General features: G+C 37.5%; 5 protein-coding genes and 1 pseudogene across 10 annotated transcripts; 1 reads left to right on the plus strand and 5 right to left on the minus strand.

Moving 5' to 3' along the window:
• Window positions 1-1,731: 1,731 nt before the first annotated feature.
• LOC125186920 (enhancer of mRNA-decapping protein 4-like) lies at window positions 1,732-11,556 on the minus strand. The gene is made up of 12 exons (XM_048083408.1): window positions 10,433-11,556; window positions 9,786-9,835; window positions 9,553-9,709; window positions 9,249-9,467; window positions 6,810-6,938; window positions 5,098-6,687; window positions 4,080-4,439; window positions 3,885-4,004; window positions 3,305-3,475; window positions 3,053-3,214; window positions 2,817-2,942; window positions 1,732-2,232 (listed from the first exon to the last, which is right to left on the minus strand). The coding sequence occupies exons 1-12, from the start codon at window positions 11,216-11,218 to the stop codon at window positions 1,924-1,926; spliced, it is 4,179 nt and encodes a 1,392-aa protein (XP_047939365.1). The 5' UTR covers window positions 11,219-11,556; the 3' UTR covers window positions 1,732-1,923.
• A 6,990-nt stretch (window positions 11,557-18,546) lies between these two features.
• Window positions 18,547-22,062, minus strand: LOC125189567. The gene is made up of 4 exons (XM_048086832.1): window positions 21,884-22,062; window positions 20,066-20,453; window positions 18,877-19,953; window positions 18,547-18,804 (listed from the first exon to the last, which is right to left on the minus strand). Exons 1-4 carry the CDS (start codon window positions 22,060-22,062, stop codon window positions 18,547-18,549), a joined length of 1,902 nt encoding a protein of 633 aa, XP_047942789.1.
• Window positions 22,063-24,712: 2,650 nt separating this feature from the next.
• On the minus strand, window positions 24,713-26,130 carry LOC125187727 (uncharacterized protein At4g26485-like). The gene is made up of 3 exons (XM_048084353.1): window positions 25,416-26,130; window positions 25,145-25,349; window positions 24,713-25,067 (listed from the first exon to the last, which is right to left on the minus strand). Exons 1-3 carry the CDS (start codon window positions 26,128-26,130, stop codon window positions 24,803-24,805), a joined length of 1,185 nt encoding a protein of 394 aa, XP_047940310.1. The 3' UTR covers window positions 24,713-24,802.
• A 2,571-nt stretch (window positions 26,131-28,701) lies between these two features.
• On the minus strand, window positions 28,702-30,298 carry LOC125191094 (uncharacterized protein At4g26485-like). 3 transcript variants are annotated; one of them, XM_048088554.1, is made up of 4 exons: window positions 30,107-30,298; window positions 29,693-29,909; window positions 29,175-29,373; window positions 28,702-29,017 (listed from the first exon to the last, which is right to left on the minus strand). In XM_048088554.1, the coding sequence occupies exons 2-4, from the start codon at window positions 29,877-29,879 to the stop codon at window positions 28,753-28,755; spliced, it is 651 nt and encodes a 216-aa protein (XP_047944511.1). In that variant the 5' UTR covers window positions 29,880-29,909; window positions 30,107-30,298; the 3' UTR covers window positions 28,702-28,752. The 3 variants fall into 3 exon arrangements, with proteins under 3 accessions (XP_047944511.1, XP_047944510.1, XP_047944512.1); XM_048088553.1 differs by having other exon boundaries at window positions 29,693-29,981; XM_048088555.1 differs by having other exon boundaries at window positions 29,132-29,373; window positions 29,693-29,981.
• Window positions 30,299-41,546: 11,248 nt separating this feature from the next.
• On the minus strand, window positions 41,547-43,927 carry LOC125189568 (annotated as a pseudogene).
• A 1,990-nt stretch (window positions 43,928-45,917) lies between these two features.
• LOC125186410 (regulatory protein RecX) lies at window positions 45,918-49,745 on the plus strand. Of its 4 annotated transcripts, XR_007170435.1 has the most exons (8): window positions 45,923-46,303; window positions 46,392-46,600; window positions 46,686-46,818; window positions 47,535-47,627; window positions 47,849-47,936; window positions 48,532-49,015; window positions 49,108-49,169; window positions 49,499-49,745. XR_007170435.1 is itself a non-coding variant. In XM_048082770.1 (6 exons), the coding sequence occupies exons 1-6, from the start codon at window positions 46,230-46,232 to the stop codon at window positions 48,811-48,813; spliced, it is 867 nt and encodes a 288-aa protein (XP_047938727.1). In that variant the 5' UTR covers window positions 45,918-46,229; the 3' UTR covers window positions 48,814-49,464. The 4 variants fall into 4 exon arrangements, 2 of the variants coding, with proteins under 2 accessions (XP_047938727.1, XP_047938726.1); XR_007170434.1 differs by having other exon boundaries at window positions 48,532-49,169; window positions 49,499-49,726; XM_048082770.1 differs by lacking the exon at window positions 49,499-49,745 and having other exon boundaries at window positions 45,918-46,303; window positions 46,698-46,818; window positions 48,532-49,464.
• The last annotated feature ends 7,197 nt before the right edge of the window (window positions 49,746-56,942 follow it).

The raw sequence follows: 56,942 nt of genomic DNA on the forward strand, positions 1-56,942 counted from the left end.
TTAAAAAAAGTGGACCTCATATTCGCTAACTTTTCCAACCTACTATTCTTTTTAAAACTCGTGCTCACACCCAATATGACTCGTATTGTGGGACGGATGAGTATTAATTTGGCGTATACATGTTTTCAATTGATGGCGTATAAATGTTTTCAATCGATGGCGTAGTTGAATTTTTTGCTAGTACGTTGGAAAAAAATGATAAAATGCATAGGCGATCTTTTAAATATCAAATTCACGAGCGTTCTTGTCATTGAATAATTTTCCGGATGTTACAGTAGATACAATTTCACATAAATTAGATCATGTGGAAAATGAGAATAGATAAAAAAAAGTCATTCCCATTGGAATATCTTCTACTTCCATTTTAGCCAAAGGAATGTCATTCCATTCCATTCTCCTTTCTTCTTAGTTTAAATTTTAACATAATTATACAACATATAATATAATATAATATTATATTATATTTTAATTCAATACCATCTTAATTTTATAATAAAACTAAAATTTTGAGAGTTTTAATAATTGCAAAAATCCACACACAACCTTGTTAAATCTATGGTGTACATGTTGGTATAGGCTCTATTGTTCACACACATAATTCCTCTATCCTAATAAATATGAAATATTTGATTTTTGCCATGAGATTTGATACAAAGTTATTTTATGAGTTAATAAAGAAAGAGTAAAATAAGACAGAGGAAAAAATAGAGATAATATTATTTTTATTTTAGGATATACTTAATTTTTAATGGAATGATAAAAAAAAATATTTTATTTTTAATGGAACAAAAGGAAGTACAATTTTTCTAATGAAATAGACGCTAACCGCAACCTTGCTTTCTAAAGCAAAGGCGTATTGACGTGTTGGGGTAGGCTACCCACACTATTTCAAGCATAGAATTGTAATTGTCACAATATCTTTTGTTTCAATTCAAGAAAGATGAAAACAATGGATATGTGTGTAGTGTGAGAATAAGTATATGTTGTTACTGTCTATTTTGCATATGTGTGTAGTGTGAGAATAAGTATATGTTGTTACTGTCTATTTTGCATATGTGTTTAGTATGGTGGTATTTGATTTCCAAGATAAAATAATACCAAGATACAATCTAGGATTGAGTCGTGAGATTGTTTTAGTCATAGGGGTTAGCTATGACTAATTAATCCATGATTATCTATCTAGTATTGAGTTGTGGGGTTGAATCTCATGAACCAAACACACTACAAATTTAATCGCGGATACAATTTTGCAAACCTAACACCCCATGTGTACACTATTCCACTCCATTCTATATTATTTGTATTTGCCAAACATAAAAATGAAATCAATCGAAGAATAACAAATTTATTATATATTTCTTGCACTTACCAAACACAATAATGAAAATAATGAAATGAAATTATCATTCCATTGTATCAAGCATTAACTTAGTCCTTTTTGAACAAAACATAGTGACCAAATTTTGAGCTAATAATGGAATTGTCGTGTTTAGAGAGTTTCTGAAAGTGGAATTTCAAATATTTAAATGATAACGATGCTTCTAAGAAACGAAGCAGCTAGTGAGATGGAAGAAGGCGATGTATGGAAGACCAAAAAGTTAAATGCGCATTCCCACTCCCCATTGTTCAAACCTGTTCAACTTTTCACTGTATATTCTAACTCCAATCACTAGATTTGCATGTGAAAAATAAGAATAAATTAGTACTAATAAAGTAGGGCGACCAACCCACTTACTCCAACCCTTCATTGCATATATAACAAACAAATGAAAGATGACAGTGTACACATTACAAAATTGCATATGGAAAAACTCATTAAAACCTGCATACTTAAAATTCACACAAACTGCTTGCTGCTATATATGTTCCTTCCTACCATTCTGTGAAAAAGGCAAAAGATTTAGGCACTTAAACCCACATCATTCATTTGGAGCTCATGAGCATGGAATTAATGACATGCATGATCAAGCGAATATTGGCAAGTTCAGTACCACCCATCGCTGGAAGGTTGCGCTGATGATTCAAGATCTGATACACCTGCTCAAAGATTGGGCGTACGTGCACTGCAATCATCGGGTCAGTTGGATTTATTGCAGTCATAACCTCCCTCATCCATGTTAACTTCCGTGGTGTATCTTTGCTGATATCACAAGCCAATTGCTGTAGAAGGGAGAGAAGTACACCTTGGCTCAAAGGAAGAGGATTCACCGACAAAATTCCGGGTAAGTCAACCTGCCCCAAACCAGAAAAATACATTAGACTACAACAGTATTTCCATTAAAAACTCTCTGCAGTTTAATGCAGATAAATACTAGAATATAGGGCAGGCTCAAGCTAAGTTTAGCAAGTTTCAATTAGAGATCTGAAAAGAGTATAGTGAGTGTGGAATCATATTAGACCTACACAACAATTTTCATTAGATCCCCTATTTTATCAAAGTCAAATAGCACTAGTTCAGCACAAAAATGTTTTTGCTAGTAATCCAATTTCACACAAACTTCTCATATATCCAAACTGCAAATTATTTATAGTTTTCTATCTAAGTTATCTTTTTCTCAAATGAAAAAATATACTCAGTCTTCCCCAGTTTCAATTCTCAAGTGAAACCTTCAATCAGGAGACACGAAGTGAGTCCTAGGTCCATATCACATTTCATCTCGAGTTTGACCAAGTCCTTAAACCCTCCTAGCTATAATCTTTATTGGTAAATCTAGCAATTAGCTTCACCATGCTTCAACCATGGGTCAAAGCTACCAAACTAAACCTGAACAATTCAGAATATGAAGGCATATTACTAACATCGGCACAAACAGTACCTGAGAACACAACCATGATACGGTATTAACATCACTCATCTGTAGGGCAGCAGTGAAAGCTTCCTCATACTTGCGCTCAGCCATCAGTCTAGATAGCTCTTTGGTTGGGTCAGGAGGAACCTCAAGCTAAAACAGAAAAACCTTTTATCAGATCAGATAGCTTAAGAACAGAAAAGAATGTATGCTTTACAGATTACAGACTGCAGAGCCAAGAAAGAAAGATAAAAACAGCAAACCTTCTCATGGAGCGAACCCAAAGGACCATTACTTAGTTGGCTTAACAGATTTGGAGCTTTAGAATTGGCTCCAGATACAGCAATAGCTAACAATTTTCTTTGGCCATCAAGCAACTCGTTGCTCAAAGTTTGAGTCATTGATGATGCTGAATTTATAGCATCCTGAACAGTAAGATATAATTACTGTCTGGTGGATATGAAGTACAGAGGGGATATTGAAACATCAGAATTACACAGCGTTAACTTTAGTACCCTTAGTGCAAGGGCTAACGGAGAATGTGACGCCTCAAATTGTTGTTGAGCCACTGACGTATGTTCAACCATTCCTTTTTGAAATGCTGTATCAACCTGCTCAAACATGGTCCTACATGACATCTCAAATGCAGGGATTACAGAAACTTCCAGGCTTGATTTCAGGGTGTCCTGCATTACAAAGTGAGACTGGGTCATAAAAATGAATTGACACAGCAAGTAAGAAACTACAGAAGGAATATAAGACTTCCCCCAAAGAAATTAATATACAAAAGAGTAGTGAAAGTCCTGAAGCTGTGACGCAGTACAGGAATTCTACTGGGAAAAAATGATTTTTCCCACTAATTGAAAATCCAGTATTTCCCACTCTAACTACAACCCTCAATTGAAAGTAAAACAAAGAGGGAGTACAATATGCAATTGAGTGTGACTATGCATGAACCACAACTTTGATCCATTCACTTAGATTCTCCTAACAATTACCAGAACCGACTTTGTTGTTGCTAACTTCATAATCACCAAAAGAAATAAAGCATGCAACCATCAGAAGTAGAAAGTCAATTTCATTGTTTTTCAATACCTGAAGAGCTTGCTTGCCAGAAGTTTGAAACTGAACTTGGATTTGCCTAGCAACTACAGTTTCAAGTTTCGAGCTGATTGATTTCTCCAACAAATTTACAGCTTTATCACCAACTCCTTTCTGATCACAAAAATTATGTGAGTTCCAATTGGTTGAAGTTGAACAAAAGAGAAACAAACAAACTGAGATCTTAACCTGGAAGCTCTCTGTAATAGAAGTGGAAATTATTTTCTCAATGGCCGGAGTAATGGTCCGTGCCACAGATTGCCCAACTGTGGTCAGTTCTCTCTTGACAGTTTTCTCCACAATAGCGGGTAAGTCTTTGTTTAAGCAATTGCTGATTGTATTCGTTAGCTGTTGCATACGCTCCTTTGCTGCTCTTTCCTGTTTTGCATTTTCTTCTTGAAGACGAGCCCACAAAGCATCAGAATTGGCTTTGACAGCTTTCTCCATGCTCCTTCCCAAGGCTGCCTCAAGTCTTTTTCCCTCCTTGGTAACTGGAACAGCAACCATCATTGCCATTTGCTTGTGCATTTCATTTTGCATGCTTACAATCTGCATGAAAAGGAAATGAAGAAATGGCAATAGGTCAATGCATCAAGACACAGTTAATCCACATACAATGAAAGTACTTGAATGTCAAACATATAAGACAGTAGATTAACCAAATCAAAGCATTGAAAAATTATCAAAAAAACATAGATCAACATATATGTCGAGCATTAGCTCCAAATCATATGTTCCCATAATCAGGTATCCAACTTGACAATATGGACATTATGTTTTCCGTGAAGGTACTCAAGTTGGAAAGTAAAAGTGATCAATTGCAGAAATGATGAGAAATAATTTCAGTTTGCCTTGGGAAAGCCAAACCTTATGCAAACATTTTATCGCAATACAGGATTAATGCTTAATTCAAATGATTAGCTAATCGTAAATTACTTAATTTCAGTTAGTGACAAGGTGACAACAACAAGAGTCATCCCAGTGATCCCACAACTTGGAAATACAAGTCATCATGAGTGAGGAATTCTCAAAATCCCTGCAACTGACTAGTATAAAACTTATAATTTATATGGACAAAGTACTCACAAAAGGAAAAAGAACTGCAGACATTACAAATTATAAAAAGGACTACCACAATCACAGTGGTACTAAAATATAATTATAGCAAGATATGTCATAAGTACTGAAAAAAGGATAGAAAAATCACCTGATTCAGCATCTCTTGCATTGGAAGCATTTGTGAAACTCCAGTTTCCTGCTGAGGAGTACTAGAGCTAACACCTGGTTCAACAGGATAATCAGTTGAACTGGACTCGCTAGGTGATTGTGAAGATTGGCCTGATCCTTGCACATTCTTTCCCTTCTGCTTCTTCCCTTTCGTAGTTGGTGCAGTTGGTTGAGCTGGCAGAGGAGTTGAAGAATCGTCATCCCTTTGAATCACATCCTTTACAGAGTCATGACCTTCTTCTTCAACTATGGTAGAGGATCGGGTATCTGCTTCTGTTCCAGCTGTCCCACTAACCTGCCTAGCTTCCTCCACAGCGTAAATTTCAGGCGATAGGGCACGGCATTCCCGAGCCATCCCCATTCCAAGATCAGAAGCTTGAGAGCAAAAGATTTTATCCCTATTCTCTGGCACAAAAGCCTCAAGTTCTTCTCGGGGCCCAATGTCATTACTTGGACTAAAGTTTGTTTCGCCAACAACTTTGACCTCTACCTCAACATTCCTTGTATCGTTGCTAACTACCACGTCTTGAATATTATGGTCGCCCTCACTTTGAGGCTCAATTGTGTGGTTAACATCAGAGGACGAAGTGGCCATCAATATCTCAGCAGGAGTTACCAAATGAGTTGGGTGTTTGAACTTGATTGGATGGTTGGGAGCAGCAGAAATATCATCTTGTGAATCATCACCCAATGAAGTAACAGCAGGCAAGTTTCCATGAACACCATCTATTGGTCTATCCACTGAATACTCAATCACTTTCTGCTCCGAACCTGGCGAACCATGCTCAATGCTGCTTGATCGACTAAAACCAGATAGAGTTCTAGAAACCCTGGGACTCAGAGGGAGTGGAGTTGAAGTGGCAAGAGAAATATCAGTATCATTAGCAGCTCTGGACAAATTAACTTGTTTGGACTCCATACTTGAGGTAGCAAACTCTTGTGTGACTGGTGACTCACCAGAAACAGCACCAACAGCGTACCTAACGGCCGATGCATTATCAAAGCTACTTTCATGCACGCTTGCCTTGGGAGCTGTGCTAGATATAGAAATCTCGGCTGGTTTACTGCCAGAAGGCTCCACACTAGCAATCCCTTCAATGCTTCCAGCATCCCGTGAGACGCTAGTGTCTGTCTTCTCATAGACTACATTCTCTGTAGGGGGTGGCAGACACTGTGACAAGTCCAAAGCATACTGCTGAATAGCCTGTGTCTGAACACAATATACTTGAACAATTTGTTCACCATGAGGTCGTACTTCGCTTGTCCCTGTAAAACTAAGTATTGGCATAGTGACTGTGAATTCTGCTATATAATCAAAACGGCTTGCTGCTGGATTAGGGCCATATTCCATGTGCACAGCATAAATAGCATTTCTCTTGGCATTTGCCAATAAAAGAAGGCCAGCTTGTGACAAGGCTGCTACTTGATTGAAGAAACCTTCTTCTAGTCGACCCTCTGAATTTCTTAATTCCAACGTCTGGGTACAATGCCATGATTCTGCATCACTAGGAAGCAACCACCCTTCTTCACTTGCTGAAACCCAAATCTTCAATTCCCGATTCAGGGGGCCCTGCATGAACACTTTGAAAATTGAGTGCAATGCAAAAATTAAGAACAAAGTCCAAATGAAGATGTGTAAGTATAAAGTAACTAATAAATTCAGAACATGAATTATATCCCAACTGTATGTACCCCAGTTATAAGTATGATATGATCTGGGCGATGAGGAGCAGCCACAAAGGTCACGGAATTGACAGGTTGTCCTTCATGTGGCCTGAGAACTGCAATTGGAGTTGACTTGCGATCCTCCCAAATCTTTATCTGTGGTTACAATCAGAACAGGTATAAGCATGACCAGAACTATCATACTCAGGACAGCTAACTATGCAAGTACCAATTAGTTATCAAGTGATTATTTAAGGGCAAACCCATCATCAGAATAAAAGGAAATTACAGAGAGTTTACATACTTTCTCAACATCATTGCAAACTCCAAGTATATGTGAAAGTTTTTATGCTGTTTGTATTGTACTCCCTCTGTTTCCTAAAAATAGAAATTCTTTCCTTTTTGGTCCGCTACCTAAAAATAGAAACTCCCCACTTTAGGAAATGGACCACACAATCCACTAAAACTAATTCCACTACTTTTTCTCATCATATGTCTTACTTTACCCACTTTTTCTCCTCCTCTCTTACTTTACCAATTTTACATTAAAACCCGTGCTGTTTCCAAAGTTTCTACTTTTAAGAAATGGAGGGAGTAGTATTAAAGAAGATTTTAATGTAAAACTTCTTATGCAATTAGTCATAGAGGTTGCTTAATTGATCACTACGAACTTTCCAAATAAAGCGGATGATGCTCTGGAAATCAATCATGCTTATATTAGGATAATGTATGAGTAAACTATACACAATCGAAGAAGGTTCTTTTTTACTTAAGTTGCAATTAAGTATGCAGATGATATAAGTAAGGCAGTTATTCACAATTCCTTATCTACTACTCTCTCCGTCCCACCTCAAGTAATCAATTTGTTTTCGGCATAGGATTGAAGGAAATGATATTTAATGAGTTAAGTGGGGAGAGAATAAAGTGGGAGAGGGAATAAAGTAGAGAGATAAAGAAGAATAAAGTAGGAGAGAGAATAAAGTAAGAGAAAATAAAGATGTTTTTTGCTAAAATGAGAAATTGATCACTTGTAATGGGATAACACAAAAAGGAAAGTCAATCTCTTGTAGTGGGACAGATGGAGTTGAATATATGCAGGATATAGATATCCAGCTGATTAAGCAACCTACAAGCAGCAGCCAAATACATAAACTTCAAATAAGTTTTGAAATGTTTGTTGAGCATGCATGAGACGACTACAAGAACAGTGATCTGTGGGGCAAGAAATGAGGAGCACTCCCAGTGCAACTTTCCACAATCAGTGATTAACATAATTAGGGGCATGTGCCCTCAAGGCACCAGGTCTCTGCAAATTATGTCATTGTATATTAGGTTTTCTTTCAAAGAATCCCCAAGTTCAAGGTTTATCAGTTACCATTCAACCTTAAATGTTCTTTCATTCTTTGTAGTTCAGAAAAGTGCCTTTGTCACTTCTTCCATTCATGTATTCATTTTCCCTTCTTTCCCCACACTTTCAGCTTCTTATATTTCCCATACTTATAGTTTTCTTGTTTAATGGAATATCTGTCATAGGTGTTACTTTTCACCCATATATTATCTGTTCATGTTATTTCAATTAGTTCATTATAAGAATAGGTAGGGATTATTGCTTTGAAACTTTCAAGCCCATCTTTATTTCTCCAAATTTTCTTCATCTGCATTGTTTTCATTACAAAAATGAACTTGGTACTCTCACATCATTGCTCTTAAGCTAGCAAAGAATAATAATAAGTCATCAACCAAGTATTAATATCCATACTCCACGCATGTGGTACAGATAAATAAGGATCTACTTTTATGATTTTTTATGCAATCCAAAAATTGATTCATCATTGGATCCTCATATACCATCATCTTTAGTTTTTGGAAAGTTATCATTTTTTATGGCATATAGCTTTTTGCATACAAAATTTCGTCCCAGGGTCGACTGCCTATGCTCATTAAATTCAAACGTAATGTTAAATATATAACAATAGTCATTACACACAATCTTCAAGTAACTTCCAATCATGGCCTCTATTTTGCTTTCTTGGAAACATGATCACACTATAAAGAAAATAGAGCATAGATGTAAAAATGAAAAAGAGATGGATCAGATAGTACTAATATATTTGATCCATAGAAGAATATCCACTCTATCCATGTTATAGCATGAAAAGTAATACTCCCTTTGTCCCATAAAAATAGCAAACGGAACAGGTTGAAATGCGCAATGGGTAAAGTAAGAGAAAGAAGAAGAAAATGTAGTGGAAGTAGTGTTAGTGGATAGTGGGGTCAGTTTCCTTATTTCGAATTCTTCTAATTTTCAGTGACGGCCCAAAACGGTAAAACTAGTCTATTTTATGGGACGGAAGGAGTAGTAGCTACTGTAGATTGAGATAGCGTTATTCATATCAATCCAGGCTAGTCCTCAAAGAAGATACTAAATAAAATGCCTTCAGGTAAGAGGAGATTTTAAATACAAACCGTTCCATCCACTGAAGCCGATACCAAGCGAGACGTCATCCACTGGCACATAGACAAGTCAGTTATTTCTCCATCATGGCTGCCAACAAGTTGGACACCATCAATCAACTTTTCAATTGGACATTTAAGGGGTTCCTCTGCTGAATACTTTTCACCTTTTCCCACTTTTGTAGTATCAATCTTCAGAACACGTCTTCCGATTCCCACAACAAGAACTTCCTGAATGGACAAATTTACTTGGTTAACTATTATTGTGACAGCGAGGCATAAAAACACAACTACAAAATGTAAACGGGCATTATACTTGTTTATGACAGTGCCAACAAACTCTAGGATGGAGAGAATCCCCCTCTCCAGTAATCTGTAAGGCAATAACTATCTTTCCAGTAATTTGAGGCTTATCTTCTTCATCTGAGCCTTCTGTTATTTTCCACACATAAACCCGTCCATCCACACTTGCACTGTGTGGGAGCAAATTGGTATGTTCAGGACAAATTTAATGCTACAAACTATAAAAACACATGGCAAATAGTATACCTAGCCAAAAGGTGAACATCCTCTGCGAAAAAAGCCATGTCTGTGACTCTCTGCAAGAAAGTTCAACATTCAAGACATAAATCAAGACAGGTTATGAATGCCATTGGTGAGTCATGCTAAGAAATGAAACATGTCACTTCAAAATTACCACATAAAATTTCAATAGCGTAATTTTACCACAGATCATGCGATTCATGCCATGTGATATCATAAAAACAAATGCAAAAATTCTAGGTAACAAGGCAATGAACATATAGTAACGGCTGCAAGGACCTACTGACTAGCCTTCAGGATAAATAAATAGTCGCTGTCATAACTACCAAATTCCGGCAGTATCACACACATTGGTATCAAGAAAGATTGTACATTTAGTAAAAGTATATTCCCAAAGCAGAAGCCCAACCTTTCAAAAATGTCCCACAAACCTTCTAGATTAGAACTTTCATTACAAAGAGTACTTTTAATTGCATCACACCATTAACCAACCAAAACAAATTTGGAGATGCAAGCTATATAAAACACAATCATAAGTACTTATAAACTAAATTATGTTTGACCAACAGGTTTAGACTAATAATCAGATAAATCAGGTAAGGGAAACAAAAGTAACAATTTTTTACACAATTAAGTGAAAAGAAGGTAGGTACCTGCGCTAGACCCTTAAGCAAGGATCTCAAAGCAGTGTTAATATTGAGCACCCGGATGGCCCCCAACTTCAGACCATAACAGATATAAGTCTTATTAACCGCAATTTGCCTCCCCAAAACAAGCCCAGGATCCGACCCATATTTAGTGATGGGTGTGACCTCAAGCTGAGGCTGCACTTCTCCAGGCAATCTAACATCTACGTCGTAAACCAAATGATTTCCGATCAAATGCCTCCCCTTGGGCAGCTTACTACTCGGCATCCGCGTTACAGGGCCCTGTGGCATCGAAAAATCGGAGGCCGAGGAGGAAGAGGGGTGGATTTGAGCCATTGGCTGCGGAACCTCTAAGGTAGATGGCGGCGCGCTCAGCAACGCCATCAAACGAGCACCTGGATTGCTAGGGTTTTGGGGGTTTTGGAAATTACTATTAGGGGACTGCGGTTGGGGTTGGAGCGGCGGGGTGGGATAAGACATGGACCTCTGAGGGTGCACATTAGCAAAGTCCTGATGTGGAGGGGGGTTGGAGTAGGGGGTGTAGACCGGGTGGTAATGGTACGGAGGCGTCTGGGGGGAATAAGAGTAGGGCCCACTTCCGGCGCCGGTGGGCGGCGGATACGAGGCCGATGGGACCGGGAAAGGGGCGGAGGCCAAATTAGGGTTAGAATTAGTATTGGCAACGTTATTGGGGAAGCTCTGAGGCGGATTAGGGTTGGAATTGGGATGCTGCTGCTGTGGCGGCGGGGTAGAGGGCTTGAACAATTTATGCATATCGATTGGTGAAGCCATCTGTGTTGTATCAATCAATCAATCAATCAACCAACCAGCGCGGGTGTAGTGGTGCAGCTTGAATCTGAGATTTTCCGGTCGATTCAGAGTATCTGTATAGATTTATTGGGAAGTGAATTTAAATAGTGAGAGAGTGGGAGAGATCCGATGAAGAATTGGGAGCAGTGATAGTGAGGTGACGAGAGACTTTTTAGCGACCAAATTAAGAAGAAGAAGAGGAGAAGAAGAAGATGGATACACCTAAATCGTTAAGTGTGATTTGGTCGGAAAAATGAATTCACGGCGTCATCAAGTCCTTTCATTTTCGGGGCATTACAATTTTGGTCCCTTCAGTGATTATACATTTGAATTTAAGACTAGGCTCGAGCAGGGTTTTCATAGTGTAAAGTTGAATGATTTCATGTTTCAATAGTATCTTGATATGGAGTATTTGAGAAGTATTGGGATATAAATGTTGTCTTTATTTGCATTATTCATATGACCTTTTTTTTACCATCAAAAGTTTGCTCATATTGATTGCAACATATAATGATGAACTTTTTTGTTTGTTTCAACATAGTAAAAAAATTATAATCAAAATTTGATGCCTTAATAAAAAATATTGATGTGTATGTTTAAAGTAAACTATGCATGTGGTATAAGTTAAGAAAATCAAATCAAATGGGCAAATCACAATAATCCTAGTCGTAATCAACATAAATTCAAGAAGTTATACTCCCTCTGTCCCGTTAAAAATGAAATGTTTCCCTTTTTAGTTTGTCCTATTAAAAATGAAACATTTCTTAAAATGAAAACATTTCTATCTATATTTTTTCATCTCTTTTACTTTATCCTCTCTTCATTAACTCACAAAACAACACTATATAAAAATTTGGACTGATTTCCAAATGTTGCATATTTAATGGGACGGGGGTGTATTTTTTATGTTGATGATACACAATAGCTAGTCATGGTCCAAGCCACGTAGAAATTCGCAATTAGAGATGCGAATTAGAAATTCGCAATTATGGAACTCTCAAATCCAACTGAATCTTACAAGCTCATCGAAGTTAGAAATAAGGATGCAATTAAATAGTTTTTGTTAATTTAACAATAGAGTGTGTGTTAGTGTGTCAAAGATTTTAAATTCGAATTCGTCGTAGGGTGATCTTTAACATTTCAGTTTGTCTATAATTACGAAAAATGATGTAATTAAATAATGTTGGGGATCATGGGAGAGTGGAGTGGGAAATAGGAGCGTGTTGGCTTTTTCATCACATGTAACCCTCGTTAGATTAATAATATGCTTAGGTGGTGTTCGATTTTCAAGGTAAAATAATACCAAGATACAATTTAGGATTGAATTATGAGATTATTTTAATCATAGGGAATTAGTTATGACTAATTATCTTGTGATTATCCATCTAGGATTAAGTTGTGGGGTTGAATCTCATGAATCAAACACACTACAAATTTAATCCCGAATACAATCTTGCAAACTGAACACTCCATTAATGTTATAGGAGTATATAACTTTTCATATTTCCAATACTGTCTCTTTAAAAAGTATGGAATTGTAGATGAGAGAACATACGGACACGATGCATTTTATAGTTTTGTCTCATTTATTCTCTACCATGTTAGCATGCATAATAGGAATATTGTGTTGCTTGGTTTTCAACTCAACATCAAATTTGTCAATGCCTACGAGTTTGAAGTGTTTCTACACAATATGAAAAAAGTAATTTCATTTCCGCAGATGATACGTTCAATTTGTGAGCACTAGTTGGACCATATTTCATCTTACGGAAAGATTGATATCTCAACTCGACTTGAAAACAGTAGTTTGTTTTCTTAGAGCATCCGTAATGGTTGAGAAATTCGTCTAGATGAGGCCTCTGCATCGTCCTCGTCCGTCTTGGTCCAACAACTGCAGGTCGTCGGACGAGGCGACGGACGAGCGGGTCGGACGAAAGTTCGACTGCAGAAGACACATTGCCTGACTCTCGTCCGGCGCCTCATCCGCCCATTGCAGGCCCACAGATGAGGATGAGCGACATGTTTTTTTCTTTTTTTATGTTTCAATCTGTAAATACACCTCATTTTCACACATCTCTTTTTTCATCTCAAATCTCACTCACTCTTCCAAAATGATTCCCGGTGAGGACGCAAATCGGACTATGGAGAGATAATAATTTACTTTAGCGGACCAGATTCTCGCTGGTATTCGTGCAATGCAAGAGCAGGCCGAAGAGGAGGTCCCAAGGCCTATCCGCCGCTGGACATACGTCCACCGAGAGCATGACGTAGCTCATAAACATCTGTTCGAAGACTACTTCGCCGATGAACCACGGTGGGGACCAACGGTTTTTTTCCCGACGGTTTAGTATCCGGTGAGAACTGTTTCTCCACATTTTTTGCCTGTACTTCCAGCTGCGGTAAGATGAAGCCGGCAGACCCGGGCTATCCTCGCTTACGAAGTGCACGGTTGCGCTTCGTCAATTGGCCTATGGCACCACATCGGGGAATCAACTGGGCAGGAGTTTTTGGTTAAATTTTGTGAGTACGTGGTGGAGGCCTTCGGCACCACATATTTGTGCAAGACGAAGGCCACCGATTGTCGGTTCCTAATGGAAATGCATAAGAGGGTGCACGACTTTCCTGGAATGCTTGAGAGCATAGATTTTATGCATTGGGAGTGAGGTACTACTTAGCCAATGACATATACCCGAAATGACCAGTTTTCCTGAAAAACATCCCATGCCCAACGGATCTGAAGATAGCTTTAATTGCACAGCGGAAAGAGGCTGCACGGAAGGACGTAGAGCTAAAGTAAATCCTTCTTAAGGTAGTTACACCAGAATAGGATTACATTCACTTCTATCCTATACTTCGTCAAGTCCCTATTATGATAAGGAACCATGTATTTTATGATCCATTTTTCAAGGAATTACCCATTTGTGATGCTTGATCTAGATATTTTTGTAAGATTGATTTTCAATTTAACAAGAACAACAAAAGGATAAAAAGAGATCCAACCACAAAAATTGAACCTAAACAAGAATGGATGGTAGATTAGAGATGAGTAGCATGTGTATAATGATGAAATAAAAGAACTACAACCATAGGACCTTGACCAAAATAATAGAAACAACCCTAGGCAACTTTCGATAGCTCTATCACTCCTTGGCTCCACTACTCAATGAATACACCCCATTGATGCATACCTCTACTTGAATCAATCAAAGATGGAAACAAGCAACCTTCAAGGAAGGAATTAGATACAGTCCTCAAAGAGGAAACTGTCTAGGGTAGAAACTTTAATTCAGCAAAATCTAAGGGAAAAGATGACATCAAAAGGTATTTATACTAGGGTCCAATTCCCAATGAAAAGGCCCACAAAATCTTGTCCGCGTCACTCTACCCGGTCGGGTGGAATTAAGGGTGTTAAATCACCCGGTCGGGTGAAACCCTCTGATTCCTTCATGCCTTCGACGGGACACCTGGGCGGGTGGCAGAATGGTTAACCGGTCGGGTGCCAATGCTTGGCCTTGGCTCCTCCAGCAGATCATACCCGGCCGGGTGAGGCAGCGCGCCAGCGCCTCTAGAGCCACCCGGGCGGGTGGCCAAATTGTTACCCGGTCGGCTGGCGACGCTTGGCCTTGGCGACTCCAGTGGATGGCACCCGGCCGGGTGAAGCAGTGTCGCAAAATCTACCCGGCCGGGTGGAAGCTCCCAGCCTTCAAATCTCAGCACGAGTCTTGTCGTGTGCTCCTCGGTCTTCGTAGACTCCTCCAACATGGATTTTTGGATGAGAGTAGAGATCCCCTCATGTAGGCGCCTCATCATAGACCTCGTCATGTGCCTTCCGGGCATGGTCGTATCATCCCCCCCTTCTTGGAAAGGATTTGTCCTCAAATCCGGACCTCCTACAAAGTCAAAAGTACTCAAATCAGCCACATTGAAAGTGCAACCTGTTAGAGTTTGTATACTAGAAATCACGTTTCGAGTGATTGAATACTGTAAAACTCTTATTTTATTTTTCAATGAATAAAACAGATTATTTTTGTCATAATGTTGTTACGTTTTACATTTAATGGATGTTAATACATGTTCAAATGTATAAGTTAACTTAACAAAGTCTAAGTCTTTGTTTTAGTAGACCGATTGTGGGCGTCGTCCACTTTAAGGTAACACGGTCAGTTCTAAACAAAGAAAAAGATGAATTTCACAACCTAGAGCATATCCATCGAGAAAGGTTCCAATGTCAGTCCGCATATTTCTAAGCCTAACTGAAATAAGATGACATTGGTGTGGTATAGCACTGAACGGATCTAACAGCAAGACTTGTCCTTGGGCTATCTACCGAAAGGCGAGGTCTTGATAATATTTGTTTCTTAATCAATGTAGGTTAGCATTGAGCATACGATATTGATTATGCATTACTTTGACTTATCAAATGGTGCGGGTTTTTCGTAACCCAATTATCCCGATATATTGGGTAGTGGTGATCAATATCTAGCGGTGCTAGGATTGCTATTATATTGAATCGTGCGCGAGCTGAGTCTCGTTTGATATTGTCCTCAAGAGGAGCGCGAAACAAGGTTTTATTATTCGGAACCTAACTAGTTGGAGTTTGATTACTCTATGAATAATAAATAAGCGTTTCATGCTAAGTCCATTCTTGGAATTAATAAGAAGTTAATTAATTAAGTCAATAGTAGACATTAATTAATTAATGGATATTTTAATCTTAAGCGCGGGAAATGAAAGTTAAACGGAAACCCGGATTACTTGTAATTTCGGATTTGGATGGGGAGAGTTCAATATTACTTCTGTAGTGGTTGCTCGTAATATTCCAATTATAACTTATATTAAATTGTGGGTTCAATTTAATTAGTAAAAAGTAAATTGGATGAGCCCATATCCAAAACCTTCCATAGATCCCTGTCTGGGCCCAAAAGGAACTTAATATAAATAGGAGAATAAAGGAGACAGAAAAATCACAATTTCATTATTTGCAATTTTCGAAAATTTCAGCCTCCCCAGCTGTAGGAATTTTCGAATTCCACTCCTATTCCCAAAAGGATTTCTTCTGTCTTCTTTATTTAAGTCCTAGTATTCTAGTAAGATCATCCCACACTGATATTGGAGTACAGTTCGGGAACCAGAGAGAAGATTTGTGGTCTAATATTCAAAGCATCACGTGGAGAAGAAGCTAGCCATCTTCAATTCTTTGGAGAATTAATTAGATATTTTTCTGCTCCGTAGAAAAGCATGTTTTAGGTTTCAATATTCTTAAAGCATGATTAATTCAAGTTATGAGCATGATACATGTGATAATTATGCAAATAGATTTTGTCTAAATAATCTGCTAAATAGATCTGATTATTATGTGATTTATTGGTGTGATTAATAATTGTAAAATTATGATAATCAAGTTCAACACCGCTTCCGCTGCTGGTTCCATCACAACCTACATTATACTCACCGGGCAAGTCGATCACGTATCCGTTGTCATTGATGCGCTCCAAACACGGGGAAAGGACCGTCTCCTTTCGGGGCAAGCTTCCCCTTGGTCTTGTCGGAGAAACGTATATTCCTAAGATGCACCCAAACCCAATCACCGGGTTCAAAAACCACATTTTTGCGCCCTTTGTTCACTTGGCGTGCTACTAGCTCTCCCTTTTCTCGAATCCTCTCTTGCACTTGCATGTGCAACTCCTTCACGAACTTAGCTTTCTCCTCTCCCCCTACATCAAGCATAATTGGCAAAGGCAAATCCACCGTGGATAAATCCAACGGAGTGAGGGGGTTAAACCCATAAACAACTTCAAAATGAGACAACTTATTCGTGGAATGCAAAGTCCTATTGTATGCAAATTCGGCTATAGGTAGGCACTCCTCCCAAGACATCTTATTCTCAAATACTAGGGCACGAAAGAGGGTACCTAAGGACCTATTCACTACTTCCGTTTGGGGATGAGCGGTAGTAGAAAAGAGGAGTTTGGTTCCAAGACTTCCCCAAAGAGTTTTCCAAAAGAAACTCAAAAATTTGACATCCCTATCACTCACAATGGTTTTTGGGATCCCATGCAATTTGAGTTAGCCCAAAGTTATTAGACTTAGACTTAGCTTGCCTACACTCTATGCATTGACCATAAAATTTCTCAACATGTTTCTTCATGCAAGGCCAAAAGAAATGCTCACTCAAAATATCAAAAGTTTTTACAAGGTGATTTAGGGGGGAGGCCTTAGTAGAAAAATCCCTCACAAACCTCCTATAGAAGCTTGCTAGACCATGGAAAGATCGAATCTCACTCACATTCTTGGGTGTAGTCCATTCCCTAATCGCCTTCATTTTCTCCTCATCTACCTTCACACCATCCCTTCCCACAAAAAATCTAAGAAACACCACCTCATCAACACAATAAGTGTATTTAGATAACTTGGCGTACAAAGCATGCATTCTCAACACTTCAAGCACATTTGTAAGATGACATGCATGTTCTTCCACACTTTTACTATAAATCAAGATATCATCAAAATACACAACCACAAATTTTCCAATAAAATGACGAAGAACATGGCTCATTAAACGCATAAAAGTAGAGGGGGCATTAGTCAACCCAAAAGGCATATAAGCCAAACTTGGTTTTAAAGGCGGTTTTCCACTCATCTCCCTCTTTCATGTGGATTTGGTGATATCCACTAGCTAAATCAATTTTAGAGAAGCAATTTGAGCCACATAAATCCTCTAACATGTCATCAAGCCTAGTTATGAGATGCCTATACTTAATGGTAATCTTATTGATGGCCCTACAATCCACACACATTCTCCAAGTTCCATCCTTCTTAGGTACCAAAATAACGGGTACGGCACAAGGTGAAAGGGATTCTTGAATCAAACCTTTGGCAAGGAGTCCCTCGACTTGCCTTTGAAGCTCTTGAGTCTCCTTTGGGTTGGCCTTGTACGCCGCCCGATTGGGAAGAGATGAACCCGACACAAAGTCAATTTGGTGCTCAATGCCCCTCAATGGTGGAAGCTCATCGGGTAGCTCATCCGAGAAGACATCCTTAAAACCTTGAAAAACACTTTCAATCACCAAAGGACAAGGGTTAGTGTTAGCAATTAAACATAAATCGTTCCGAACCATGAGGAGAATGATTGAACGGCTTTTTAGTGCCCACCCAAGGTCGGGAGTCCTAGCTAACAAGCAACATTTTCCCTTCCTTGCTTGTGGTTTTTCTTGTTTAGGTACTTTATTTTTGCTCTCACCACCCCCTCTCTCACTTGACTTTTTTAGCTCACCCTCACTCACAAGTCATTTCTCTCTATCCTTTTCCCTTTATAGATATTGGTGTGCCTCAAACACATCCTTAGGTAAGAGGGGCATCAACCTAACCTTCAAACCATTCACCATGTATAAATATTCATTGGTGAAACCATTCTTATACACCCTCCTATCAAACTCCCAAGGTCTTCCCAACAACACATGACAAGCAGTCATTGGAATGATATCACACATCACCTCATCCTCGAAGACACCATTCTTTAAGGGAACTAAGCATTGAGCCTTCACCTTTAGCTCTCCGGACTCCCCTAGCTATTGAAGCTTGTAAGGATTGGGATGTTTATCAACTTTCAACCCCAACTTGTCCACCAATTGTTCACTTACCACATTAGCACAACTACCTCCATCAATAATCACCAAACAAGTTTTAGATCGTACATTGCAATTCATATGGAAGATGTTGCATCTTTGTTCTTTATGTTCCTCAAGATCGGGTTGGACATTGAGCATCCTTAGCATCACTAAGACCTTCAATCCCTCATCCTCTTCTTCTCCACTAAAATATGACATACGAGGCATCACACTCGCCTCCTTGCCTTCTTCCACTCCATCCTCCTCATCCTCACTATGCACGCTACCATCTTGCCCAATGACCATCACTCTTTGGTTAGGGCACTCACATGCATAGTGACCATAGCCCTTATACTTGAAATATTGCACCTTGCTACTTTCCGTTGAAGAAGGATTTTTGGTAGCTTGTGGGCTCGGGTTTGGCGATGCCTTGTATGGTGTCTTGCCTTGAGTAATAGGCGGACTCTCCATCTTCTTGGAAGGGGTACTCCACTTGTTTCCTCCCATCCCGGTTTGGTTAGAGGCCACCCTCGCCTTGCTAAGAGCCACTTCTTTTCCTTGCCTCTCATAGGTTTCGACAAAACTTAGTACTTCCCCCAATGTGATTTCTCTTAAAGCCTCAATTTGGATTTTATGCTTCAACGAAGTATTGAGACCATGGATGAACCGGTCTTGAGTGGATTCCTCCGATTTATTCACTCCAATCTTGTTCACCAATGCAAGAAGTTCATAGTAGTAATCCATCACGCTCATGGATCCTTGCCTTAGGTCTTGAAGTTCCCCATGAAGCTTGAGATAATAGGACCTAGGCACAAATGATTCCTTCATGATTCGGCACAACTCATCCCATGAACGCACATCCCCCATCCTAGCTATCCTCCTTTTTCTCAACACATCATTCCACCAAGTATTAGCATTACCCCTAAATTCGGCCAATGCAATATTTACCTTGTCACCCTCGGAATAGTTGTGGAGGGGGAAGATTTTCTCCACTTGAGATTTCCACTCCAAGTAGGCCTCGGGGTCAAACTTGCCGTGGAATTCGGGTAGGTTGTGTTTCAAGGTCTTGGACGGATCATCAAACTCTGTCGGGGCTCCTCCTAATATTACCTATCCCTCCTAAATCTATACCCATAAGGCTCCATCCCTCCATGTTGGTTTCCTACCCCAAAACGACCATATCCCCCATTTCCTCCTCCAAACCGCCTATTGGCTCCATTACCTCCTCAAACCTTCCATTCTCCAAATTGTTAACCCTATCCCGTACATACCCTCCTTGCCATCCCTCATACACCTCCTCGTCAACATCTTCCTCCGGAACCTCATTGGGAACGACATTGCCCATAGGAGTGGGTGGTCTCACCCCCACTCTTCCTTTGAACTCTTCAAATAGAGTGTTTTGGGCGGCTAGCATACGAGCTTCGGATTCTCTTGCCCAAACATCCATTTGGGTCATCACCTCTTGCTTGAATTCCTTCATCATTCGGGCCATCAAGCTCACTAGATCACCTTCGGGTTTGGGATTACTTGAGCCCGCTCCCTTCCTTTCCTCCTCCTCGTGGATGTCCCCCATCTTGTTGGATCGAGTAATAGGAGGCATCAAAGTTTTCCTACAAACACAAAAACAAAGACTAGGGACTAGTCTTAGAGAATAGTAAAAATAAAAAAAAGAGATTTAAGAAGCTAACTCGCCCCAATGTAGTATCCCACCCCCTACCCCCCAAGTCACTCACCAATGTCACTCGGTTGGTTTAGAATATAGTGGGGCTAGTATCACACACTCTCGATCCAATTCCCACTCGTTGGTGCCTGGACAACTCAATCAAGGTATACCCTCAAGAACATATGGACACCAAGTAGTAAATACCAAAGTAATCATGATTAAACATATGAAAGCAAGGAAAACTAGGCCTAGAGTATACACACACCAAAGAAACAAAACATGGGATGAAGCTTTTTGCTGAAATTTGGCTGATCTTTATGAATTTTTTTGGTATTGATCACCGCTCCCAATTTGGATGAATTTTGGTGGATATATTCATAAACAAGTCTATATCAAGGGAAAAATAGCCATATATAGTCAGATTTGATAATTGGATAGGTTTTGTATAGTTTTCCCCAACTATGCCAAAACAGGGCAATGATGTTAATCTCCACAGTTAACTAGGCAAACGAAGGAATTTTTTGATGAACTTTTGCACGTAGCTAGAACACATAACATAGATCAATCCGATCATCCCAACAAAAACAAAGAAAAATAAGGAATAAAATAAAACTCAAGGAAGCAATAGAAGAAACACCTAGTGGGTACTAGGCTCTAGATACCAAATGATGAGGATCCATGTATTTTATGATCCATTTACCGAGGAATTACCCATTTGTGATGCTTGATCTAGATATTTTTGTGAGATTGATTTTCAATTTAACAAGAACAACAAAAGGATAAAAAGAGATCCAACCACGAAAATTGAACCTAAACAAGAATGGATGGTAGATTAGAGATGAGAAGCATGTGTATAATGATGAAATAAAAGAACTACAACCATAGGACCTTGACCAAAATAATGGAAACAATCCTAGGCAACTTTCAATAGCTCTATCACCCCTTGGCTCCACTACTCAATGGATACACCTCATTGATGCATACCTCTACTTGAGTCAATCAAAGATGAAAACAAGCAACCTATAAGGAAGGAATTAGATACAATCCTCAAAGAGGAAACTGTCTAGGGTAGAAACTTTAATTCAGCAAAATCTAAGGAAAAAGATGGCATCAAAAGATATTTATACTAGGGTCCAATTCCCAATGAAAAGGCCCACAAAATCTTGTCCGCGTCACTCTACCCGGCCAGGTGAAACCCTTTGACTCCTTCATGCCTTCGACGGGCCACCTGGGCGGGTGGCAGAATGGTTACCCGGTCGGGTGGCGATGCTTGGCCTAGGCTCTTCCAGCAGATCATACCCGGCCGGGTGAGGCAGCGCCTTAAGAGCCACCCGGGCGGGTGGCCGAATTGTTACCCGGTCGGGTGGCGACTAGCACCCGGCCAGGTGAAGGAGTGCCGCAGAATCTACCCGGTCGGGTGGAAGCTCCCAGCCTTCAAATCTCGGCACGAGTCTTTTCGTGTGCTCCTCGGTCTTCGTAGACTCCTCCAACATGGCTTTTTGGTTGAAAGGGGAGATCCCCTCATGTAGGCGCCTCGTCATGGGCCTTCCGGGCATGGTCGTATCACATTAGACGTCTCATTCTGGAGAAAAAATTCACTAGCTAAGACACACCAAAGTGGTATTATGACATGGTACGTCTATCCAACTGTTATTTGATAAATTGAAATATGTTAACACCTAAATCTCACCTAATGGGACATTAACTTTATTTGGAAAAATACTTAAATATGGTGATATTTGTGAACTTCCTATTTAATCCTACAAATATCAAATATGCATCCATATGCACACATATATAACGTATATATTATTTATATAACATTTATTGAAAACAAATAGATTTGTACACTCTATGGAGGGGATGAATATACTATTTTCGGCTCGATTCAAGGAAAAGTTTAGGCTCTCAGAACGACCGGGAGGGAGCGACCGCCCTCTCCTGCCCTCCCCCCCTAGATCTGCAACTGAGTAATCTGTTGTATTTTGTTTTTGGAGTTTTTTCATACCATATAAATATATTTGATGTAAAAATATTAATTTTTTTGATCGTGTTTTAGTCATTCATATAGTTAATGATGCGCAATGGCAAAAAGAACTAAACCATATATATTATATATAGGTGCAAAAATATTTTACATCATAATTAATATCATGTGAAAATTAATAATAGTAATTTAATTAAAAGTAGCTAGAGTAATATATCATATGAAAAATAACAAAATTAAGTTAATTACAGTAATATCATATGAAAACTAAGTTAACTAAAATATTTTACATCATGATTAACATCATAAAGATTAACAAAATAAAGTTAATTAAAATAATTTCAATGAATTTGTTCAGAAGACTAATCACGAAATTATGTGAATATACATGGATGCATATTTTGCATATATAGGAAGTTCAACAGGTGTTACCACATTTTGGCATTTTTCCAAAGAAGTGAATGACATATTATGTATGATTAATTTGAGTATTAATCACTTTTCATTTGTCAAATAAATATTGGGTAGGCATATCATGTCATAATGTCATCTTGGTGTTTTGATTACTGAATTTTTTCTTCTCATTTTGCCATTTTTCGTCTGGTCCCGATTAGAAATATTATTTTATTTTCATTATTTTTTATAGTAGACCACGCATTCTACTAACTCACTTCACTCACGTTTTATTATAAAATCAAGAGTGAACTACAAAAATAATCCCTGGACTATGCGTTTATCTCGCCATTAGTCCCTGGACTATGTGTTTATCTCGCCATTAGTCCTTGGACTTTCAAAATATCCCCAAACGACCCTGGACTAAACGTTTATCTCGAAAATGGTCCTTTTTCACTGTTTCGTGAAGAATATACCCTTTTGGAGGGTTTTGGGGGGTTTGAGCAATTTGGTCTTTTTACATTTTAAATCTGATATTATTTCAATTGATGTACTAAATATGATATTATTTCAAAATTATTATTCTTCTTCCCTTTTGTCATCCTTCACTTTGTTTCTTTATTTCAGTATTAGATTTAATTTTATAAAATTAAATTTTAAATTTTGATTTTTAAATATCAATAATTTTTTTTAATTATTAAAATTACTATTAAAATTTATTGATATTTAAAAATCAAAATTTAAAATTTAATTTTATAAAATTAAATCTAATATTGAAATAAAGAAACAAAGTGAAGGATGACAAAAGGGAAGAAGAATGATAATTTTTAAATAATACTCAGATTTAGTACATCACTGAAATAATATCAGATTTAAAATGTAAAAAGACCATATTGCCCAAATCTCCCAAAACCCCCCAAAAGGGTATTTTTTGTCATGAAACAGTGAAAAATGACCATTTTCGAGATAAACGCTTCGTCCAGGGTTGTCTGAGGATATTTTGAAAGTCCAGGGACTAATGACAAGATAAACGCATAGTCCAAGGACTATTTTTGTAGTTCACTCTAAAATCAATATATAAAATTAGGACTCACATTCTACTAAAGTTTTCTACCACTTTCATTTACAAAGTAAAATAATTTCTTAAAATCCGCGCCGATCAGAAATGAGACTTCTAAGAGGGACCAAAGAGATTATTAGGGTGGATATTATTGGGATTTTATCCTTGTATACAGTTGACATAGTGTTAACATTTTTTGTTGCTATTATTTTATCATCTATTGATATTTTCTAATGGTTCAGACCATAGTTTAAAGTTTGTACAATATTTAGAGTTTGCGATTGATCATATTCCTATAGATATGACTATATAATCTATGTTTGATTCTAGATTGATTTCAGGATTTTTTTTTTTCCTTACGCTCTAATTGTATCTTTGATTATTGGCTTTCTTCCTTAGGCTCTAATTGTAGCTTTAATTATATCTTTCAATTACCAATCTTTTCTTCATTCTAACGGGTGGAACATGAAAGCTCCAGTACTTACAAAAGAAAATGAATAGCGAAGATATATGGATCAAATCAACGTGCTAATCCAATATATTGGTTACTTACCACAGTTTTGGAAAGACAACTCAAAAAAGCAGTACTTAATGAGTTTCTTATTAACTAAGTCATTTTTATTTTTAACAAAAAGCAGTAAAACATATTATCTTTCTTACATTATTCACTTATTGTCTCTTTGCTATTTATTATTCCTCCGCTTAACACAGTAAATATCTATTTCAAAATCTTCTTTTCAAAACATATGGGGTATTATATTTGATGTGGATTGAAATATGCAGTAGCATGATATGGGGTTCGTTTGGGAATTCATATATTTACACGTACACGTACAAGCAAGAAAATATGTAAATATTAGAGTCGGAATTTGTAGGTTTTGCTGGGGTAGCAATTGAAATCTCCATTACCTCCAAATCCATACTTAGTGTTGTAGCCTGGATAATCCACAAGGTTGAAATTGGTTTCCTCCTTGAGCCTGAGCCCGCAGCCGCGACCAAGCGACACGAGCCCCCATTCTCTATGGAAACCGTTGGTCTTGTGTGTTATGTGAATCTCCCCATTTTCCCCTATCATCTCTCTTGCGTTCTCCAGGAACTCCCTCACAAGTTCCTGGTGAAGTCTGCACACATCGATAATCATATGAACATGAGTCATGACTATACTAGTTAATATGCTATGTTCAATTAATTGGCTTACGCAAGTTGAGATTGGCGCGGTAAATTCTTGATAGTATGCAGCCCAACGTAGGGAAAGTTGAAAATGATGCGATCGAACCTAAGTTGTCCGAGCAGTTGATGCTTAGCCATTGTAGTGGCATCGATCCCATGCATCACCTTGCTTCCTCTCCTCCTTAGTTCCTCAATGTTGTGTATACTCTTGTCATAATGCCTCTTCAGAAATGCTAACACCAAATCCACTTCTCAATCAATAACTAATTAACAACACAAGTGAAGTGAGACTACTTCACCTTGGGAATCTAGAGATGTTGCGATGATGTTAGGAGCGCTGCGAAACTCCAGCGCGAGACAAGCGGAGAAGGAGAAATTCCCCTCTCCGACCAACAGTATTCGATGCCCGCTGCTGTAGTGCTTAATCCACCTCTCTTCCAGCACCACACTAATAGCTCTCTTTATCTTCTCAACTACTATTACATCATCTTCTTCTTCTGATGAGTTTTTTATCAGAGCAATGCCATTTCTTGAAACATTTTCTTTCACAGAAACAACCGAGTTTGAGGACTGGTGTACGCACACCACCACATGATCTTCACTATCACACTTCAAATTTTCATCATAAAATTTTCTAGTTGGTGGAGAAATGTGAGGGGTTTTAGCAACCAGTAAGGGCTCGGTGCTTATGCTTGATGCCGGATTATAAAATTTCCTAGTTGGTGGAGAAATGTGAGAGGTTTTAGCAACCAGTAAGGGCTCGGTGCTTATGCTTGATGCCGGATTATAAAATTTCCTAGTTGGTGGAGAAATGTGAGGGGTTTTAGCAACCAGTAAGGGCTTGGTGGTAATGCTTGATGCCGGTTTCTGAAGCGGGAGTAACGGCTTTGTACGACCAAATATGGAAAAAACTTTCCGCCATAGGCCCCTTAAAGCTTTGTAGATGAAAAAAAAGCTTCTTGGGGTTTCACCTTCATCGTTTCCTCTGCTGCTGCTGCTCTGGATAATTCCCATTTCTATATTTCTTGATCTTCACAACATCTCTTTAAAACCACACCTGAAGAAGTGAATAAGTGCTTTGATGCTTTTTTTACTATACTTTTATTGTAAGGTTACATTAATAATTTGCTTGTATTTAGGAGAAAATAATTATAGTATATTTTAATTAGATTTGTGAACCGACTTAGAAACAAGGCAGAGGAGTTCAAATGATATCAAAAGTATTAACACATATTATTCCCCTCCACCGATGATTAGCAGGAGTTCTCTTTTTTCCGTCACTGATTTTAAGACGAGAGTCTGAAAAAGTTAGTAAAATATAAGTTTCGTTACTTTACAGGTCTATATTATTTCCGTCTTTTATTAATTGTTCATTTTTGTCATTTTCGTCTGTCCTCCATTAATTATTCACTTTTACTTTTACTATAAATGGTATGAAAGCCCCACATTCAATTAACTCATTTTACTCATATTTTATTAGTATAAAATTAAATATGACACATATTCCACTAATTTTTTCAATCCACTTTCCTTTACATTTATTAAAATCCATGTCGAAACTAAAATGGACAATTACTAGGGACGGAGGGAATATTTCATTTGTAGACGGCACACGTTTTAATACCTAACTAATAAAATTAGATAAAGAGAGAATTTGATGGAAAATTGTTTCGGACAAAAAAAATAAATAATAACAACACGTGATTATATTTTAAGGACGGAAGGTGTATTAATTTTATAATAAAATGTGAATATAATTTGATGACTATTTATCATTTACAATAACAATGATATGAAACTTCATCGACCGCGAAATAGTAAAAAGGAAACTATTGATAGACTGATGTGTATTTTTTTTTCCTGGCCAAATCAATGCACTTTTCTATAATTATCACAAAACTAATTTCGAATTTTACTTTTTTAGTTCTTGTCTCTCGTTGGATGGTTTGTTTCAAAAGGTACCTAAGATGTCACTAAAAAATATTGAGGGTAGATAAATTCTTCTAAGAACAGAGTTTCTTGTATCTACTTAAAGAAGTATATAAACTTTTAATCAAAGACGACAAGATCCCAACTAAAGATCCATTAAAACCCAAATACTATTTACATATCCTTTAAAACCCATATACTATTTACATTCTAAACAAAAAAGATGCACTATATGATTAATTATTGACAAAATTTTTGAAAACTTAAAATGATCATTTAGCTAAAATGAGCTTTGATTAATAAGTAAATCTTGGTCTAGTTTTTACGATCATGCATACTCCATTAACATTAAGTTGGAAATCTATTCTCTTTCTTTTTTATTTTTCCGAAATGCAATCTATTCATGTAGTCCTATATTCCTAAATTATCATATTTTGAACTTCTGGTATAATAATACTGCTCAAACAATACCGTATATATACACAACAATACATAGTAAGATATATAATAATAATAATAATAATAATATATTATTATTATTATTATTATTATTATTATTATTTCTGTTTTAGAACCTGCAATTCATTTCAAGTTAATAAAGTCATTTTACTATTTTAAGAAGTTCTAAGTTATTTCAATCATTTATGTTTTTACTTTTTTCTCTCTTCATCTTTACTTTACTCTTACTTTTTCCACCATCCATTTAACACACTATTCTTAAACTCCGTGTCGAAAAGAAATGCCTCTATTAACAAGGAATAGATAGAGTACTAAAAATGAATCTCATATTTTACTTACTATCTGTATTTACCTTTCCTCACATTATCAAACAATTTTCTTAAAACTTGTGTCGAGTTAAAATGATTCCTTAAATGGAGGAATATATATCATATATGTATAAGGCTATAGTACTTCTCATAAAAGGCTAACCACTACCACTACATGTTTCTAATAATCGTGTAGCTTCTATACATTTAAGAATAGATTTGAAGCAGTTGACAAACACTTGAAGATCATAATCCGATCAGATCATCAGAAACAAGAAAAAGAGGAAGAATTTACCTGATCAGCAACAGCAAGGTTCGAGCTCGAGATGCAACAACCGATATGAAGTGTGAACTAGAGAGAGAGAGAAGTTGTGAGATATAAACAGAGAGCAGAAGACTTCATGGCGAAGACTATAAACTAAAGGTGACAAAGACGCTGACGAAGACGAATCATTTTCTTTCTCTGTTCTTGCTTTTGGTAGTTGGCACAGGCACCCACGTATAAGTATTTTCTAGGATCCGTACGATTTTAAAGCCACTTCAATTAATAAACTAACATGTTGTATACTTTTATAATTTAAAGTAATGTCATTAGGTGATCCATCAACAGTATATTCCTTCTTTTTACCCCCACCATTTGTCCGGAATCATTACTACACTATTGATTTGTTTCATAGGACCATTCTTTTACTATGATAACTTATTATAGATAAAAAAAGTATATGAATCACTTGGAATGAGACGGAAATGTTAATTTTTTGAAATCCTAATATCTAGGTGTAGATATTGGTCTTCCTTAATAAAACTGTGTCACTGTTATTATTTTTAAGTTAAAAATTCAATTACTGGAAAAGGAGTTTGATCTTGAGAGAAACATTGGTAAAGTAAATAGGAGTACTTAAAAAACTATATATACACATAGATACACGATGATTGAAGATCAAAGGCGAAATTTGTAGGTGATACTAGGGTTGCAATCGAAGTTGCAGTCGCCCCCAAATCCGCGCTTGGTGTTATACCCTGGCCACTCCTCTTGGTCGAAATCCACAGTATCCACAAGCCTGAGACCGTGGAGCAAAGCCAGGCCCTCCAACATCCACTCCCTGTGGAATCCGTTACTCTTGTGAGTTATGTGAATCTCCCCATTTTGGCTCATCATTTCCTTGGCATTCTCCATAAACCTGCTCACCAATGTCCTGTGAAGCCTACAACGCAACAAATCATTCCATTCAAATCTGGCTATCCTAAGCGCATTTTTGGTAGGGTATATAACTAATCTAGAGATGGAATTCTACAAACAAAAATGTTATCTTCCCTACCAAACGTGTTGTAAGTGACAAGGGTGGCGATAATGCAACTAACCCGAGCTGCGTATCGCGAGGCAATTCCTTGAAAAATCCAGCATACGGAAAGTTGAATACTATGCGGTCGAATTTGATTCCAGCAAGGAGAGTGTGAGAAGCCATTTTGGTTACATCAATCCCGTGCAACACAATGCACTTTCTAATTTCCAATTCCACTAGATTGGATAGACCACTCTCATAATTTTTCACCACAAAACCTGTGCATAGAATACAATCTTGATAATCATAAGACCATCTCTAATGGTAAATTAAAATTTAAAATGTGATAGAGAATTAATTCTAATTAATAGTACCTAAATGCGATCCTCACAATCCACCGACACTATTTCCACTATTTTTTATCTCTCTTACTTTAAGAATTATGCATTAAAACTCGTATCATTAACAATTTTATCTATTTTTTTATGGACATAGGGAGTATTTTAAGTGACATTTACGCTAGAATGAGTTTGAATTTAGTGTAAATGTGAAGATGCTCTAATACACGAGCGCGAAGAAAAGGAAAAGACAGTATACCTTGAGAGTCGAGAGATGTGGCGACCATGTTGGAAGCCCAACCAAAAGCTGATGCCAAACAAGTGGAGAAGGAGAAATCTCCCTCCCCAACCAGCAGAATCCGGTGGCTGCTACTGTAATGCTTTATCCATCTATTCACATTTTCTTCTTCCTCTTCCTCTCTTTTAATACTCTGCTGGATTCCCATTTTCAAAGCAATCTCTTCCTTGCTAGATTTCTGCATAACAAATAAGTAATCACCACGACTTGTAGATTCTCCTTCGATTTATCTTTCATCTTCCCATCATCGCTACATAATCAATTCATAATTTAACACCAATAACTGCCAATTTAATTAAAGTTCAAAAAAAAAGAAAAAAAAGTGCAATATTAAGACCCCAGAACAAAGGAATTGAGGAATGGGGATGAACTCACATGTGTAGAGTAGGAATCCAACGATCAAGAATCCTGATTAATCGGCATGTCAAGATGACTTCAAACAGTGAGTCAATATGACTTAAAACAGTGACTCTTTATTTAAAGTTTTTAGAAGAAAGAAGATGAAGTGAGCGTGCAATCATAGAGTAGGAATCCAACGATCATGTATCCTGCACCCACTACTTTTTAGATTCCCCACGCTTAAGATTTTGGTGTACTCCACGAATTTAATTGTGATAATTACTCCTACTTCATCCATGGTTATTTGTCATTATTTTATTTTTTATTTATCCATCAATACTAGCATTAATTTGATAATGGATTTCTAAGTTTCGCTAATTCATCCTCTTACAATTTTATTATAAAATTAATAGAAGTGGCAGTCACATTGCACTAGCTTTTTCAATCCATTTTCTATTACTGAATACAATTTTTAAAACTTATGTTGAATCAAAGTATAACATATAATGAAGGACAGAGGAAGCATTAATATTATCAATCTATAAAAATATAAAAAGGAAATTTTAAAGAAATTTATAAAAATACTACTCCCTTCGTCTATAATAATTGTTACTCTTTTCCATTTCGGTCTGTCTCACAATAATTGTCACACTTCATTTTTACCATAAATGGTAAGTAGGTCTCATATTTCACTAACTCACTTCACTCATATTTTATTATAAAACCAATATAAAAAAAATGGATTCGACATTCCACTAACTTTTCCAACCAACTTTTCTTTACATTTCTTAAAATTGGTGCCCACAAAAAAAATATAATTATTACGGGACGAAGTGAGTACTATTTTAATTATAAAAATTATTATATAATTAAAATTGTTTTTGATTGATGGATCATTAGAAGGCCAAAAAAAATAAAGACAATTATTGCTCATTTAATTTATTAAATGATATTGATTCATTCAGCTTTCACTTCAGAATAGAAAAAAATACTAACTAGAGGAATTCCAAAAGTTTACAATTTTCTATAAAATTGGTTTGTATTTCTCAGGCTTAGGCTCTGTGTTACAGTAGTAAAGATTTCATAGTCCTTCCACACCATGGTAGCATAATAATTTGATGCGTCTCACCATTATCTTTTTGATAATTGGAAACACAAGCCATATCATGTAGACATAAATTTGGCAACTTTATACTATCTAAATTTGAAGACATCCATTTAATTATTTTATGAAAAGTAAAATAATAAATATAAAAATTATATAATAATGAATTCACGTTAATATACTAATTAACTAGTACAATTTATGTATGCATATTAATCTCGTAATATAATAATATTATACACATAAAAGTAATCATATTGCATTATCTTTTATGTTAAATAAAAAAAATCATATTATTATGGATAAAATCATTTTTTATTGTTTTTTAGTATTTATATAAGTAAGAAAATTTTTCATAAATAAAAATATTACCGTAACTTATACTCCTTTTGTTAGCATATAATATTACTATAATTTTCAAAAAATTTTATTCGCATGTAAAAAATCAAGAATTTTTAATACAAGAAAATAAAAAATTAGAAACGAAATATTCATAAATTATCTGAAAATATTATTATTTTATAAGAGAGATGTGTAGTATATTACCAATACTATTAATTATGAGATGAATATACATATATAAGTTGTACTAGTGTATTAAGCGAAACTCATTATTCATAATATGATACTCCGTATAGTTTTTGTATGTAATATTATTTTACTTTCCATAAAATAGTTAAATGGATGTCTTCAAATTTAGATAGTATAAAGTTGCCAAATTTATGTCCAGGTGATATGACATGTTTTCCAATTGTAGAAAAGGTATTGGTGAGGCACACCAAATCATTATGCCACCATGGTGTGGAAGGACCACGGAATTTTTACTCGTGTTACAGAAGTATTCCGTAACGAGTCCGAGAGACTAACTTCTTGTTAAGAGAGTGATAATTCCGACGGCTGGCAAAGCTCGTCAGTGTTTGTGGGATAGTGCTGGCGCGGGGATTGTCCCGTCGGCAGCTTAGGTTTCAACGTGAAACCTAAACAAAGTAAATAAAATAGTTTAAAACAACAATACGCAAAAATAATTAAACAAAGCAAAAATATTAAAGCATCATGCTCCTACTTGGCAACAAAGTCTTGATACCGCTCCGGTGCCTTGATGTCCTTGCGTGGCCTCATGGTTCTTGTCGACGTCGCCTATCCCGCCTTGTCGAGCTCTCTCGTTCCCACACTAGCATCGGGGGCAGCTTCTCCGTCTATCAATGGGTTTTTCTCCACATTCGTATTATCCTCATTCGTATCTGCGACTCTCTCCGCCCAAGGCAAGAAATTTGCCATTTCGTCGGTTTGTCCGCAGTGAAAGCCCTTAAGTACTGTTCCAAGCCCCTATTCCGTACCTTCGTCTGACCGTCAGATTGCGGATGATATGTTGTTGTGAAGTTAAGTTTAGTACCATTCAACCTCATTATTTCCTCCCAAACTGCATTTAAAAACATCGAGTCTCGATCTAAGACCAACGTTTTTAGAAACCCATGATGGCGTACCACTATATTCACGAATAGGTAAGCTATCCTAAAATGCGTCGAAACGTGCCGGTAATGGCGCAAAATGGGCGTAGATAGATAGGCGGTCCACCACCACCATAAATTCCCGAGATTGTGGAAGCCTGGTGATGAAATCCGTCGACACATCCTCCCAAACCTGCGACGGTACTGGTAGTGGCTGCAACAACCCGACCGGTTTCTGCATCGAGTATTTGGTCGTTTGACACACTACGCACTCGTCCACAAATTTCTTCACATCCTTACGCAAAATAGGCCAAAAGAATCCTGCGGCCAACAGACAAAAAGTGCGCTCGTGTCCCGGGTGGCCGGCTAGAGGTGTGTTGTGGTGTTCAGTAAGCAAGGCACGTTTTACCTCCGAATTAACACTAATCAGAACTTTCCTATTGAAATAGATTAACCCATCCACCAAAGTCAGCCCCGGTAGGGCCTCTCCTGCCTAAATTTGGCGATACAACTTCTTGAGATCCGGTATAGATGTCGTCTCCTTCCGTATGAGTTCCATCACGTGCGGTACCGGACGGGCGATGAGGATGAATGTCGAGATGTCCGGTACAACACTCTGATATGCTTCGCCTAGATATGCCTGTCTGGGTGATGATCCCGTCACATCCCTTCGTGACAATGCATCAACGACCTTGTTGGAAATGCCCCGCTTATACTCGATCTTACACTTGAAACCCATCAGCTTGCGGACATATATGTGCTGATCCTGCGTTTGCACAACAGTATATGATCCTCCTCAAACTCAGGCCGTTGCATCATATTGGCATGAGCATGCATGGGATGAGGATATGTTGCATGACTTATCTTTCAGGTTTGGCATACCTCTCGATACGTTTGAACATATAAAGCCACGCAGATCGAGGTGGGGGCGAAGGATGACTAGCCATGACGAGTTCTCTGTGACCTCAGCCTGGGAGAGCATCCGGACGAGATTGCCGAAGTATGAGATTTTGGGACTGATTTGGAATGAGGGGATGACCCCTAACATCTCGATATTCATTTGGAGGTTATTGTATGGTAGGCTGCCGGTGGATGAGAAGTTGCAGCAACGGGGTATTGAGTTAGCTTCTAGGTGTCGGTGTTGTCGGTCTCCCTCTTTTGAGTCTTTTAGTCACGTCTTTCTTTCGAGTCAGTCGGCGATTTCTATGTGGGAATATTTCGATGCCTGGTTCCCTCCTCGCACACACCGATTCACACGCGCACTGATATTGCACTTAGACTAGGTCATTGGCGGATGTCCTCATTCTCTAGGGGTCCCGCCATGCATATTAGTTTTATAGTTCCCTGTTTGATTGTTTGATTGTTTGATTTCTTTGGACGGAAAGGAACGGCTGCAAGCATCGCGGTCTCCCTTTCCGTCATACTCTGGTGGATGCATCTCCAAGCTTTGAGGCGGAGCTTATGGCTCTTATTCGAGGCTTAGAGATGCCATGGAGTTTTCTACACACATTTGGATAGCACTTGACTCAACGGCTCTGGTTACTCTACTGTCATCTGGACAGTTTGGTTCTGTGGAATTTAGATATTACGTGGTCTTGATCCGGAGAATGACTTCTCAGCGGCAAGTTCGATTCTCATACATCTACAGAGAAGGAAACCGTGATGCCGATTTCCTTGCAGGTAGGGGGGTTCAAACCCCTACTATGAAATATTATGATTTAGTCTTTGCACCTCGTTACCTGAAGACGCTTGTTAGGATGGATCAGCTGGGATATTCTAACTTTCGTTTCCGATGCAGAGATGCGAATTGATTGTGACTACATGGTTGTTCTCTTTATTTTAGTTATTCCCTTTGTTCATTTGATTCCTAGTTTAGTTTTGATAGCATGGAGTATCCCGACTTGTGAGGACTTCAGTTTTTTTTCTTCATGTTCTTCCTTTGGATTCTAGTCACTTTTGGGCTAGGATCATGTTTTTGAACGTTATATTTTGACTTTATTCACGGGTTGGGGGTCTTCCTAAACTGACGAAGGCTTCGGTAGCCGCCTCTGACCATTCGAAGGAATCCTTCTTCAGCAGATCTGTCAACAGTGCTGCAATCGTGGCATATTGTGAAATAAACCTGTGATAGCATCCGGTGAGACCTAGAAACCTCTTAACTGCGTTGGATGATTCCCTGCTCCAGCATATCTCGCACTTGTTTTTCGATCTCATTTTCCTAAAAATATGGATAGTGGTATGGTCTGACATTGATAGGCTTTGTATTCGAAAGCAGATGAATCTTGTGATCAAACTGACGTTATGGAGGCATCCCGCGCAGGAGGCTAAACACTGACCGATGTTATGCTGCGCTAGCACGCGCAGCACCACTTCAGGTATATCCCCCGGAAACTGCTCTTCGTCGCTCATCGCCGCGTCACCCTCGGCTCTCTCCAACTGCACATTCTCATAAAACTCATGGTTCGTCGAACAGGTCATCATAAGAGCGAGTCTCTGCAAAGAAATCTGTTTCGGTCCCAGTGACACTCCTCTCAAAAATACCTACCGATCATCTCTGTAAAACTCCAAAGTTTCACGAAGAAGTCGGCCGAGATCTTGCCCAATGACTCAAGCCACGCCATCCCCAAAATAACATCCGGTCCATGGTGATCGAGAATATGCAAGTCGACCATAAATAATATTCCCTGCATTGTTAGCTCTGTACGGCGAGATACATGAGTACACAGTAAGGAAGCTCCGTAACCTACTAAGACGCGGAATGGACAAATCGGAGTTAATTCTAACTGCAGCGACTCTGCGATGCGCGGATGAAGGAAGTCCATTGTTGCTCCTGTATCAATCAAAACCCGCACCTCCTTGCTGCCAATCGACCCTATCACATGGAATGGTCTTGAGCGTGATTCGCCGGCTAGGGCGTGAAGGTGAGACAGGCTGTTAGGACCTCATCATCGATGGTGTGGTCAGGTGGCACCATATTTGGTTCCTCCTTCACTTCCTCCCCAATATAACTCAACAATTTCACCTTGCACAAATGGCCCACGCCCCACTTCTCTGGGCAATTCCAGCACAATCCACTCCTCGATCTCCCCGCCTTCTCTGCATTGGATGCTCGAATTGATTGGGTTCAGTTTCTATCCATTGTGTTACCCCTTGTGTTTGTTGCCTGCACTGCAGGAGCTCCCAAAGAGGTTCCCGTCGTGCCTATCGATCCCATAGATAGGGATGATCGACCTTCCCGACCAGACCACTGCCTGTGAGAAAACGTAGATGACCGGTGTCTCTCCGTTTGAGTAGCTGCCAATCAAGGCCAACGCCATTACCGCAGCGAAGGACGTTGGTTGTTGTAGCTCCACCTTTTCCTGAATCGGCTGCTTGAGCCCTGCTATGAAAATCGGAATCAACGATGTCTTAGACAGATCCTCCACACGATTCAAATATCGTTCAAAGGTTTCGTGATACTCGGTAACCGTTCCAGCCTGCATCAGTTTTGCAATTAGTCCCGTATAATTCCTAAAGCTTTTTGGGTCAAAACAGTGTCTAACATCCTCCAGAAAGTCCAGCTAATTGACAAATCCATTATTTGCACGATAGTTATGTTGGGGTTTGAATCCCCTTGCACAGCGGAAGACATGTACAAAACAAATAAATTAGACGTAGGATCTATTTGCCCGATTATGGAATTAATCTATTCATATGTTAACTCAGAATTGCATACTAGAATGCAAATAATTCATGCTCAAAGAAAGTAAATCCTAAAACATGAATTCTACGGTTTAGAGTTACCGATTTGATTCTCCAAAGAATCGACGATTGCTCGCGCCTTCTCCACGATGATCTTCAATACTAGACCACAGATCTTCTCTTTGGTTCCCGAACTGTATTCCGATATCAGTGTGGGTTGATCTCACCGGAATACTAGGACTTAAATAAAAGAGACAGAAAAATCGATTTCACGGAGGAGAGCTGGAGAGAAAAAAATCGTTCCCTTCTCTGTGATGGAGTGGATGAAAATTTTAAGAAAATAATAATGTGTGTTTTCTGTCTCCTTTATTCTCCTATTTATATTAAGTTCCTTTTGGGCCCAGTATGGAAGGTTTTGGATATGAGCTCACCCCAATTAGCTTTTTACTAATTAAATTGAACCCACAATTTATTACAAGCTTATATTGGAATATTACGAGCAACCACTACAGAAGTAATATTGACCTCCCCATCCAAATCCGAAATTACAAGTAATCCGGGTTTCCGTTGTTTATATTATTTATTTCCCACGCTTAAGATATAAATGTCCATTAATTAATTAATGTCTGCTATGAACTTAATTAATTAATATCTTATTAACTCCAAGAGTGGACTTAGCAAGAAACACTTATTTATTATTCATAGAGTAATGAAACTCCAACTGGCTAGTTTGCCGAATAATAAAACCTTATTCGAGCTCCGTTTGAGGATATTATCAAACGAGACTCACCTCGCGCATGATTCAACATAATAGCAATCCTAGCACCGCTAGATATTAATCACCACTACCCAATATATCAGGTTTATTGGGGAAACCCGCACCATTTGATAAGTCAAAGTAGTGCATAATCAATACCGTATGCTCAATGCTAACATATGTAGCTTAAGAAATAATATTTTATCAAGACCTAGTCTTTCAGTAGATAGCATAAAGCCACGTCTTGCTTTTAGATCCGTTTAGTGCTATACCACACCAATGTCATCTTATTTCAGTTAGGGTTAGAAATATACGGACTGACATTGCAACCTTTAACGATAGGTAGCCATAGCCTTTCTAGGTTGTGATATTCTTCTTTTCTTTTGCAAAGCATTGCATAGATCTGACCGTGTTACCTTAAAGTGGACGACGCCAACAACCGGTCTACTAAGCAAAAGACTTATACTTTGTTTGCTTCTTATACATTTAAATGTTTATAAACATCTTATAATTACACGAGCAAGCACAATGTAATAATATATTGATTCTATTCGTACGAAACTGCTCGAATAATACTGAATCGGGTTAAATGTGGATTGTAGAGTTTTTGCATACAAAAGCAAGATTCTATTCTCGCGAATTTGCTCGAAACATGTTTTTCAGTATACCAACCCTAACAAGTTAAATATCCATTCCGATGTCGGGGGTCAAACAACATCACCACATAATGCAGACGTTCCTCCTCAGGAATCATCACGTGATTGAAGTAATATTGAACTCGTGAAATCCAATTAGCCGCGTCCGAGCCATCAAAATGGGGTGCCTGCAACCGTACCCCTTTCGAATGATCAGAATTATTGTGATTATACAGCCCGCGACGCTGTGGTGGGTCTCAACACATAGTCTGCCAATTTCCGAACTGTCCCTCATCATCCCAAGTCTATGCGCGGGAAGGTCCCAATTTGTGCGATTGTAACGGTAACCCGGCTGATGAAAATCCGTGCTGTTCCGGCGTGGTTGAGTGTGTCCGCCTCTATAAGGGCCCGGACCATTGTCATCACCACGGTGGCCCCTACTGTTACCCCAACGATTTCGCAATCCCAGATTAGGGTTTCGATCATCAACGTCGCAGTCCTGCCGAGAACGGTCCCCGAATTCATCATACTCCCACTCTGCATCATCCCCAGTATGTTGTAGCGGTCCGGGGTCATGGATCGGCGGTGTCTCCAGAGCATCCACACGACGATCCGATCGATCCATCTGAGATTCGAGTTTGTCAAAACGCTCCATCATCCGTTCGAACCCCTGGGCAATCGGGTCAACGACCTGCTTACCACTATCATTCTGGCCCGTGTTCTGGCCATCGCGCGAATTCCCGATCAGAACTCCCTGCGCGACGTTGGTGATTGTGGTATTTTCCATGAGTACGAAATGAAGGCACCAGATGGTACCGACGTATTCCGTAACGAGTCCGAGAGACTAACTTCTTGTTAAGAGAGTGATAATTCCAGCGACTGGCAAAGCTCGTTGGTGTTTGTGCGATAGTGCTGGCGCGGGGATTGTCCCGTCGACATCTTAGGTTTCAACGTGAAACTTGAGGAACAAGATAACTTGGGCAAAATATTTCATTAATTAAAACGTGATCAACGAAATAGCCCTATTTATATATCTAAAACCCTAGGGTTGGTTCGATCTAATCTAGACATCCGGGAAAGAACCAACAAAGAAACCCCGAACGAGGCTTATAACTTTGGCCCGACGCAACAAAGTAAATAAAATAGTTTAAAACAACAATATGCGAAAATAATTAAACAAAGCAAAAATATTAAAGCATCATGCTGCTCCTACTTGGCAACAAAGTCTTGATACCACTCTGGTGCCTTAATGTCCTTGCGCGGCTCAGGGTTCTTGTCGTCGTCGCCTCTCCCGCCTTGTCGAGCTCTCTCGTTTCCACACTAGCATCGGGGCCAATTTCTCCTTCTCCGTCTATCAACGGGTTTCTCTCTACATTCGCATTATCTTCCTCCGTATCAGCGGCACTCTCCGGTACGTTAGTTGTACTCTTAACACTCTGATAATCAGATCGTGCACTCTCAAGAGCCAATGGATCATAGTTCCCGTGGTGGTCTCACCCACGTTGCCCGTCATTCCAATCAAATAGCAATCAAACATTATTCCTCGCGATAACAACTAAATATTACAGTGTGCCTAATGTGATGCCACGCACCAGATCCTCCAATATTGTCGAAATACAAAAGAACATGTTCTAATTACATTGTCATTGGGTTGTCATGTTGTTAAACTCTTTTCCGTAAAAAGATGTAGAACGAGCATTTGATGTTCTCTAATCATGTTTAGCAATTGTAGCAGGACTAGTGCATTACTGGGATAAAAAAGTATTGTGTGACATAATAATTACATGTATAATTTTGCAAACATGATAGTTGAAGATGAGTGTGATCTTAGATTCTGAGTTGCTAGACATGCACCACAACCGGAAGTTGAGATGACGACTAATGAAGATGTGTGATTTAAAGTAAGAGAGATAGTTTTTTTTTGTCAATAAATAGAAATGACTCAATATTGGAAGTTCTCAAAATACAAAAATGACTTAATTAACATGGAATGGGGGGAGTACTATTTTGATGGGTATATTAATTGAAACGTGATACACAATAATTAAATAGAATAAGTGGATTTTGTTCATCAATTAATCATTTTATAATCAACGATTTATTTTATTAATGAATTAAATAAAACCTTTTAGTAATTAATTTAATTTTAATCATATATACTAAATAGCTTATTAAAATATATCCACTCCTTATTGCAGAACCACAAACTAGACCAAATTAGAATTTTCAGATTTACTTTTTTATGGATGAAATGCGCAAATATATAAATTATTTTCGTCTTCAGCCCAAGGCAAATAACTTATAACATCTTAGGAGGATTTAACTTCATTCCAGAATATATTACTTCATTCCATTAGGTTTTTACTTCATTCCAATATGATTATTACTTCATTGCAGTATGTACAGGTTGTTCCGCCGTCGCTTATTGTTCGTTCTCTGCAATGTCTATCACCGCAACCACAACACTCTCCGCTGTTGTGAATCGACTCCACGTACACCAGCGCCGTGATCGGTGTGTTCTTCATTCGTTCTCTCGGCAGGAGTCGGTGGACGGAGACGTCAAGGCCATCCCGTCGACGATGTCCCAACAAAATGAAGTGATAGCCTAATTGGATGGTGTAATAAGAACATGAAATAATGTAATAAACTATTTGACTGATGTATGTCTACAAGCATTTGAAGTCCTACGGGAATGAAGTAAAAACATTATCCAATGAAGTAATAATGTTTTTGAATGAAGTAATAAACCTACGGGAATGAATTGTATTTTTTAAAGTGAATAAAGTACTATAAATCTAGTTCAATGAATACGAATGAAACATGTGTTGAATCATTTCAAAACCTACTGCAAGTAAGTAAAAACATATTGTAGTTTCAAGGTATTATGTACTAGAATGAAGTAATAAACCTACTACAATGAAGTAAAAAGGGCTTGTACTGAAGACCGAAATAATTTACACATCAGCGCATTTCATCAAAAAACTAGATCTAATGGCCCTAAATTGGATTTGGATATCTTGTCAACCGAACAACAAAATCAAATCCAATACTAATTTAATCCTATACAAAATCCATTACAACATATCTTATATTATATCTCAATATTATCTTCTCTCTCAAACCGAACATGCAGACAAGATAACATTACAAAGTTCTATTTATTCTATAGATAGCGTATGATTTACAATCTTTGGGATATGAAGACAAGATAACATTACTCCTCAATTTAAGATACAAATTTGGCAATCACAAACCAAAGTAAATACTCATTATTGGCTACTTTCCTCTATTTCTTAATGACTAAGCATATCTCCTAACTAGCAAAAAGTAAAGTGACAATGTCACCATCGATGTTCCTCAATTTAAGAGGTGAATTTCAAGTAAAGTGCAAACATATTTCCTTTGGCGTTTTCTTGCTACAACAACATAATTGAAACTAGGTACATTCAACACCACAAACTTTCAAAGTTGCTTTATCTTAGTTTAATTTCCCATTCCACTTTTGCTTTTCTTACTTGAAAGTAGTTTTATACTGTACTAGACAAATACTTATGTTGATCTCCTTTCAAACAAGAGGATTTTGTTGATGCATGTTTCTATTTCATAAAACAGAATGGACTCTCTTTCAACATCCCCAACACATACTCCCCACTCCATCAAGCAAAATAAGCCATCCCCTATCTACCACTTTGTCTTACCTAAGCAGGCCACACCCGACACGTTACTATACGACAGCAAGGTTAGAACGAGAGAGCGGGCTATTCTAAAGAAGCCTTGGGCGACTAGCGCCACGGTATGGTTTGCTGCAATTCATTGTATGATATTCAGCCTCCTCATCATCTTCCTCGGCATTGCAATTCTAGTAATCTTTGTTGATGTTCAACCACGAACACTGGCATTCGACACCCGTCAAGCAACTCTAGATGCAGTCTTTCTAAATTTCCCAGAGTATATCAATGGTGACATCACAATCCTAGCAAATTTCTCTAATGTGAACAGGAAACTGAGTGTTAGATTCGTACTTCAAGATGGAGCTCCATTTCATGGAAATGGCAGTAGCAACTCAAGTTAGTCTAGAATATAATTCCATTGATCAACAATCACTATAAACCGTCAATACATTGGCTCCGTCCCTATACATGTCCAACCAATTACAATTATACAAATATTCTCTTTTTTTTTTTTCTCTTTTTCGACAACTATGATGCTATAGCAATATATCCAGACCACTAAGAGGCAAGATTACCAGCATTCTTTCCTATGATAGGATTGCGTGGTATGGATAAGATGGTATTGCTAAATTTCACGAGTAAAAAGATGAGCTCGGGAAAGGGGATAGACTAAGAAGTGACTGCCTGCCACACGCAAACTAATACTCCTATACTACTACTCCTTTGAAAATAAACAATTAAAATTTGAAATGTGAAATGTGAACAAACTATTCAGCAACCAAATAGGGAGCAGTATGGTACGTAGGATGCTGCTTTTAAAGAGAGTAATGCGCTTATTTAAAGGATACGAGTTATATAATTTAATCGTCGCCTGTCCCAAAGTAACAGTCGCCAAACTCGCACATACCAGGGATGACTCGGTAATCTTTATTGAGACCAATTTCAATCTCAGATGTCACTATCTTCACTCGTGGGAATCGTTTGCACACCACATGCACTCCTTGAGGCGCCTGCATTAACCATATGCTTCAGAATAAGATATCAGCGCAACGCCCACCCTCAACTCCTCTTAACACTTACTGATATTAGATTAAGGAATATGATGTTGCATTCTGGGACTCCCTTCTTTATAACTAGAGAAATGGCTTCCACTGCTGAGTTTCCCGTCCCAAGAATTGGATCTAGTAACAACACGTGCCTATCCGAGATATCTGTTGGTAGTTTCTCATAGATCAGCTGCACAAAGTACATATATTACTTCACACGCCAATTCAAACTAAAATCATGCGACCATGCTATTTTCTCACCTGTTGAACGTTGTCGCCTTCCCTGTGAATCAGAATTTTCCTGATTTTTATTCCTTTGCAACAACATGCACGCAACGCATTCTCTCACCACTGCACATGTTTGGAACATTTAGTAAACAACCAAATGGAGACGGAGACAGTCATGTGCTACTTTCTTTCCACCGAGCCAGAAACGAAGAGGAATAACTGATATGATCTTCTTCTACCTTCTGACAACAGAGACACCACATAATCTCTTGCAAAAACTACGCCAGTGTATACAGATCCTACATTAACAAAAGGGTGTTAATATATACCCATAAAATCAAGTTGTGGTTCAAAAATCAAACCAAAAGATAGTTTCTTGAACATGAAATGCAAAGATACTGTTGTTTAATTTAGTTCATTACGGTTCTTAAAGAGTCATGACCTGCACAGAGTGAGTCCTATAAACTTCCGTACCATCAATACCGACCTCCAGCATCAATACATGACCACAATTATGCTTAATATTGAATGTCAAACACTTATTCACCAGTCACAACCGTAATTGCCTTTTCAATATTTTGCACACTAGGCCATATCCCAATAACTGACAAAATCTTCAAACATGACTAACTTATAACTATATTAGAGAATACTACTGAGACCTGAGCACACACCCTACATAAAAAAATGATAGTGGCTTACCAGTTGGAGTGTTCACCTGCTTTTCCGTAAAGGGAAGATGCCCAAGACCATGTTCAACAACCTAATATGCACAAAAGAGTTTACACTGAATAAGACAGTCAAAAGGTTATTCTATGTAAACATAGGTTACAGATCACATAAACCTACCAATCTTATCAACCGGTCAGAATAAGCGTATGCATACCTCGTCTCTTCAGAAGACAAAATCACCAGACCATAAAACGGAGAAAAAGGGTTAGGTTAAGTAGAACTTCATTTAATCATCAGTTTTAATCAAGTAACATAATTAAAACGCATATGCAAAATTCCCAAGTAGGAATTGATATTCAGATTGGAAACATAATAGCAGAGCACTTTTAGGATTGACAAGAAGAAAATGTTGCCTGAAAAGTCGATTGGATGACATATAACTTAGGATATATTTTACAAAGATCATGTTGACCAAGTTTAGTCCGAATGTGTTGCACAATCAAGTCAATAGCAACATGATTGTCACCTCCACGAGGAATGATAATGTCGGCATACTTTTTCGTCGGAAGTATGAAATCGTCAAAAGCAGGCTTAACAAATTTTGAGCACTGCATATGGATGAAATCTGGTGGTTAATAATTGAGCATTCATTCAATTACAATAAATTGAAGGTATAAGCTGTATCTCAGCATCAATCTACAAAGATGAATAAGGGAAACTTGAAACCCCAGATAATCTTGAAGTGTAGAAATACATCATAGGAGTACTAAAGAATCAAGAGAGTCAAAAGAATATAAAATCATTTTGCATATAACATAACTTTTGTAGTGCAACTAATAGTGAATGCACAGTCCAAATTCGAGATAAAATACAAATTAGCAGTTTCCCTGCATCATTTTCGTGTACAACCTTCATTACTTAAATAATTAACATAGTTTCTGCATCACACAAATATGCAAAGTTATATGTGAAATAATCCAATATAAAGACCTACAATGGATAGTAATCCACCATTTTATTTTGCACTTTTAGCTAATAATTTTAATCCAGTAAGAAAAAAAGAGATTTTTAATCCTAAGAAACCTAGCCATTATAGTGAAAATGGTGTATTTTCATGATTTGTATGATATGCCATCATACATGGCATATGATTCTAGTACTAAACAACTAACAAAGTCTAGTTACGAACATGGCAATTACATATATGCCAAATGCATGTGATTCTTATAATGTAGGAAATGCATGTTGATTCCTCAGTTAAGAGTGTGCAGATGTTAAGCCCATATACGGGTGCACTATGACTACGAGATTGATATTCAGATTTCAGGACAGAGACTGACTTGTATGTTTGACACAAACATCTTAAAATTCAAAAGTTAACCACTTTTTAGCAATATACATAAGATAATCTAATAAACTAAATCTACTTCCAGCTACAGCAAGAACACATTTCGATTAGATAGTTTGGATTTCAGCTATGCACAGTTAGTTTTTCAGAAGAATCTATGAAACAAAATTTTGGAATTTTATTTTTGGATTACCAGAAATTTTGTTTGTCTATAGATCCTTCTAAAATTCAACTAGCAACCTTCAGTTTTGCTATACCATTAACCTGTCTTTGTGAAAATTAAGCATTCAAGGTAATCATTATACTATATCTCCTTTTTTTCACTATGCATTGAAGAAAGATGTTCCAAATATAAACAATTCTTGGTGTTGGTTGGGTGGCTATCCAATTCGTTCAGTCGGGTATTTGGATAGTTCAGTTAAGTAGTTTTGGGGCCAAACCGACCGACATAACCTTTCTACTTTGTCCTTGCTATTCTCTCCTTTTCTTAATCTATTACTGATGAGGGCTTAACACGAGTGCTTTTGTCCATCAATGCATGCAGCACGACACATAATGGCCAAAAAAGATGCATGCAACATTATATAAGCAATGCCATTTTTCTCAGTAATAGAAACCTAATATAAATGAAATAAAACATCAACAGGAATTAATCACAGAGCATCGCTGGTGGAGTGATGCATATCACAAATTTACACATGGGGACAATATTTCCAAACTATGAAAGGTCGAACAAAGAAAATAGGGAGGGAAGGGTCAAATAAAAAAAATATTGAAAAGCTCCCAATTTTTCAGAAACTCAATCAAAATCAAAGTAGCTTCACCATTTTACCAATAGCAAATTGCAAAGGAAGCAACCGATCAAAATATATCAATTTTCACTACAAATATGGAGTCCCAATTCACAAGCATTTGGATGAATCACTGAATTAATAAGAACATCAAAATGATTAAAATAAAAATAGAAAAAAAAAGTTGTTGGTAATAAAAATTCAAGTAATACATCCAAATGTTGAACTCAGATCGAATAATATTCGCCTGCAAAGTTCAAAACGGTGTCAAATACACGTAGAAGCTTTCCTGAAACATTGATCTCGGCATACAAACACGAAGAAGTGCAATTTAAATAGAACTGATTGTTTTTTCCCGGACAAACAAAGAGATGAAGCTATCCGTAAATAAAGATTGATCAATGCATCCAAGCATACCTGAAAGTATAATCTAAGATGCCAAAATTTCAACGAAAGGCAATATTCCCCGGCGAGATTTGAAATAGTATGAGATGAAGTGGGAATGTAGAGCAATTGGGAAATTACGCAGGGACCCCTCGGCGATCTCAGAGTAGTTGCTCTGGCCAGTGTAGCGGTGCAATAAAATTGGGAAATTTCATGTGAGATTGGAATTGGAATTCCAATTCCAAATCCTATACTCCTTCCATCCTTTAAATTTAGAAATTTTGAAGCGGATTTAATCGCGCTAGAGGAGCGGATGTTCAATTTTCAAATGAAATAAAAGCCGAAAACAAATTTTGTGGGTTCACTCTCGTCAACTTCATCCCAAATCAAAGCATGACATACTTTTGTCTGAATTTCTTCCATGGAACAGCTAACAAAATCCAATTCTCACACTCTCTTGTTCCTTGGTCAGTATCTCTTCTCTCTTTCTCGATTAATAATTTGATTAATTTTATGCCTCTTTCTATATGTAATAATTATCAATTCAATCTTTAGGTTAAGAAGGAACATCGGCTGCGCTCAAGGAAGGGGCTACAGTAGCTCTCCTCCTCTACTCAGATACATCACCGGAAAAGCTCTAAACAAGGAACAAAATGGAACTACTTCTTTACCTCCGAGGGCAAGTGCTGAGGGGCTTGAATTCCACAACCAACCAAACAGGAACAGGAGCCTTCCTTCTGATGTATATAGTGGGTTCAATCTGGGTATGTTTAGTGACTTAGCTTCTCTTCATTTCGTGATTTTGCTCCGAAAATTTTACTCTTCTTTATTGCTACTACTAATTTTTAGCTGTGGAAGAAGAGATTGAGGGAGATTTTACGGCCGTGGCTGATGAATTCATCCAAGATCCCGAAGATAGTAGTAGAAGATACTGTGGGATGCAAGATGCGCAGAATTCTGCAATCAAGTTGCTTGCGTCCAGGTTGATTATTTTACCCAACTTTGTTTGTTCTGTATCCTTTAATCCTTGAATGAAGATGATTGAATTCTATACCATGATATGAGTACATGGTGTTATGGCAGAATAGAGTTATGCAAACAAAGAAACGTAAAGGGAACACATTTACGTGGTTCATCAACGTTGTGTTTGCTATGTCCACGGGCAAGAATGGAGAATAGATTTTGTTCCCTACTTCTATATAAATAGGCACACAAGATGGGCTAGGCCTAATATGACAAATAAGGCCCAATACAGCAACATTTTGCGTAGCGGCAAACAATACATATTCAAGGCATACTAACACATGGATTAACTTGAGAGTTCCTTGTAAATGTCATTGTAGATATGATACTGTGATGGTAATGCCCTGAGATTGGACAATTTATATGCTTATACACTTGCAACCGAAGTTGCTAGCTGGTTCCTAATCCCGATGAGGTCCTCACATGTAGTTTACTTGTCGCTTAGTCATTCACCAGCCCTTTTCACCTATGGCTCAAGAACTTATTTACAAATATCGTGTGTTGTACAACTATACTGTCTAAGGAATCTCCATTTTATGGCAATGGTCTCATTTTCTTCAACCTTCACCGCAGATTGTGTAATTGCTTTATGCTTATTTTGACCTTTTTGACAGGCAATCGGATTAGTTATGTGTAAATTCTCGCTTTTATGGATATGAGGCATGCTTTTTGCAGGGCATTTACTTCTATGGAACTGAAGAAGAAACTGGAAGGAATGAAATTTCACCATGAAACTATAGATGCAGTCATAACAGACTTCCAGAGCAGGTGCATACTTATCCTAGATCAAGTATTTATAATTCAAAACTCCTCTGTGGTGATAGCGATGAAACTTATCATCTTATGTTTATTCGATCTTGGTAGTTTTGTGTGGATTTTGATTGAAAAAAAATATCTTTACTCCCCTAAGGGCTAAGTGGCTGAAATCTATGCAGCATAACCCACGTTTTACCTGTACCTAGTTTTTAATCTTTTTCTTTCTAATATAGGGGTCTGATTAATGATTACTTATATGCGGAAACATATACCCGATCCAGATGGTCTTCCTCAAGCTGGGGCCCTCGTCGAATCAGACAAGTAAGCACAACTATCTGTTAAGTAAACACAGCTCTTTTTATGCTGTCAAAGTAAAATTACGTGTATTTGGCGTACTATTTCACGAAGTTTCTGAATTTGGTCATCCAACTCCCATGCCAGGGTGAAAGTGAAAATATGCAACAGAGTTTATTTGGTGCAAACTTTGCAGTCATATATAAGTCCTCCCAGAAAATTCTCCTGAGAAATTTGTTGCTAGTACCTTAATACCTTTACAAGATTATGATTTGAAAATAGATTTTGATATGCAACATAAAATCATTAGCCACTCTTCATATTCTTCTTGTAGTCTTGTTGAATACTTGAATTTCAATTGTAACTCCATATAGCAATAATCTTATCTTTTTTGTGGTGATTCCGATCAAAAACAACTCTTAGACTAGAAGCTATAACCCTTGTGTGCTTTTAGATAGATGTGGCCTCTTCATTTTTCATACATGACTGTTGAGAAAGTTTAGAATTATCCTGATATTTAGATTAAAATACACATCATTTGTCAGTAACTGTTCTATAGTTGTGTTGATTTTTTTTTTTTTTTGGAGTTTTTAATTTATTTAACTATTTAATTTTGTTGTAGGAACTTTTCAAGAAGGGGATAAGTGAAGCTGATGCAGAAAAAGCGATAAAACTAGTATTTGTGAACAGTGAAGGTGACGAAGATGAGGATTCAGGAATAGCCATGTCAAAGTCTTCAATTGACCAGTTATATGCTCAGGCCTCAAAGCAATGGCAGAGAAGTCAAGGCGCATTACAAGAGACACGGAAGTCGCGAATAGTCCGCTGGCTTCAATATCGTGGCTTCAACTGGAGTGTGATCAAATATGTATTAAAGAAGTTGGAATCTGGGGGTCCTTCCTAAAGCAATCGTCATTGTGCTGCTTCCTGTATCAGGTGTGATAGATGACGACTCTGCCTTGAGCCATTCTTGACAGGCCTACCTGTTCAAGCTTGGATTGACCAGATGAGGTTAAGTACCAGCAGTAAATGACGGAAGTAACAAGTAGGAGGTGGCTGCCGGAGTGGTTCCATTCCAGATACCAAATTACAGTGCATCGATACATGTAAAGAATAGAAATGGGCACATCTCAATCTGATTCTCGAGTTGTGAATGGTAGTCATGCCTGGGGTTCAGTGAAATGTATATGTGTTGTAGGTGTTTGAAATTTTGGATGCACGAACAGAGCAAGGATGTTTTGACGTTTCTGGTTGAGCAAGGTGATGGACCTCTTTACCCACTTATCATCTGTCATTACATGTACTGCCTCCGCCTCACTGTAGTAGAGACGTTTCGTTTTTATTACTCGTTTTGAAACGATAATAAATAGTTAAAGTGCAGAGAGAGTAAAGTAAATAAATACTGATGTTGATAATAGTCTTCTTTTCATTATTATCTCTCTTATTCTACTTTCTCTCCACTGTATCTATTTATTATCATTTTTCTAAAATGAGTGCTCAAAACGAACCGCATCTACTACCGTATGACTTCAGAACACTATTTATTTTCTCTCTTTATTGTTTGTAATCTCGTTAATGCTCTGTTTTAGATATTTATAGCAGAGGAGCCCTGAAAAGCAATGGATTGTGCCGACGCTCTGCAAAAGTAGTTGAGGCTCTAGAAGCAAGCATTATGTAGCAACGAAACCACGAGCAAGATATGTATATTTCATTGCAATTATAAATATTTAATGCAACATTGATAACATTGTTGGACGGATAAAAAAACTAGTGACAAATAATGACATAGTGAAGGATGGAAGAATTAATTTTTCTTAATAAAATATTACTATATTAAAATTTACAAGGTTTTTCCGTTCACGATCAAGATGCCTTATTAATAATTAGAGGGCTTAAAGTAAAATAATAAACAATAACATCAATATAATTTTAGCCTAGAGCGGCGTTTCTGTGATGGCGGCAACGGAATGATCCGGCGTGAGTGGTGGGAGAGCAAAGGCAGTGAACCGCCGTGGATTGTGGTGGTTTATCACCGCTGCCTTGTCCTGCCGGTGGTGATCCCACTCCATTGCTTACACAATATGACTGTTTTCTTGCTTCAATATTTAGTCCAGAACTTGCTGCTGATACTTTTCCAGCCTTATTCATACTCCCCAACCTATTTCAAATTTAAATTAACATTGCGTGAACATTTTATTTTCTCCCATCTCAAAATTCTCATCTGTTAAATAAAATCAGGTTTCATAATTGATCGCATTACCTGACTGCTGTCTTTCTCTTTTAATTGCCACTTCTTGGAAAGCGAATCAAAGTTGAGGAAGAATCATCATAAATGCCAAATTTATTTATTTTGTTGAGGGAAGATAAAGACCTCATTTATAGGCCACTTTTATCTTAGAAAATGCTTTTGGTAGAGTTTTTGGTATATGTCGACTCATTGTCTATTAGGAGAGCAATAATTCATGAATTTTATCCAGTAATTTATTCTTTTAGAAAATGCTTTTTATTATGTTGCGTGTACATGTTAGCTCTAATACACGAGCTAAATAGAAAACTCATTGATTCGATAATCGGATTGCAAATTTGCAATGCCTCTGAGACAGTGAGTGATCCACACAGTTGAGGTTAGTGCATGGGTAGATATGAGAATAGGCTGATAGGGTATCCACATTAGGAGAGCACGTGGCCCTGCTCAAGCCACAAAAACTTGGCCGGGCCACCAAAAAACTTGTCCCGCCTAATAGTGGACAAGCCCAAGTCACAAGCTAATTATTTTGCCACAAAAACTTGGCCGGGCCAAAAAAAAACTTGTCCACCCTAATAGTGGACAAACCCAAGTCACAAACTAATTATTTTTTTTTTCATTTTTTTATATTTTAATTTAACTAGAATAAATTTATCGGACTATAATAATTATAAAAAAATGGATAATTTAAAATGAAAATGAATCAGCTTCACGTTGCCTCCTCTTCAACCAGTTCATCGAACTCCCCATCGATCAATTGTTGAAACTCATCGTCGGAACTCATTTTTTGAAAGTAGAATTGAGATAAATTGAAAAGAGTGAAGATTGGAATGGGGTAAAAGAAATGGAGAAAAATGGGAATATTTATAGAATTAAGAAAAAAAATAGAAGGTTGGGCTGAGGCGCGGCTGGGCCGCCGTCGTGGCTCTAGCAATAGGGAGCCGCAGCCGAGCCACCCCCTGCCCAAGAGCCGCTGCTCCCCTATTATGGACACTCTAAGATCTCCTACTTGGGTTAATCAAGCATGGTGTATTTAGCTCACTGTCTTCCACTCAGTGCTATACCTCACTCCGGTGTTATTGACTCGCCTTTGTTTTAACAAGTTTATTTCCCGCAAATGTAAAGGGTTATCATAGTAATGACAAGCAAAAATATCATATCCACATAGATTATTAAGCTAACTTGATTACTTGAGTACCTCGAGTTAAGATCATTCACTATCTAGACGATGGTTCAAATTTTGGGTTTGTATATAATTCCTAAAGTCCTAACTAATTCAATTAAATAAAACAAAGAAAAAAATGTTTCGATGTTTGGAAAATATAAAAAAAGATATAGAATTCTAGGATCCAACTATAATGACCTAGTTTTAGTTAATCTCACACAACCTTTATCTTTATATGTCTTCAAGATTATTAGGAAAGTCTACTATACGATAAACACTCTCTTGAATGCATCTACCTAATTGACTCATTTCAATACTTCAAATCTAACTTCTATAGCTTCTAAGACCCATGCCTTCACTAAGGTATCTCCTTCAAATCTAATTTCTATAGCTTCTAAGAGCCATGCCTTCACTAAGGGATCTCCGCTCTCGAGTGCAAATAATCTAAGTGATAATTGTCCCATTTACCATAAAAAGCTATTATCTTTCGATTAATATAGCCAAAAATGATCATAATTTTGAAGCTGGCCAAACAAAAGAACATTAAAAACACAAGAACAGTCAAAATAATCACAATAGTTAGGAAAATGTTCAAATCAATTAATCAAAACATGTGTTCAATGTAGTCTTCACTCAAAACTCTACAAAAAGGAATATGACTCAACTTAATTGCAATAGAGGAAACACTATATATTATTTCTCAGATATATGAACCTTTTCATTTTCTTGATTCCCACATGAATCAAGAAAATAAGTTATCAAATGAGAAGATTCATGTTAGATTTGAGAAAATAAGAAGATTCATAAATCCTGACTAATAGTTTATCTGTAACATAAAAAGTACTGCCTCCGTTCCTCTGTAGTAGAGGTGTTTTTTTTTCGGCACGGGATTTAAGAAAAGTTGTGTTATGTGAGTTAAATAAATGAATAATAAAGTAGGAGAGGAAAAAGGTGGAGAGATGAAGAGAAAAAAAAAATAAAAGAGAGTATAGTAAGAGAAAAAAAAATTATTGCTTTTTGCCAAAAAAGGAAATGACTCTGCTACAATGAGACAACCCAAAAGGGAATACGACTCAGCTACAGAGGGACGAAAGGAGTACTACCTCATTCCATTAAAATACATATTTTTTTCATTTTAGTACGTCCCTTAATAATAGGGATTTTCTAAACTTTCCTCTATTTTTCTCTTCTTCTCTTTTATTTTACCTATTTTTTCTTCATCTCTCTTACTTAACTAATTGTGCATTAAAACTTGTGTCGTTTTAAAAGATTCTATTTTTCAAATTTAAGCGCAATTGATAAAGTAAGAGATACAAGGAAAAAGAATAGTGAAATTAATGTTAGTCGATTGCAAGGTCCAGATTATTAGTAATGAATGTTTAGTTGTTTAAAAGTTTCAATATTTAGAATTAGTCTTATTTTAAGGGCTGATCCAAAATGATAAAACTAATGTTTTTTTAAATGAGAATAATATATAATAGTCCATCTGTGCCAACTTAGTTGGGAATTTCTTTTTGGGGTGGTGAGATTAAAAAAATATGTTAATTGGAATAAATAGAGATAAAATATTATATAAAAAAGAATAAATTAAAAATAATTAGATGTTTGTTTTTGCTATAAAGGAAAATGAATCAATTAAGTAAGGACAACCAAAAAGAAACACAATGTAGTACTATAAAATTTGAAAGTAAGTTTTCTTGTCATAAGGAAGATGTCATTAGTAGACCACTCAGCTCATTCATTAAATTAAACAATGATTGAAATAACAATACAATAATAAAAAATTGTCATTTATTAACTCCGTAAATGAGAAGAATAAAATTATATATATGGCTTTCATGGTTCAAGTGTAAAATAGTCATTTGAAATATTTAAAATGTGATTTTTCCAAGTTCAGGTCTTTGAAACGTTATTTGTAGTGACCAATTTTAAAGTCATTCTAATTTCAATATCATCTGTTGCTAAATATAGTTAATTACCAAAGCTAATGGTGAAAAATGCAAACATTGATTATTTAATTTGCATTACTCTCCGCATAAATGGAAACTATAGCATCTCCAAACATTTACACTAGATTCAAACTCATTTTAATGCAAATGTTATATTAAATTTCATTTTAGAGTACGATTATATCTCATTTTAGGTTTTAGTATACCTGGAGATGGATAGTAATAAAATGCAAACTTATATATTGTACAAACACAAAACTCCTCAACACAGTATCAAAATTTCAATACAATATCAAAGCAGTGTAAAATTTCAAGATTTAATGTCAACACAGTATCAACATAATATCAGCACAACATCAATCATTTTCTACCGTTGAAATTCTGTTGACATTTTCCTGTTGATGCTTTTTTGTGATATGTTGATGCTTTTCAATGGTACACATCATAGTTTTGAGTTTGTAAAATATTTAGAGTTTTCATTTGATCACATCCTACCTGAAGATGGTATAAAATTTGAAAAACTTACAAATTTCTTGCCTCAATCAAAAGTTCCTCGCCTTCACTGTTGTGTCGCCGCCGCACACTGCTTCCAGCCTTGGAAATAAAAGGTTTGTATACTAAATGGATGGCAATGAATGCATATATATATTGAATAGTCATGTTTGTTGAATTGTTGCACTTCAACTTCAATTTGAACAATTAGGTTTTGCTTTTCAAACTAATTTGAATTTTTTTTTCTAAAATTAAACAGAATGTCTGAGGAAGAGAAGTTTGAAATCAAGCTTGTAACAAATAAGAAGAAGAGTAAGATACTATTTGCAGAAGCTGGTGGTGATTTCACAGACTTTTTGTTAACCTACTTAGTTCTGCCATTGTCAAATATTGTTCAAATTCTTGAGAAGCACTATGGAGACGAGGCGCATGTCATTGGAAGCATCAATACTCTCTCTTGATAGCGTTCATTTCCGTAGAGTGTGTGATAAGACTGACCTCATCCGTCCAACACTCTTCGAGAATGAATTGGCTATTGCGAGACTCAATCGTTCCAACACTTGTTCTGGTTTTCGGCAAATCATATGAAGGAGTTTTCGCTGATGGTTCATCTTCTTTCATAATCACCGATGATCTCTGTGTGTTTCCTGTCGTCGAGGGCTCCATCATTAAAACTCTCAGCACTATTGGCATCTCTATTCAAGATATGGATGACGCCAAGACAAGAAATCTAACATTTGGATTCAATGAGGTGTGTTGATTTATCATACATTCCATTAGATATATTTCAAATATTGATCTCTCTTTGTTTTGCTTAGATTATAGCTCTACTGAAGGAATCACTGGTTTTGTCGAATCCACTCACTTCCCTCGTCTTCCCTTGATGACGGATGCTTGTAGCAACAATGGGGCATGCTACGATTGACCAGATGGCTGAGATTATGAACTCAAAAGATATGACGTTGAAAGTCATACTTCAAAAATCGACAAACAAGTTTCTTTTTGCCCAGGCAGATAGTGATTTCGTAGATTTTCTTTTTAGCATTCTCATCCTTTCATTAGAAAGACTTGGTAGCACTGGCATGTCTATATTTCATAAGAGTACAACTCCTAATTTTGAGAACATGCATCTCCAACATTACAACTATACTGAGCGTAAATATTGTGGAGGATATGATTATTTCAAGAGATCGATATATATTGGACTATATGTGTAACGGCCCGACATTTCTAGGGTATAATAAATACAGCGACTGTTAACTAGACGAAGTTAAGGCGACAAGAATGTAGACTAGGGTTTCATTTAAAGAGATTTGACCAAGTGTTTAATGAAGATCAAGGCAACAAGTCAACGGCTTGAATACGAAAAACAAGATTTAATAGATAACATAGGCTAAGCTCAAAAGTCACAGGTTTATTGTAGCTCCAACAAAACGCAATAATTCACCATATTCTAATTCGAAGAAATAAGTTCAAACCAACCAAAGATAATAAGTTTCAAAATATTCAGCGGAAGCATTCCAAGAGAAAGCGAAGCCATGTATGAGGACACGACTACACTCAAAATCCCAACCATCCATATTATTCGATTCAACTGTCTCAACACCACCGACCGCCCATCGCCGCTCAACCTGCACATAGGGAAAACACATGCAGGGCTGAGTATTTTAAGCATACTCAGTGGACTCATGCCAAAACATTTTATAGTTATGCCACCCTTACAATAGTGAACTCGAGGTTTAGCATTTATTTAAAGAATAGCATCGGGTATCACAAAATATTTCATGGACTGGCCAGTCAAATAATACCTCCCATTTTCTCATCAATCAACAATTCATATGGTGCGACGAAGTGTGGCCACACTTTCGCCCACGAGACCGGCCGACTAGCAAGGACGGCTCCCGATCTCCCGTGTACACTAGCCTGATAGGGTTTGCGGCCCTACTCAGACCCGAATTCGTTTATATAGCCCTTTAGCCTAATGGAGCGCACTCGCAAACTACGCATCAGGCACACACAATATCCAAAAATAATCATAGGCATGGCATAACAGTTTAATCTACCCTTATTTCTCCAACATCATAAATTTGCAACATAGAAGAGTTTAAGAATAAAGCCCACCTCGATTTCCTTCGATATTAAGTACGTACTTCTTCTTGTTTTCACACCGAGAATGCGAGCTATCACCTTTAGTTCATGTATTTCAAATAAGTCTCAATCATGGATCAAAATCATGCATGTTCTCACGTTTCCCTTTCCCATCGATTATTTTCAATATTCCCATTCAAAATCAAAGTACGATTATCTTATCGTTTTTATTCACACCACAACTCTAGATTTAACATCAAATCGTGTCACGCATGAGTGTTTTCCACACACAACACACGCACACACACACCACACATGTGCACGCCTACCGAGGCATGCACACACACACACACAGTCACAACACATACACACACGGTCACACACATACACACACGGTCACACACCCACACATGCATCCAAATTCATCGATTAATTCCCCTTCACTCGATCTAAATGCATGTGGAACTCAAGAACACCGATTGATCGGTAGAAGAAGAGAAGATCAAAAATAAAAATACCTTTTCAATAGAACAATCGGTAGAAAACAAGTAGGATCTTGATTCTTCAACAAATTCTCGAATTGCAGCTTCAATCCTTCTCCAAAAGATGAAGAATTAATGGAGAAAGTAAAAGAAAAAACTGAGAGAGTGGGGAGAAAGTAGAAGACGTGATTTTGGGAGTGGGGGCGTGATTTTGGTGTGCCAGGGTTAGGTTCTCACTCTTATATTTATAGAGTGCAAGATATAATCCAATAATTAATTAAATAAAGATTTGGAGAAGATATGGTGGTTAAGTGGCGTGAATTAGGTTGAGAGAAAAGGGGATTTCGAATTTCTAGGCTATTTAATTAGCCTATGATTTAATTTGAATATTTCACGGAGTAGAATAAAATATCACGGAGCAAGAAAATAATAATAATCTCCCCAATAATAGTGAAAAGTGGCGTGTAGTTTGACTCTTTCAAAAGGGATTTAATTAAAATCCTATTTAAGTTAGGATATGGTAAGATCTCCTTAGATTTGGCAAGATATGCTAGAATATTTGAATTTATTTATGGAAGAGAATAAACAAGGGATCAAATAATATAATAAAAA

Source organism: Salvia hispanica, chromosome 5 (assembly GCF_023119035.1).
Source record: "Salvia hispanica cultivar TCC Black 2014 chromosome 5, UniMelb_Shisp_WGS_1.0, whole genome shotgun sequence".
Taxonomy (NCBI): domain Eukaryota; kingdom Viridiplantae; phylum Streptophyta; class Magnoliopsida; order Lamiales; family Lamiaceae; genus Salvia; species Salvia hispanica.

Excerpts from the sequence above, each read along its gene's own strand:
- LOC125186410 (XM_048082769.1), top strand. The coding sequence starts at position 46,230 with ATGACATACTTTTGTCTGAATTTCTTCCATGGAACAGCTAACAAAATC. Across the intron at positions 46,601-46,685 it reads ATATAGTGGGTTCAATCTGG|CTGTGGAAGAAGAGATTGAG; the intron begins GTATGTTTAGTG and ends ACTAATTTTTAG. Across the intron at positions 46,819-47,534 it reads ATCAAGTTGCTTGCGTCCAG|GGCATTTACTTCTATGGAAC; the intron begins GTTGATTATTTT and ends TGCTTTTTGCAG.
- LOC125186920 (XM_048083408.1), bottom strand. The coding sequence starts at position 11,218 with ATGGCTTCACCAATCGATATGCATAAATTGTTCAAGCCCTCTACCCCG. Across the intron at positions 6,688-6,809 it reads ATATCATACTTATAACTGGG|GGCCCCCTGAATCGGGAATT; the intron begins GTACATACAGTT and ends GTGTTCATGCAG. Across the intron at positions 4,005-4,079 it reads CTATTACAGAGAGCTTCCAG|AAAGGAGTTGGTGATAAAGC; the intron begins GTTAAGATCTCA and ends TTTTGTGATCAG.
- LOC125191094 (XM_048088553.1), bottom strand. The coding sequence starts at position 29,915 with ATGCAGAAATCTAGCAAGGAAGAGATTGCTTTGAAAATGGGAATCCAG. Across the intron at positions 29,374-29,692 it reads CACATCTCTCGACTCTCAAG|GTTTTGTGGTGAAAAATTAT; the intron begins GTATACTGTCTT and ends TTCTATGCACAG. Across the intron at positions 29,018-29,174 it reads CCTCGCGATACGCAGCTCGG|GCTTCACAGGACATTGGTGA; the intron begins GTTAGTTGCATT and ends GTTGCGTTGTAG.
- LOC125187727 (XM_048084353.1), bottom strand. The coding sequence starts at position 26,130 with ATGGGAATTATCCAGAGCAGCAGCAGCAGAGGAAACGATGAAGGTGAA. Across the intron at positions 25,350-25,415 it reads AACATCTCTAGATTCCCAAG|CATTTCTGAAGAGGCATTAT; the intron begins GTGAAGTAGTCT and ends ATTTGGTGTTAG. Across the intron at positions 25,068-25,144 it reads CCGCGCCAATCTCAACTTGC|ACTTCACCAGGAACTTGTGA; the intron begins GTAAGCCAATTA and ends CGATGTGTGCAG.
- LOC125189567 (XM_048086832.1), bottom strand. The coding sequence starts at position 22,062 with ATGCCCGGAAGGCCCATGACGAGGCGCCTACATGAGGGGATCTCCCCT. Across the intron at positions 20,454-21,883 it reads GCACTCCTTCACCTGGCCGG|GAAAACTTTGATGCCTCCTA; the intron begins GTGCTAGTCGCC and ends TTGTGTTTGTAG. Across the intron at positions 19,954-20,065 it reads AGAATGGAAGGTTTGAGGAG|GTAATATTAGGAGGAGCCCC; the intron begins GTAATGGAGCCA and ends TAGGAGGGATAG.